The following is a 72,089-nucleotide window of genomic DNA, read 5'->3' as shown; positions in this document are numbered from 1 at the left end:
GGACTTCCTATTCCAGACATTTGTTTGTAGGAGAAAATGTCTTATGGTCTAGTAACCACGTACACTTGAGGATATTCTACAACTAGTCTGTATAATTTAATACCAAAGTCAGGATCACCCATGCCATAGTATTTTTGATTTACAATTATTCCTTGACTTAATAATTTAATTCGTTCTGTGACCGTGTTCTTAAGTAAAAACATTCTTATCCCAAAATAAATTTTCCCATTGAAATGCATTGAATCCATTCCACCCCCAAAACCAACTCTATTTTTTGTTATGTGTTTTAAAATAAGAAAATGTACTTTATAAATAACCAATAATGTATAAATGCACATTCATGTGAAAAAAATAAAACAAGAAAGATCAACTTTAAAATGGTAGGAGCACAATGTTGTGGCAAGGAAGCACATTTGAGACAACAAAATATGTGTTGGCCAGTGTAACAGCAAGGCAAGAAAAGCATCATTTCCTTCATACTGAACAGTATGTACAGTACTAATTCTAGCTTCCCTTTCTTGCTCTCTCTCACACACACTCTCTCTCCTTAAAGGGAAACATACAGTACCAGGAATAAAAATCACACAAAGTGAACTACCCAAACTTCCTCAGTGAACAGCAATCTCCCAAAGTGGAAAAGAGCATGTGACAAGCAGGCAAAGGCATGCAGACTGAGGCACAAGGTACAGAGGCTGCTCCAGTGCTCTTTTTGGTGTGAGCTGTTTAGGCTGAGACTTTGCAGCATCAAGGCAGACTGCAATCTCTGGAGTGGAATCTCTGGATTGGACTCCTCCCAGAATGTTCACGGGAAGCAATCATGCACCAACAAAGCCACAGATCAGAGCAAATTCCAAGAGCTGCTGAGTTGCAGGAAAGTTGTGGAAAGGGTTTGAATGCCTGGAGCTGAAGTTTCTGCTTTGCAGGAAGAGGACCAAAAGCTGCTCTGGCTAGAAATCTAGTTTAGGTTTTGTTTCTCTCTGCCTCCCTGTTAGAACTGGTTTAGGGAGCAAAGAGGCCTCTCAAGTGTCAGAGCAGCTACTGTAGAACCAAGGGGTCTGGGAAGCACTGGGGCAAGCATGATGCCGTTTTGTGTTGTTTGGAGGACCCTTTGTATTTGTATTGTTGTGAAAGCAGGCCAAAGAAGAAAGCTGATAGGAAAAGAACTAATTTGAAAAATGATGCTAGAGAAGGGGTCTATGAATATTGTGGATTGCTGAAAGGACAAATAAATGGCCTTAGAACAAATGCAGCCTGAACTATCCCTGGAAGTCAAAATGACTAAATCAAAACTGTTGTACTTTGTGTGTACAGGTTGAATTTCATTTATCTGAAATGCCAGACACTCTCCAAGTTACAAATAAGATAGGTTCTGCAGGTTTGTTCTTAAGTTGAATTTACATGGAGATGCCACTCCACCACCGCCAGAAATTTGATGAGGGAAAGGAGGTGAGGAGGACTCTAGGTTCAGCTACTGGACCTACACAGATTCTCTGTTCTGTAATCATTAGTATGCAGCAACATGTGTATTCATCTGATGTATGCAGAAAATGTAGGATGAGGCTCTTATTTTTTTTGTGCATTTTCAGGGGCTCAGCCTGCTTGTCATTTTTTTGCCTGAAGCACTGAAGAAGGATCACTGGGAATCATTTGAGCATCCTATCAATAGGCCCTGTGATCACTTCTGCTCTGTAATTAAGCAAATGCAGTATGCTGAATGAATATATTAAAACAAAAATCCTCTTGGTTTTCTGCCTAATTAGAAATGTGCCTATGAGTAACACCTTCCTCTTAAATGTGCTCTGATATTCTATGTGTTTTTATGAACACATAGAAACAATACACACAAGGAAGAAACTAGAGATGAACCAATGATTAATTTTTAGGTTACCAACTCATGCACACACTTACCTGGAAGTAAATACTACTGAACTCAAAAGGACATGTCAGAGAGATTAGTTCCTTCTAGGCCTGTGCTGCCAATCACTAAAAGTCCAGGAGATATGCAAGGAAGTTTTGCTTTCCAAAATTTAATTTAACATCTAATTACGGCTAATCAGTGTTTAGGCTGTAGGAAGTTGGGGGTAGGCAGATAATGAAACATTTCCAGGCATGGAGAGAGAGAGGATGAAAGAGCCCTTTCATTTAGACCCTGCTATACTATCCACTTTCAAATAATTGCTTACAATTTTAGTATAACATGAGTCCAGAAGGGACAATGGGATAATTGTTTGGTTAATAGCAGTGCTGGATATTTTTCAATAAACTTGGACCCACTAGAAGCCAAAACAAGGTTGAAAAACAAACAAATAGGCAACCAACCAACCAACCATTCCCCCAGACCCTGTAACTTTAACACTCAATTCATTCTTTGCTCAAATTTATACTTTAACAAGAAGAAATACTGATACTTATTTTTTAAATCTGCCAAAATGTCATAGTTTAATCAATTATCAGTTATCAATTATTCTAATTTGCAAAAAGAGTAACAGATGTTGAAAATGTTATAACTCCTTTTCCTTTCATTTTTTCCATTTCACATCTATATGAATCAGCAGTTCAGTTTTGACCACCAGTTGGGTGGCAGTTGGGAAACATTTCAGTTAATTTCAGGTCGATGATGGTGTAATTTAGGGTGCATCTATACTGTAGAATTAATGTAGTTTTGAGATCATTTTAACTGTCATGGTTCAATGATATAGAACCATGGGAGTTGTCGTTTGGTGAAACACTAGCACTCTTTGGCAGAGAAGGCTAAAAACATTGTAAAACTACAATTCCCAGGATTCCATAGCATTGAATTATGACAAAGTGGTGTCAAATTGCATTAATTCTACAGGTGCGCTCATAGACTAAGGCCCCTTCTACATTGTCCTTATATTCTAGGATCTCATCCCAGGTTATCTACTTTGAACTGGATTATGAGTCTCCACTGCCATATAATATGGGATAGGGAGATAATCTGCAATCAGATCCTGGGAGATTAGGACAGTGTGGAAGGGGCCTTAGATCTGTATTTCAGTTGGATAATACAAACCTTTATGAAGTATAGAACGGGAGACGCTCCCAGACAGCGTCAAAATCTATGTTTAAAATGGGGGGGAAATCCTGGGATATGATTGCAGTTCCCCACACAGACCTGTCAGTCCTGTTGTCCTCACAGGCTTCCTCTGTATCGGAACAAGATGGAGTGCAGATGGGGGAGATCCAGCAGAAGTTTTTTTTTTTAAATCACTATTATGAGCTGGACTGTATATGCGCACATGCAAATATCTTAATATAAATATAGGCAGATTTGCATGTGTGCATATGCGGTCCAGAGCATAACCAGTAATTTTTTAAAAACTTCCACCAGATTTCTCTCTTCCCCCAACTGTTCATTCAAGTTCTGTTTAATATTATAAACCTTATTTATTTACAATATTTATATTCCGCCCTTCTCACCGCACAGGGGACTCAGGGTGGAATACAATGTACCCATATATGGCAAACATTCAATGCCAAGACACACAACAGCTTCAGAGAGTTCTAATTGCTTTCCATTTGTGTTTCCCTTCCGCCACCTGTGAGTCCGTGGCTCCATGTTTTGACAGCCTGATCAGCTGATCAGCTGTATCAGGCTTTTAAAAAGTGCATGTGCAAAGGAGCAGTCCACACAGGGGGAAGGGAAGGAAAACGTGTTTTGCATGATTACAACAATATATAGGGATATAAAGGTATACATTTTCTGTCCAGAATCGAAATTTAAGCACACCTGTTTAACACATGTTTTTTGTCTGTTGCTGTGAATCAGCATAGAATTACCACTAGCTTCATTTAGCGACACCCCTCTTTTAACTCAGTAACTTCTTTATTTTAGGGCCTGTGTAGAAGGGTCCTGAGTGAAATTCCAAGTTAATTGCTGGTTCAAAAGTTTCCATGGATAACCGTGTGCTTCTTCAGAACAACCAGTGCAGGAAATTTGTGCATCAGAAGCCTTGTACAAAAACAGTATGCAAGGTTGTTTTTTAAAAGAATGCACCAGCTCTCTAAAGGTTTTGTTTTGTTCTACTCTGTTTGACAGGATTCTTTTAAAAAAGAGAAAATTACTATGAACATGGCATAACATTTTTGAGATATGAACAAATGGATTTGGTCCGATCCAAGGTGCACGGATCAAACAAACTCACCACAGGTAAAAGCAGTGACCCTTTCAGATGTTGCCAGCAAGGCTGTACCAGGGTGTTGGTTTGGCCGAATGAAACAGGACTCTTGGCTTGTCCATCTGTCTGGATACCAAAGGTCTCTGGGGATGTTCTGGAGCATTTCCAAAGCACATTACTTTGAATTTTGGTAAGCGTGGTTGCAGTCTTAGTTAAGGAACCTGCAAAATTTCAGTAGGATAAATGTGTGTGTGTGTGTGTGCATCCATGACAACGTGACTACCTTATTTAATTCAGTGAAGCTTCTCTCACAAAGTGTGCATTTGGATTTTGGCTTATTTGATAACTATCTTTCTTAAAACAATTATATCTAAAATGCAAGATGGAATTAGCTAAGAACTTCAGGGATGAATATATATATATATACACACACACACACACACACACACACGCACGCAAGTGTATTGTGTACATAGGTTTTGAGATCATCAGCAAAAGGGCCCTGGTTTCATTAACTTCTTTGCCTTAGGATAACTTATATTTCTTATTTATATCTTACATGTCATACCCTATCTCCAGAAATTAAATAAACAGTCATGCTTTGCTATTGCAAAAACTTAGTTGTAAATTAGTGCTATTTATAGGCCACTATCTCATTTTGCTCTCACTCCTCTAGGCCATTTGCATTTGACACAAATAAAGATGAGCTGTTTAGGATGGCAAGACAGCTTGTATTAAGAAGGCCAAGAAAACATTCTCTTGGGATATTTGTTAGCTGTTATAGCAGCTGACTGCTCTATTTGGAGAATGGAATGAGACAGCTTGGCTTGTGCAGGTAATCTAGTTGGAGACTGGATTGATACCTCAAGCCACTTTGTGGCCTGGTGAGATAGAGCAGCAGAAGGTATCTTCTATTCCCCCAAATCAAAGTGCCTTAATATTCAAAAGCCAACCAAGTTGTATTGGCACTTGAAGGAAACAATGCTAGAAACATTATTCTTATTGAATATTGACCTCTTTGAGTCCACCCTGCATCCATGAGAACAAGTTGGGAGGACCTGCCATCGTTGTTTGGATGCTCCCTAACACCAAATCTGGATTGGATATTAGTGGGAAGGAAAGGCATCTCGGACACCATGTCTGGATGTTCATAAACTGAAGATGCAGTCTTCCCATGTTGCTCTAACATATACCTGGCATGCCTCTTAATTCAATTATTTTGGTCCAACTCTAACATTCCCATCCAACCAGGACCTGGACAAGTAGCATCATGTCTCAGATGGGGCAGTAGGTTCTATTTCCAGTTCTTCTCTTTCTCTTTAGTTGCAGGACTGGCCGTACATAGAACGGACAGCTTCTGGAGTGCCCATAGTAAAGCCTAGCCCGATCTTCAAGTTGGTAGTCACGTTGTCTGTGGCCTATCTCACAATGAGAATAACAATGTAAGGCCTGTTCTATTTGGCTGGAGGATTCATTGTTCCAATCTTTAAACCATACCTTTATCTTCTGGCTGGAAAAGGTGAGTTGGAGTCATGGGGATGATGGGACCAGGTTTTGAAACATTTTTTATTTACTCTATTTACACCCCGCCTTTCTCTATCTCAAGGGGAACTCAAGGCTGCTTACATATAGCAATTATTACATATGGCCTTAAACACATACAAGCATTATGCTTAAAATAAATTGAATTAAAGTTAATACATATTAAACATTTACTTGTTTACAGTTTAAGGAAAAACTGGATTTTTTTGCATGTCTATCAGAATTGGAAAGGAATTGGAGGGAGGATGGGCTAATTGAACAATAGGAAAGATTGGTCAGTGGTTATCAAGTCTGGCAAGCTTTGTGTATGTTGCCTTTTTATAAACAATTAGTGCATACTACCAAAGGCTAGTATGCCCCCGGTGGCGCAGTGGGTTAAAGCACTGAGCTGCTGAGCTTGTTGATCGAAAGGTCGCAGGTTCAATTCCGGGGAGCGGCGTGAGCTTCCGCTGTCAGCCCTAGCTTCTGCCAACCTAGCAGTTCGAAAACATGCAAATGTGAGTAGATCAATAGGTACCGCTCCGGCGGGAAGGTAACGGCGCTCCATGCAGTCATGCCGGCCACATGACCTTGGAGGTGTCTACCGACAACGCTGGCTCTTTGGCTTAGAAATGGAGATGAGCACCACACCCCAGAGTCAGACATGACTGGACTTAATGTCAGGGGGCTACCTTTACCTTTACCTTACCAAAGGCTAACAGAGTTTCTGAAAGAAAGGTGTCCTTTTCAGAACTAACGTGTATGTTTGGGTGGAAGATGGTTGCAACTTACCTTGTGCCATTTTTAAAAACTTCAGCGAATGTATGTATGCAAATTTATTCCCGAGCAAATTAAATAAGCAGCTTTTCCAAACTTTGCAAAAAAGAAATTATTTAATAGATGTATGGCTTTTTCTTTGATGCTTTCATTTTCTACAGAATCATTAAATTAGTTCTTGCATTAAATTAGACTTTCCCATCACCATTTTTCTTTTAAATTTGCTTAACCTGATTTATATGGCTGGATTTGCTTGCATAGCTTAATAACTAGTGCTGAACCTATGGATCCACTTGCTTAAAATAACCTCAAAAAGGTCACTGTGCATAAGGGGCGGGGGGGGGGGGGGGATAGAGATTTTCCAGGAAAATGCACTTCTCACAGGCTGATTAATATTACATGGTTCACTTTATCTTGTGTTTCCAGAATGTCTTTTACTCAAAAGTAGATGCATATTTTAAAAACCTCAACATACACTGTAAATCACTACAAGATCTCCATCCTCCTCAAGACATATTCTTTAATTGTAGATGTTCTTCCTCCATCTTTAAAAGATCATAAGGAATGGCTTTGACAGGGACACAAACTTCCAAATTTCAGTGGAGGGTCAGGGTGAAGGGAACAAATATCTAGTTCAATAAGGTTGAAAGGGCTGCCTCAAAAAATACTCAAAACTGAAATGCAAACATCCGTTGTTTTTTTTTTTTTTGTACCCTGCATAATACCTGTCACAGTGTTGCTTGCTGTGATGTGTGAAGGTCTTTAGCTCATCACAAGGGACTTCTGGTTTGATGTATACTCTTATCTTTTCTGTCATCTTGGAGAATTTGGGAATCCTACAAAATTGCATGGACGGTAATGTTGTGGAAATGAGGAGAAATAGGTGAAAACCACATCACCTCCACTCTACGCATTTATCCAGTCCAGATAGCTTGAGCTTATATTGGAATCAATTTGCTTTTGAAGATTTCTGTCCTTCCAGTCTTTTACAGACTAAACCAGGATGGGTGATACCAAGGAACATTAGAGGGCCCTTCCACAATATCTGCCTTGAACTGGGTTATCCGAGTCCACACTCAGATAATGTGGGATATTCTGCCATAGTATTCTGAGATAGGGCTGTGTGGAAGGGCCCAGAGTGTGGTGAAGAGGGCAAAAGGTAATAAATGTGCAAGAACATCCTAACTTAGAGAAATTGTAGCTGTTTGTTTTTGCCTGAGTATGCACTGGGAAGGGCCAATTTACATTCCCTTACTCTCTTCTTCTAATTTAATCTAATGCAAAGTGTTTCTACATTTTGAACTCCATTTCTGAACAATCGAAGTAAGTTGAGGGCAAAGGGGTAAAATAGGAGAAGAAATTGGGACATTTTAAAAGTAACTAAAAATGGGAAGGCAAATGATTAATCAGAACACTTAAGCATTGACTTAGGGATCCCTTTTGTTTTCAGAGAATCAGTTGTGAATCCTATTGAGTTGAACATACAATAATTCCATAAACATTCCATACAACAATTCCTGTTCTTACAACAACAATTCCATACAACAATTCCTGTTCTTCTTTTCTGCTATTTTTTAAAAGAATAATTTAGGTGGTATGCAAAATACAGCCTACCAGATTAGTTAGTGACATTTGCAGGTTTTTGTTCAGATTTTTCTAGTCTGTCTGTTATTGGCTAGTAGTTTGAGCATGTAGATAATTATGCTGAGTTTTCATTTGGTTACAGCACCCTCTCTCTTCCAAATCTCTTTGTTCTTGTTTTGAATTACTACATCTTGCATTTCACTATTCACAAGGATTTGTGAGTAAAATTACTTTCATGTGATGCAGACTGCACTGACTCATTTCTCTTCTTTTCCTGGTAGACCATGAGAATGGGAGGTGGAGACAGGACTGGTTGTTGCTCAGCCACTGCTGTGCAAGTTAAAATTGCTTGGGAGATCCAGGACTATCTCTTACATTTCTCAACAACTTGCACCTACTTCAGAATGCTTCCATTTAGGATGATACCGATAATGGAGCAGGAGAGCAGAAAAAAGTATTTGGATTCCAGGGAGGCTATTTGCAAGAGCAGATTACCTTCGCTGATCAAGGAAGAGGCTTACTGAATCGCATGCCCTCCTCATGGGCCCAAGGGATTGCAGTCTTAATTTCAGAAAAGGAGCCTTTCCAAATAAGAAAGGATTAGATGTAAGAAGTTGATAAGGAGATTCTGGAGGGGGAAAATCTCTTCAAAATGCTTAGAGGTCAACTGAAATGATGGTGTTAATAGGAACTTAGATAAAGTGCACAGATTAACAAAGCTTTGAACACATCCAAGAGAATGCCAATACTAGACACTATCAGATAATGGAAGCCTCGAATAAATGAATGAATGAATAGCTATGGATGTTAGTTAAAATACCCACTAAACATTTATTGAAATATACTGCAATCAGAAAATGATCTAGGAAGATAACTGGACTGATAAATAAAAAAATGTATGATGAGATTATTGAGAGACATTACAAAGGCTGGCTTCTTTTGTATATTCATATAATCCCATCACAAACTCTTTACATTGCCTGAAATGATATGATTAAGCCCAGCCTGGGCAAGCTCTCTGAACGGCTCCAGATTCAAATGGACAAATGACAGCTCTTCATTTTTCCCACCATGAAGGAGACTCTGTCCACCTCTGGCATTACAGGAGGTTCCTTACCAATGAAAGCCCAGATCCTAATAACCACTTATCAGCCAATCAGGGGAGGGAGCCTGTATTTTGAATGGTGTCAAAGAGGATTAAATCTTTTGCACTGCATTGTAGGGGTGTGTCCAATTCCTTTTGAGTAGAGACTCTGTATCAGACATCCTTTCAGACCTGAAGGTTAATAAACTTCTGTTTGCTGCCTTCAAGCCTGGTCTCCCCATAGTTCCTTAGTGGTTAGCTGTTTTCAGCTTCAATAGTTTGTGTTTCCTTTCACATTAATAACTTTTGCCATCTTGACCACACTTGGTTGTTGCATGTCCACATGTGTCCTAGTTTTCACCTCATCAAATGTTGGTAGATGTGTAGTTTATTTCTTGTTAATGGAGTACATTTCTAAAGTCATCACAAGCACTTATGGTATCATGTACACAGCTACAAAAATCATGACTGCATATATTTGCTTATTTTTTCCCCCTTCAAAACTCATGGCTTTTGTAGTTAATCTTGTCCTAGTTATTTAGGGTTTCTTTCTTTGTTTTTGTTTAAATGTGTTTTGGTTTGATTAGATTTCCTATTTCTTCTGCAACATTGGTCTTATTTTTGGCCCTTAAAAGATTTGTCAGTGTATATGTCACACACCTTACCCCTGGGATCCATTCCTATGCCTTTGAAGATGTTCCATTTCCATTTATCAGACTCTTTGCAGCCATTGCCTCATGAGATTAGTTCCACTCTGTCTTTTTCTTTCCTTCATTCCCTGTTGAAATTCAAAGGCATTATTTGTCTGTTTATGATCTCACTATTAGTAAATCTGATTTAATAAAAGCTGTTTGCAGTTCCTCATAAATCCCCCATGTTATTGGCATCTTCTGTGCCATTCAAAGCAAAGGGGGGATGTTAAAAATACAATATGAGACCTCATCAGAAAGCCATCAGTTATCAAAGAGTGGGAGACACTTTAAATCAGTTTCCAGAGGGGAAGCTACATTAGTCTGCTATTGCCTCAAAACCAGAAATCCTCTTGTGGTGTCTTAAATACTCATATATTTCTTATGTTAAAAGTGTTTGTGGTCTAGAGACCACTTTACCAGACGGCTCCACCAAAACATGCCCACTTATGACCACCATATCTGTGAGGCCTACCTAGATTTTGCCTTCATGTTATTTGAAAAAAAAATGTTTTAAATATGGGTAGTCTCACTACTAGAAGTGACCTATTTTAGAGCAAAACTATTTTAGATACAATGGAATGGGAGGCAACATCACTGTGATATTGGTGTTATTTTTGATGTCAAGGTCTGCATTTCAATGATAAAATTAAAATTCTATGTGCCATGAATTTTCAATTTTTCTCACCAGTTTTGAAGTCCTGAACACTGGCCAGGTTCGTGCTACTTTTCATGGTTGTTGTTAATCTGAAGTGACAAAGCCAGCGTGGTGTACTGGTTTGAACACTGGACTACAACTCTGGAGTCTACTCTGGGTCACCTTTGGGAGAGTCATATACTCACAGCCCAAGAAAATCCCATGATAGGTTTACCCCAGTTGTAGGCAGCAAGAATTTCTGTGCTCTAATTGCTTCCTCTTATGATGCTTTCACCACAGTTCAGGGATGGAGCCCTGCAGGAAGTAGATGTATGTTGTTTAATGGGAATCAGCAGGCTCCACCCCAGAACTGTGGCGAAAATGTTGTATGACGGGTAAATTGACCTATGTGATGAAGTCCCTAGGTTTAGCACAGCTGGTAAATCACCAGCAATTATAAGATCTATCAACCAAAAGGTTGCAAGTTCGAAGCCCCGGGTCGGTATGAGCTGCCAACTGTCAGCCCTGCTCACTGTTTACCTAAGCAGTTTGAAAACAACCTTCGCTGTAATTAGAAAAATTAGGTATTGCTAAAAAAGTGTTTTATGATGCCGTAAAGAAAGAAGATCAGAAAATGCTGGGTGACTAAAAGGAAGGAGGAAGTCCTGATGGCTCTTCATCATAGAGGATGAAGCAACAGCACCCCCTGTGGCTGGATTCGAGCCCATGGCACCAAAACAGCTGGATTGAGTCAAAACAACACACCTCCTTCTGTTCTGTCTGTCTGTGTATTGTCTATACAAAAAGTGGCATTGAATGTTTGCCGTGTATGTGTAATGTGATCCGCCCTGAGTCCCCTTCGGGGTGAGAAGGGTGGAATATAAAATTATTATTATTATTATTATTATTATTATTATTATTTTGTGTCAAAAGCACTGAATCGTTTGTTTTCCCCTTCCTGCAAGCCAGGGAGAGAAGAGCTATTTGCTGCCCTAGTGAAGTGAGGCAATGCTCTTAAAAAGTGGGGGACAGAACCTCTCTGGCAGATTGGCACCCCCCATTTTGGCTCCTGTATTCCAGCTTGGATGATGGCTGGAGAGGTTGCTGCTGCCTAGAGGTCCCTGATTCAGGAACAGCTGTCTCCTTCTCCCTACCACCTGACAGTAAGTAACAGGTAGTTGAGGGAGAAGAGAGGGTGGCGACAGCAGCCGTCTCAGATCATTTTGAGTGCTGTTGTAGACTTCCAGACCTCCCAATGAGAGACGACTCTTACATTATAACTCCACTTAGCTTTGTTTTGTAAACATGTAAAGCTTGATAGGTATCGTGAGAGGCCTAGGGGGAAATGTATTCCAGTATGTAGCAAACAGGAGGTTGGTTGATTGTGAAAAGGTGTGTACGAGGTGAAGGGGGAAAAGGGAACAATAGAAAGAGAAAAGAAGACCACCTGTCAGACCCCCTGGTATGTAGAGGGAACATCCCTTCAACAAGCCACATTTTAACCAGTCGGCACTTTATCCTTCCTTTCACAGACTTCAAGAGAGGGAACATTATAAGTAGAAAATAGCCATTTAATGGTTGGAGGAGTTTGTCAACCGGTTGGCTACATTATTCACTTGCACAAAATGTGCAAGTTTCAAATCTTTCCAAATAATGTAATATAAATCCCTCTTGCAGTGCATGCTTTGAAAATGCATAAATTCACAAAATTGCCCATGGAAAGCTTTGACATTACTGTGCATTAAGCCTATATGCTGGCACTTCAGGTTGAATGTCTCTTTTCTTTTGCTAACTTTTGTTTCTTTTCCTTTCTTACTAATGCCCCTACCACACAGCTGTAAAAAATCCACAAGGAACTGGATTATATGGCAGTGTGGACTCAGATAACCCAGTTCAAAGCAAATATTGTGGATTATCTTCCTTGATAATCTGGGTTATATGGCTGTGTGGAAAGGCCCTTAGCCCCCTTTGACAATGCCATATAAACTAGATTATCAAAGCAAATAATCCACATTTACTCCAGTTGTGCATCCTTCCTTTTTCACAAGAATAGTAGCCTTGTGGAAGGGGAGCAGGCAGAATTTTAAAATGTTGCTTATTTGGAATATTGCTCCCGGAACGTCCTAGTCAACATGAGGAGTGTCCATAACATTAGAATTCCAGAGCTGTAGTCCAAACTAATAATTTTTTTTTTATTTTTGGAGAATTTCATTTGGAGAAATGGCAATCCATGATGGGGGAATACCAATTCAATTGGAGGCCCCCTAGGATTACTCAAAGAAGAAAAACACTGTGACACGTGTTTTCAAAATTGCTGTTTAGTTGGCTCTTTGGTTTCATTTGCAGATCTCCTCCTGGTTTGATACATGCAGGCTCCTTCTGCACCACCCTATATCCCAGGATCTGATCCCAGATTATCTGATTTAAACTGGATTATATGATTCTCCACTGCCAGATAATCTGGAATAAACAGATAATCTGGGATCAGATCCTGGGATAGAAGGGCAGTGTGGAAGAGACCGTAGTGAACATTAGCTTAATATGTTTTGATTTTCATTTCAGAGATGGCATGATATGAAAGGCTGCATTACTGCAGGTGCTATTTTTTTTTGCAAATTGTGTACATATAAAACCACAAAGTGGATTTCACAAACATCCATTAGATTGGCAGAAGATTGCAGACAAAAATATGTTAAATGAAAATACTAGTTGGCTGCCAGGTAAAATGTGCAGAAAAGTTCTGGAATTAAGGAAGAAAAATGGTTTGTGGGCTGTTGTAGGTTTTTCGGGCTATATGGCCATGTTGTAGAAGCATTCTCTCCTGACGTTTCACCTGCATCTATGGCAGGCATCCTCAGAGGTTGTGATGGTTTGTGATGCTAACAGATGGTTTCTCCATTCATCACTTGAATGCCACATTTCTGGAGAAAGGACCTATCCTTTGGCCATATTCTTGGAAGAAAGTCCTGACATGGACACAAGTTCCTTTGCCTCATTTCACTTTTTAAGGCCCCTTCTATACTGCCAAATAATCCGGATTATCAAAGCAGATAATGCATATTGTCTGGTTTGAACTGGATTATATGTGTGTACACTGTCATATAATCCAGTTCAAAACACATAATCTGGATTTTATATGGCAGTGTAGATGTGGCCTGAATCACTCTACTTGACTAGGGCCTCATCTACATCATTTTATAAAATCCACATTGAACTGGATTGTATGACAGTGTGGACTCAGATAATCCAGGTCAAAGCAGATGATGCCTTGATATTCTGGTTATATGTCTGTGTGGAAGGGCACTCAGTCAACAAAAGGTGAAGTCAAGAGAACCCTGATATAGTGGGAATCTTGTTTGATTGGACTCCATTCCACTTCCTATGGAGTGACACCTTAAATCTAGGTTGTCATCTGGCAACCCTTGTGTTGGGTACTGAGTACACATGGGGCACAACTGAACCAAAGACAGCTAAGTGTTGTCCTGAGAACTATAATTTTGCACTTCTAAATACCAAAAATAACACACTTCTTGTTACTGTTGTTATTTATAGGTAATTGCTTGAACCTGACATAGTTTGGTGCTTAGCATATCTTAGCCTTGAATAAATGAAACAATGACAACTTGAAAGAATGGCATTCATAACCATTTCAGTCACTTACCATGTGACAGCAACTTAAAACTAGTTGTTGTGAATACACTCACAACAAACAGTGTTGTTGAGCAATGAAGATTTATGAGTAACTCTGAAGTGACAGGAAAAGGTTACACACGTTTCAGTAATTCAATAGTTTAACACTAAGAAACAATGGCAGATTTTTAAAAAACTAGTAAAAGGAAGTAACATTCGGTTCAGGCAGCACTTCCCCCTCCAACATGGTCATTTACATACCTTGCCATTCTAGCTACCTGTTGGCACTCCCCAACGCATCCTTCCAGATTGATGACTATATTTGAGAACATCTAAACACTTTCACCAGGATGGATTAATCATTAGCCACCTCCAGTATCCTGCCTGCAGCAGCAGCAGCAGCCGGATGTAAGGAGAAAACTCAGAATGAGGAGAATATTTTATCTCCTCTGTCACTTATGTGGAGAATCCTGCCTTTTGACTTTTGGATCCAATTACCTGGTCATTAGAGCTCACAAGTTCATGTGATGCCAGAAACCGTCATGAAGCAGAAGATGCCACTGGAACATGCAGAACTTGCAATCAATTGTTTCCTCCAGACAGAAGGGCCACTGGCTGTTGGGAAAAAAAAAAAACCCTTTTCCAACTCCTGGATGACTCACCTGCTCATGATTCCACATCATTTCCAGAGAAATCATACAATTGTATTTTTGGAAGGATACCAAAAAGTCACCCAGGGCCCTTTCACACAGGTCTATATCCCAGTATATCAAGGCAGAAAAGCCTACTTTATCTGAGTGTGGACTCAGATAACCCAGTTCAAAGCAAATATTTTGGGAATTTCTGCCTTGATATTGTGGGATATAGGGCTGTGTGGAAGGGCCCCAGTTCAACTCACTGCTGATATAGGAAATCCTTAGCTAAGTGTCCTAAAATAAATGAAAACAATAATTAGTTAGGGCTCCCTGGTGGTGTAGTGGATTAAAACTCTGAGCTGCTGAACTTGCTGACCCAAAGGTGGTTTGAATCCAGGGAGCGGGGTGAGCTCCTGCTGTTAGGCTCAGCTTCTGCCAACCTAAAAAGGTTGGCTCATCTTGCTCCCCGAATTCGAACTACCAACTTTTTGGTCAGCAACTTCAGCTCAGTGGTTTAACCCGCTACACCACCGGGGGGGGGGGGGCTTCCAACTTAGCAATTCAAAAACATGCAAATTTGAGTAGATCAATAGGTACTGCTTCTGTGGAAAGGTAACGGCACTCTATGTTGTCATGCTGGCCACATGACCTTGGAGGCATCTACAGCTTAGAAATGGAGATGAGCACCCCCCCCCCCCGAGTCGGACACGAGTAGACTTAATGTCAGGGGAAACTTTTACCTTTACCTTTTAATCATGACTCTCCCTTTGGCCAACAAATTAAAGAATGGTCAGTTTATCTTGTATGATATCATTGGGGGTTTTAGTTGCATTTTATCTGGATGATTTGTGTTCTATTTATAGTTTTGTGATTTGCTACCCCACTTCCCTCTGTCTGTACAGTGTAGATTCAGCCTGAGGTGGGTAGAGAAGAAGTGACAGGTAGGAGAAACCTTGCAAATTTTGGTAATGATCTCAATGGTATAGCCTTGTTCAGAAGCTGACAGCAACATGGATGCTGTGGAGAGTACAGCAGTGCAAACCAAGGTTTCAGTAGCTATGACTGACCTGCAGACCAGGTTTGAGGTCTTATTCACCTGTGTAAAATTACACAAAATAAAGTTATGCTACAGTGCCAATTGTGTTTTCTTTTTTACGCAACAGTTGCCCAACTCTTTACCATCTCCAAGGATTATTATTACCAACCCTTCTAAGAAGTGCCCCAAGGCTACTGAGATCTTTTGTATCGGCATACCCTAGGCATGATGCCATCTTTGTTCCATCTCTAAGGCTGGAACTACATTGCCATTTCGGACCTTATCAGATGGCCATTTGTAAAGTGGGGGGACCTTGGAGAACAGTGGGAAAATCGTGGGCAATGAAGGGAACTGTCACACTGTATCCCCTATCATTGGGGTCTGTAGTATTCCTTCCTATGATGTTTCCCGGTCTGTCCCTGCTTCCTCTTTGCCTCCTCTGGCTTTGTGCAATGCTGCTGGCACTGAGCCTCATGGGGTCCCACCAGAAGTAACCCAGCATCATGTGATGGGCTCCGAGGGACTCCGTGATGGCAGCAGGGAGAAGACGCTTCTCTCCCTGTGTATGATGAGGTCCATAAAATCCAGATTATCTGCTTTGTGCTGGATTATATGACAGTGTAGCCTCATACAATCCAGTTCAAAGCAGATAGTGTTGGTTATCTGCTTTGATAATCTGGATTATACTGAAGTGTAGATCCAACCTAAAAGAGCATAACTGCTTGTTCAGTGTAATTTATGGTAGTATCAAACCATCATAGGTATCCGACTCATGTGTTGTCCACCTAAAGTGCACACTTCCATTTCAGCTCTCCCTTATGCACACATGCTCATGCACACAGAGCATGCAGTTATCAAAAAAGAACATCCAACTGTCTGCTTAGTTTGTATACATATATATTTATTTTATATACAAATAAAATAGTTTTTTTTAAAAAAAGAAAAGAAATAATATCAGAACTATGTGAACAGACATTTTGGTTACAACAATATCTCCTTTTCTTCCTAGAAATGCCAGGCAATGACATGTCTTGAATTAGGAACATTGTGGAGAGTGTGTGTGTGTGCATTCCCTTTAACAACTTTCTAGCCACTTTGTGACATCTTTGACATATCGCCTCCCTGTATTTATTATTTACATTATACTGCATGGGTCATACAAGGCTTTTATTGCAAAGCCTTTTATTTTGTCCACTCATAAGGCTGGACTTTGTACCTACTCCCTGATAAAGTAATATCACTGTACACTGCACCCGTTTCACAGTGAAGAAAATAGCTTTGGATACAAATCTGGCAATTACCATAACCGAGTGTGTAACAGCCAATTGTGCAATATGATTTAGTTTTCATTTAGCCGTAAGTCAGAGACAGGAAAGCTTCTGACCATCTAGCCAGATTGTCTACCTTTTGAGTTCTCAAATGTTTCTGAAATTTTTACCTCTAAAGAGCAACCTTGACAAAGTCTTCCAAGCAATCCCTTTTTATAGCAAATAAATGGTCTAAGCTTGGTCTTATTCTCACCTCTCTGTCCTGTTTTTTTTTTTTTTGCAGTATTTTCTTTTTCTTATTTAGGAATAGGAAATATACTGCCTTCCAGATGTTTCAGACTACATCTGTACAAGCTCTGGATTTTGTACTGGCTGAGGGAGTTGGGGGTGGTAGGCTAAAATATATGGAAAGCAAAATGTTGCAAATTTCCTTAATTTTATCCATTGCTTGGATTGTTATCAAATCTTCATGAGAAATAGTGAAGGCAAATGATGCCCTTTTCATGTAGCAGATTTTGACAGACCATGTGTGTCTATGAGTGACTATGTGACCAGAGACAAGAAACCACAACGGCTGTGCTCTCAATGCATACAGTTTCAGTGGAGTGACTGAAAAGAGATTACTTGCATTTAACATGCATGGACTTGCAGTCTGTTTATAGTCTGCAAGAGTGTGAAAAGTGCTTACCCCATTGGGTACATGTTGTGTGGGGCAGGGCCAACATCCATGATCCTGGCCCCTTCCCATGCATTTCTAGACACCATTCTGCATTAGGGTTTACATCAGTGGTTCTCAACCTGTGGGTCCCCAGGTGTTTTGGCCCACACCTCCCAAAAATCCTAGCCAGTTTACCAGCTGTTAAGATTTCTGGGAGCTGAAGGCCAAAACATCTGGGGACCCACGGGTTGAGAACCACTGGTTTACATGAGGTGGTCAATGTGATCAAACCTGGGCTGATCACTGAGCTTTTGCTTCATCACACCCCATGAATTTCCCTGTACAATAAAATATATGTTTGCAAACACAGGTAGTTTCATGTGCACATACAAGAGCTCTTATGCATCTAAACCTAAAAGCTTTCTGTGGAGCTACCTTTACTCTTTATTCTTTATTCTCCATCACTAGCTTTCCAGTAAAACATAAATATTTAATGGCATCATATTCTGTAAAGTGTGTAAGGGCATCTACAGGGAGTTGCCTTTTTGGGAAAGGGTCCTTGGAAAATAGAAGTTGTTTTAAAAAACACATTAATGCTCTTTGTTAAGTTTCCTGCCATGTTAGCAGCATTTTTCTCGAGGTAGGAATCAGTTTTAATGACAGAGATGTAATGAAATTAACTACAGTGGAAAACTCTACTCACTTCACAAAGATGCATGGGCAGTTCGTAAAACGTTGAACATCACAACATTATTTTTTTCTTTTAAAGGAAGGGGAAATCCTCTAAGCAGCAAACCAATTTGAAAGAAAGACACACTGTGAGAAATCATTATGTACATTTTAAAACAGGCACACATGCAAATGGAGTAAGATAGAATATATGCAAAACTGTCAAAACAAGTTAAACAGCTTTTACAGGCAGCTACCAAGAGCAATAATCTTGTGATTCACATACACACACACACACACATTTTTGTATTTATATTCAGGTATTAATAAGCACTTAAAGTGCTGACTTAGGTCCCAATTGCACTGTCATATAAAATCCAGATCATCTGCTTTGATAATCTGGATTATATGGCTGTGTAGATCCAGTCTTAGCCTACCAAGATTGGAATAAAATAAATTAGGAAATATATCACCACCCCCTGCTACCATACAATCAGATCTAAACAGACTGATCTTCAAATCATTTCCTTCAACTGGAGACTAGAATGCCTGCCTCAAAGTGAGGAATTAGCGCTGCAAATGACTGCATTTTCGCCTCAAGAGGTGATACTAGATAATGTGAAGATGATAACATGGCCAACATAATGAAAGTCTTCTGCAGAAAAAAGATATCTCTATATTGAATGGAGCCAAGTGTCTGGGGAGCACTCTTTTACAGCAAAAGATGCTCATGCTTCTCATAAAGCTGTCACTATCACTAAAAGTAGTCTCAGTGGAATACCAGTGCCAAGGATTATGAATCCAAGATCAAACCTTTTTCTAAGATGATGAATTGGTGGGTCAGAGCTAGCCAGGCATAGCTGTTGATACCAATCTTAAAGCATGAATTGCATTCTGTCCTACCAGCCTGAGCATGCCAGCCCTACCTTAGCTCACTGACTAGCCCCATCTGTGGAATGTTGTGACATGCACCTCTCTCGCACTCCCTAAGTATCACATTATTTGATAGTAAGTTATAGTAACACTAGTCATAGTAATATTAATACAGTCATCCATCCCAAAATTCTATCTTTCCTGCAAACCAAGATGTGTTTGTGTACGAGTGTACTCATGTGTGTGTGAGAAAGAGGGGCCAGGCAAAGACTTGTTTGGACTTGTTTGCTGTTGCAGAAATGACAGCTGTTCCCAAGTTGCAAGGAGACCTTATTTCAAAGACCATAGTCAGAGGCCATCTTTTTATAGGCACTGTAACTACCCCAGTTACGTGCTTACAGGCATGTCTAAGCCAGATATTTTATCTTCTATCTTAGCACTCTCACTCTCTCTTTCTCTGGAGGTTATACAAATCGCATTGTTGTAACAATGTGCATTGTTACCTTGTTTCTAAACTACGGTTTGATGCAATTTCACCCTTATGGTTGGGTGGCCCCTATGCATAAACAGCAAATGCTGCCAACAGCAAGGGAGGGAGCTGTTTGGCAATTTGCCTACATCTCTTTCGTCACATTGATTTCCATCTGGGATCATCTCTTAGTCTTTAAGGATTGACTTTTCAGGCACCATGATATATGAAGGGAGGGTAGCAAAAGAAAGCGTCTGCACAATGAATGGGGAAGGGCTATGGCTTAAGGGCAGGGCACCTGCTTTGTACACTGAAGATCCTATTATTATTATTATTATTAACTTTATTTGTACCCCGCTAGCATCTCCCGGAGGACTCGATGCGGCTTACACAGGCCGAAGCCTCAACACAATACAGTAGAAAGTATAACATCACAACAACAAGGCAAATCAAACAATAAGCAAAATAATATAACACCACAATACTAAGCAAATCAAGCAATAAGCAGAATAACAACAAAGACAGTACATCAGGACATTATTAAAAACTGGTTCGGCCGGCGCACTGGGGTACAAGGGTTAAAAGTGCTGAATGGCAGGAGGCACGTAGGGTTAAAAGTGCGATGTGCAGTGACAATTTGTTATGCTAAGGTGCTACTAGGGCTTGGGTGGGGATTCCTAGTCTGGGAAGGCACAACGGAACAGCCAAGTTTTTAGGTTCCTTCTGAAGACGGCTAGAGTGGGGGCTTGTCTGAGCTCTTTTGGGAGGGCGTTCCAAAGTCGGGGGGCCGCCACAGAGAAGGCCCTGTCACGTGTCCCCACCAAGCGCGCTTGCGACGTGGGTGGGATCACGAGCAGGGCCTCCCCAGATGACCGGAGCGAGCGTGTGGGTTCGTAGATGGTGATGCGGTCACGCAGGTAGGGTGGTCCCAAACCGTTCAGGGCTTTGTAGGTGAGCACCTGCACCTTGAATTGGGCTCGGAAAATAAATGGCAGCCAGTGGAGCTCCTTGAACAAGAGGGTTGACCTCTCTTGATAATGAGCTCCAGTTAGCATCCTGGCTGCTGCCCGCTGGACCAATTGTAGTTTCCGAGCCGTCTTCAAGGGCAGCCCCACGTAGAGCGCATTGCAGTAATCCATTCTAGAGGTGACCAAGGCGTGGACCACCCCGGCCAGATCAGCCTTCACGAGGTACGGTCGCAGCTGGCGCACAAGTCTCAGTTGTGCAAAGGCCCTCCCGGATACCGCCGACACCTGGGCCTCAAGTGTAAGCGAAGAATCCAGGAGGACACCCAAACTGCGGACCTGTGGCTTCAGGGGGAGTGTAACCCCGTCCAACACAGGTGACCACCCTATACCCCGATCTGGTTTGCGATCGACCAGGAGGACCTCTGTCTTATCGGGATTGATCTTCAGCTTGTTCTTCCTCATCCAGATCGACACAGCGGCCAGGCACTCGTCTAGGACCCGAGAAGCCTCCTTGGAGTTAGGTGGAAAAGAGTAGTAGAGTTGTGTGTCATCCGCGTAGAGATGGCACCCAACTCCAAAACTCCGGATGACCTCTCCCAGCGGTTTCATGTAGATGTTAAAAAGCATGGGCGACAGAATAGAGCCTTGCGGGACCCCACAGGTCAAAGGCCAGGGGTCAGAGCAGGCGTCTCCCAGCTTCACCATCTGAGTTCGTCCCTCCAGGAAGGACTGGAGCCACGACAGAACCGTGCCCCCAAGGCCCATCCCGGAGAGACGACCCAGAAGGATACCATGATCGATGGTATCGAAAGCCGCTGAGATGTCCAAGAGAACCAGCAGGGTCACACTCCCCCTGTCCAGCTCTCTGCGGAGGTCATCCACCAAGGCGACCAAGGCTGTCTCGGTGCCATGACCAGGCCTGAAACCAGACTGTGACTGATCTAGGTAGTTGGTATCGTCCAGGAAACCCTGAAGCTGAGAGGCGACCACCCTCTCCAGCACCTTACCCAAAAAGGGGAGGTTGGAGATCGGCCTGTAGTTATTCAGCACCGTGGAGTCAAGGGAAGCTTTTTTGATAAGTGGACGGACCACGGCCTGCTTCAAATTGGATGGAAAAATTCCTTGCTCCAGCGATGCGTTGACAATCAGTACAAACCAATCAAGCAACCCCCCTCTGGCTGATTTAATGAGCCAAGATGGGCATGGGTCTAGAGATGAGGTGGTCGCTCTCACAGCCCCAATAATCTCCTCCACGGTTTCAGGAAGAACAAGCCTAAAAGAATCCCACAAAATTGGACAAGCAGGTGCCTCCGTCACCTCTCCTGGTACTGCGATGGAATTGGAGTCGAGCTCGAGACGTATCTGGGCGACTTTATCTGCAAAATGGTGTGCGAAATCGCGACACCGAGCTGCGGGGTCGTCAGGGACCTCCTCCACCGCAGGTGGGTGGAGGAGTTCTCCCACGACCCGAAACAGCTCCGATGATCTATTTGCTGCAGATGCTATACGAGCGGTCGTGAATGACTTCCTGGCCGCCCGTATGGCCACGGAGTATGCCTTAAGAGAGGCTCTAGCCCGTGTTCGATCAGATACATCTCGAGATTTCCTCCATTTGCGCTCTAGCCCCCTTCTCGTGTGCTTCATCACAGCCAGCTCCTCGGTGAACCAAGGAGATGGCCTGTCACGACGCAACGAGATGGGGCGTTCGGGTGCGATCGTATCTAACGCCCTGGCCATCTCCCCGTTATAGAGAGTTACCAAGGCGTCGATAGAATCGCCAGGCTCCAAGGCAGGAAGAACCCTAAGATTCCTCAGGAATCCGTCCGGATCCATCAGTCTCCTAGGGCGGACCATCTTAATTTGTCCTCCACCCCTGCGGAGGTTTAGGGTCGCAGTAAGTCTAAATGTGATCAGATGATGGTCAGACCATGACACTGGAAGGATGTTTTGATCTTCCACTCTGATCAATTCATCGTCCGCCACAAAGACAAGGTCGAGAGTGTGCCCAGCTTGATGCGTGGGGCCGGATATTATCTGTGACAGTCCTATGGCCGTCATGGTGGCCATAAAGTCCTGAGCTGCGCCAGATAAAGTGGTCTCGGCGTGGATGTTAAAGTCTCCCAGCACCACCAGGCGCTGGGAGACCAAGGCCGAATTAGAGACCACCTCCGCTAACTCAGACAGGGAAGCTGCCGGATCTCGGGGTGGGCGATACACCAACAGGAACCCCACACTGTCACGGCTCCCCACCTTCAAGTGGACGCACTCAAACCCAGAAGCTTGCGGGACAACGCATCTGGTCACGGCGATGGATTGCCGAAAGACCACTGCGACCCCTCCTCCCCGCCCCCCTTGTCTGGCCTGCTGATGCACTCCGAAACCTGGAGGACACAGCTGGGAAAGGTTTACACCTCCCACCTCGTCCAACCAGGTCTCGGTAATGCATGCCAGATCCGCCCTCTCATCCAGGATCAAGTCCTGGATGGCCGCGGTCTTACCATTAACGGATCTGGCATTAATCAACAGGACCTTAAGACCAAGGGGGCTGCCAAGGAGCCTACCACTACCCACCTTTTCCAGGGTCGCAAAGACTCTGTTGCGCTTCTCCCTGGTATGTTTGTGATCCGCAAATCTCCTTCCCCACACGACTCGGATAGCACCCCCCTTCTCCGGAACCTTCCCCCCCCCCGCCCGACCAGAATCTAGTCAGCTCTCAGGGGAGGAAGTTGGGCTGGGAAATAATCTCCCTTGGGCATTTGGTATGGATGACTCTGATGTTGAGGTGGACAGAGAGGTATCAAGGGAGCTAAGTGGGCTAAATAAAGGGAGTGTTCTCGAGCGGAGATGTGTGACTGGCTGAGTGGAGGCGACTGGGGCAGATGGAGTCTCAAAATTATACGAACCAGGAGGGGGGGCCGTAACTGGTGAGCTAGTTGTGGAGTTCGCCCGGGGGCCAGGTGGAGTATGGTGGGACAAAGCCCCAGGATCGAACAAGGGGCGAATGTGAGGATCTACAACTACCCTCCTAATAGTGATGCCCCATTTCTTTAGGCCAGGTTGTTTAGCCATTAGCTCACCAAGCCAAGTGCTGTCTTCTGATGAAATTTGAAGACGGGTGGAGTGGTCAGAGGATTGATAATCCCTCCACAACCACACTATGGCTTTTAGTCTTATATCCTGTGGTCTTTTACCTAGGATTTGGGCCAGGGAATTGCAGACTGCCCTCCTGGAGGTCCATCTGCCTCTGTTTATCATTAGATCGGCAATGTCCACTGCAAAACTGTCCGTGGAAAGATGTTGATTCCAATCATAAAGTGCAGTGGGCTGATCCATGTGGCCAGATGTTGTGTTATTGGCCGTTCTCTGTGTAGCCAACCCAAACCGCTGCCACTCCCAGATGTTTCCATTCCTATGTACGCCCGGAAGTTCTCCTTTTCCCTCAGATGTCTCATCTATAGTCCCTCCCTCCCTCCCTCCTTCCGCCTTAAGTTCCGAATGCTCTAAAGTGCTTTCCTCCCCCTTCCGGCACAAGTCCTTAGCAAAGTCTGCACAGAGAGAGTCTTCAGTCTTTGGAGGATTAGATTGCACAGTGATTCCTGAGAAGGAGGCAAAGCCTCTGAGGAGATGGTCCATTTTCTCGTTCAAAAACCTGAGCTGGAACAACACATGGTTGAACGAGTCCCTCAGGAGGTCGTAAAAGTGCAAAATGTCATTTTTCGGATAAGGGTCCGCTGTAGCCATTCCTATGTCAAAAAATTCACTCTCTCACCACTAGCACCAGACACTCTTATCACTACTCGCTCACTCCTACTTACAACACAATCAGTCAATCCACAAACATTCCACAACTCCCATACTCTTCACATCCTCCCACATTTCTCTCAGCACACTAAAACCAAACTTATACACTCTCTCACACACACCGCTATCATCCACACCTTCCTATAATTCGCTACTATCACGGACAACTCATACGCTCTCCTAGGGCTTCTTCACTCACACCATCTCATGCAATCCTGTCCTCTCCTATCGATACTCCTAATTACTCCTCACACCTCCTGTTATTATCAGCAATTAAAAACATATAACATATAGCTAACTAAATAAAAATAGTACATATAACATTCAGCTAACTATAACTATAATTTAGAAACTAAAATAACAACTAAGCAAAGGGAAAGTAGGAAAAATAAAATAAAAGACAGATGAGAGAAAGAGTCAGATGGCGGCGGCAAAATCCTGCTTTCAGGCAGCCTGAGGAGTTTGCAGCTCCTTTCCGATGCAGGGTCTGATGAACGGCTTCCTGGGCTTCACCCTCCCGGATGGCAAGGGAGGGGGACGGCAGCAACACCAACGCGGCCTGGCGCTTCTCCACCGCCCCTCTTGGTGGTCTGAGGGGCCCGGCAGCAGCTCCAGCGCGGCTTGGGGCTTCTCCGCGGCCCCTCCCGATGGAGTGAGGGGCCGGGCAGCCGCGGGTCGCCGAACTTCTTCCCTCCCAGATGGAGGGGAGGGGGCGGCAGCAGCTCCGGAGCGGCTTGAGGCTTCTCCGCGGCCCCTCCCGATGGACTGAGGGGCCGGGCAGCCGCGGATCGCCGGTCTTCCTCCCACCCGGATGGGGGGAGGGGGCGGCAGCTGCTCCGGAGCGGCTTGGGGCTTCTCCGCGGCCCCTCCTGATGGACTGAGGGGCCGGGCAGCCGCGGATCGCCGGTCTCCTTTCCTCCCAGATGGATGGGAGGGGGCAACAGCAGCTCTGGGCAGCTTGGCGCTTCTCCGGCCCCTGCAGGTGGTTTATGAGGCCGGATGGGCCGCGGCTTTTCTTTGCCCTCTCCCGGATGGCAATGGAGGGCGGCGCGGCCTAGTGCTCTTCCACAGGCCTTCCCGGTGGTCGGAGGCCTACTCCGCTAAATGGTGCCCACAGCAGAAATGGTAGGTTGGTCCGATGCCCTGCACAATCAGGGAGCTTTCTCATCAGAAATTGCAGCAGGAAAGAGGCTGGAGGCTGAGGATTCCAGCTGATTATGATTTGGACCCGCAGATGTTACTCGGGTCGCTATTGCTTCGTCGCCATCTTGGGGAAAAAAAAAAAAAAAAATCCTAGGTACTACTCCTGGGATCACTTGGAAGGCCTGATAATAAATCACTTTATGAAATCCTACCAGTTTTTTCCCCTCCAATTAGATGTCGTTCAGTTGTTTTTGTGGGCAGTACAATCCCCACCTAAAACATATGAATATTAGCCATGACGACCTGAGCTAGTGGGAGCTGTATTACTCCCTAAACCAGTGGTTCTCAACCTGTGGGTCTCCAGGTGTTTTGGCCTACAGCTCACAGAAATCCCAACCAGTTTACCAGCTGTTTGGATTTCTGAGAGTTGAAGGCCAAAACATCTGGAGACCCACAGGTTGAGAACAACTGCCCTAAACCCTGGAGAGATCCAAGCTGAAGTAGGATGTTATAGAACTGATATAGGCAGTATATCTAACTGTATCCATTCTGCCAGCCATTTTTAGAAAGTTGAGGTCTTTATAGGGGGAACAAATATTTCTGCCTTTTGCTGGCAAGAGCAAAATCAGGATCTCAACCAGGATTTATTTTGCCTACACTTATATACATGCACTAAGTTGTCATGTACATGTATAAATGGATTGGGAAGGCACAAATCATAGCAGTTTCCCATCCCACCCAAAAGCGGGGAGGGTTTTCCAGGGAATGTTCTGATAGTGGTTTCCCATCATGCTCACCACAAAATAGACACATATATTTCTCACACATAGTTGTGCACATGCTATCAAGGTGAAAAAATGGTCTTCATTTTTGAAAGCTTGTCCTGAATGTGGATCAACACTCCCATTGTCTTTAGACATTGTGAAGGAATTGGAGGACGATGAACGACAGCTTCCAGTTCTGCACTTTTTAGCCATGATCAGGCCTGATTTTAAAGGAGTTGCTCTGGATCCTTAGCTTTGAGCGGCATTTTGGTCTTCAACAAGGAATTGCTGTTTTGCGGAATGCGACCTGCAAATTTAAGCCAGAGTTCTAGAAATAGTTGTGGCGAGTCCATACGTTTAGCTTATCCTTTCCTTCAAATAATATTTCCACCTAAAAAGAAAAGACAGAAAGTCAGAAAAAAAGAGAAAGCAACATTTTATTGAAACACTGCATAGAGCGTCACACTGCCATTGCGCCTTCAGTCCTCAAAAATCACCAATATGGCCATCTCATGCAGTGTTACTGCCAGATCACCTTTCCTCCATGTACTACAGGCAACTTTAGTTTACCTTTTTACACTGTTGCTTGATTCACAATCCACCCCAAACAGTTATTAAATTGTTTGGTAATGCTTAAAAAACCTATTGAAGGGTTGAGAAAATGGCTTTGTGACTGATCCAAGGTCTACAGTATTGAAATGACTATACTAGATTTGTTCATATCATCAGTGTGGTATTTTTGCATTCTTTTAATAGTTGTTTTAAAATATTGTTTACTATAGTTTACTAAATGGTCATAGTTCAATGATGTGGGATCATGGAGTGTGGAGTTAGACGTGCAATGGGTTAAACCCTTGTGCTCCTGAACTACTGATCTGAGGGTTGGCAGTTTGAATCCGTGGGACAGGGTGAACTCCCTCTGTTAGCCCTAGCCCCTGCCAATCTAGCAGTTCAAAAACATGCAAATAGGTACCACTTTGGCAGGAAAAGGCAAAAATACGCTCCAAGTAGTCATGCTAGCCTCACAACCAGGAGGTGTCTATGGACAATGCAGGCTCCTCAGCTTGGAAATGGAGAAGAGCATCTCCCCCAGAGCCATAGATGTGCACCACCCGCAGAACCAGAAATGAAAGGAGAAGCCTTTGTCTCTGTCTATGTGTCTCATTGTATTTCATTGTAACAAGGTACTGAATGTTTGCCTGCATCTCTTTCTATGCTGTAATCCACTCTGAGTCCCCTTGGGGAGAAGGGCAATATATAAAGTCTTTGTGTTGTTGTTGTTGTTGTTGTTGTTGTTATGTTGTTGTTGTTGTTATTGTTATTTTACAATGTCTTCAGCTTGCTCTGCAAAAGACTGTTGGTGGCTCACCAAACAATAACTCCTAGAATTCCGTAGCATTGAGCCATAATCTTTAAAGTGAGGTCAAATTGCATTCGTTTTACAGTGTAGATACATCCCAAGTAGCCTTAGCAGGGCTGCAAATTTCTGTGGGTCTGTACTTCTCTCTTCAATTGAATAATGTGCAAATCACAAGAACCACAAGGGATCTGACAATTTTGGTACAGGTGGTATTTAATTTCACTTTAAACTATTGTCTATTGAAATAATAGAGAATTGTATGTGTGTGTTTTTGTTTTAAAAAGACCTAAATTATTTTTAAACAGCCATCCCTCAAAATAAATAGATTTCAAGTGCTTCCAGAATCTCTTTTATTTATTCATGCAATGTTTTACAAGTTATAATAACATCCCATGAAAAATTAAGCTGGGAATATAAAAGATTCATGGCAAAGCTTCTGACCCATCAAAAACGGAAAGCCTTGGGTTTTGTTTTAGAAAATCTCTCAAGTAAATTCAGCACACACCAGAGAAACTACACACCACCCCTAATGAATTGCTTCTCTTTTTCTTTTTCAAGAAATTATCATCATCATCATCATCATCATCATCATCATCATCATCAGGCACATAAATGAATTTTACATTTTGACCTGGGTCCCATCTCCAAGATATTTAATTGTGTACATATATGGAAGCACAGGTATACCAAAATCCAATAAAATAAAATAAAATCCCTAAACACTTCTGGTCCAAAGTGTTTTGGTTAAGGGATACTCAACGTGTACAATAAAATGGCAATGTCTCAAGCAAGGTCCAAAATCAAAGCCGCTCCTTTTCCCTGGTCTTTGGCACCAAAACTATGGAAATCTGTATCCCATATCCTATATATATATATATATATATATATATATATATATATATATATATATATATATTCCACCCTAGATCATGTAATCTCAGGGTAGTGTGTAAAAAAATAATTTAAATGATGTAAAACAAGTTAAAACAGAGGGGGAAACAGACTTAAAACATATTAAACTATTTTACAAGTTGAAACGAGACGGTTTACAACCAGTTAAAACAGCGCAAGGCAATTTAAAACAATGTACATGTCCAGATTTGAATGAAATCAGTTACCCCTGATAAAAAGCCACATTTGTACTGGATGCTATAATAATATTCAGTTTGCTACCACACAAAGCTTTAACAAGATGTGTTCCTTCAATGTGTTACCCTTAATTTTATTCATATCTATCTATCATATATCTTATCTACCATCCATCTATCAATCTATCTGTGTGTGCGCGCACATGCACACAAGCTTGCTTTTAATATAGCAAATGTTTAAACCAGAGTTTTCATAGAATCATAGAGTTGGAAGAGACCTCGTGGACTATCCAGTCCAACCCCCTGCCAAGAAACAGGAAGATCACATTCAAAGCACTCCCGACAGATGGCCATCCAGCCTCTGTTTAAAAGCCTCCAAAGGAGGAGCCTGCACCACTATTCCAGGGCAGAGAGTTCCACTGCTGAACAGCTCTCACCATTAGGAGTTCTTCCTCATGTTCAGGTGGAATCTCCTTTCCTGTAGTTTGAAGCCATTGTTCCACATCCTTGTCTCCAGGGCAGCAGAAAAACAAGCCTCTCCCTCCTCCCTATGACTTCCCCTCACATATTTATGCATGGCCTTCATCATGTCTCCTCTCAGCCTTCTCTTCTGCAGGCTAAACATGTGCATCTCTTTAAGCTGCTCCTCCTAGGGCTTGTTCTCCAGACCCTTGATCATTTTAGTTGCCCTCCTCTGGACACATTCCAGCTTGTGAACATCTCCCTTAAATTGCGGTGCCCAGAATTGGACACAGTATACCTTGTGTTCCAAGGCAGAATAGAGGGGTAGCATGACTTCCCTGGATCTACTTTCCAAACATTTCATGTTGGTGACACACCTTTTAGGCATGCATTATTTTGCAACACAGTAATTCAGTTTTACTTGCAATCCGGAGGTGAAACCATCCTTTTACAAGTAATGCAGATGTATACATAAATTATAATAGCAAAATGTTTTGGGGACACAAAATATCTCATGAAAACTTTTCATTTATATATTTTTTAAAATATATGATTTGTAAGATAGTATCATACATTTCCAAGATTTTTGTCATCTCTTGTTACATTTATGCAACACACCTACATACTGCAGCGGATACACTTAACATGTGCGACACACAGTTTGGAAAGCTCTGGTTTAAACACTGCCAGGTGATACATAGAATTGGGGAGGGAGAAAAGGACAGAGAAACTAGGTTTGCATGAATCTCAAAAGCTTGGGACCTGCGAAGGAAGAACCCACCAATCATTTGGGGCTAATTGCTGCCAAGTAGAATTCAGCCCTGTGGGTGTTTCTAGGAAAGCTCCTTTAACTGCTGTTTATCAATTCTTTTGCAAATAGAGGCTTAGCATCCAAGTGGGTGGGATGGGTTTTCAGCAGCTATGTACTGCATTCCCAGCAGGTGCAGAGGACGACCTCCCACTCAATGTCAATTTGCACAAATGGAAAGATTTATTATTAAAATCAAGCCTACATGAAGATGTGCCGCTTTTTAAAATACACACACACATGCATATTTAACTTGGACTATTCAAACTTTAGAAACACAAAGTGGGCAGAACGATTGCAACCTCTTCCTGTTCAATAAGATTCTTGTGGCTTTGAGAGGACAGAAAAGCAACAGACGTAACCTCTCTTGGCAATGCGTTGACTTCTGGCATGAAAAAGGAACACATTCCTTAAGTGCTTTAACAGGTAAATACGGAGGTGCATTCATAAAGTAATGCCATTACATAGTGAACATAGACACTTGGTGAGTTAGCTTCCTGTGACAAGCTTCCAAGGAGAAATCAGTATTCAAGAAAAGACAAGCAGCAGAATATGAATATTGTCATTACCTCTTGGGAGAAGGATCAAGAGGTTTATGAACCGATTGGATGCTCTCTAAAGCCAGTAATCTTTAACTCACAGTTATTGATGAATTTTGAAAAATATATCTTATTTCCACACATGCAGGCTCATGTTGAGGATATACAGAATGATTAGCATCATCCTGCTATTGCTACCAGCAAATATTGGGGAGAGTCAGCTGGAGCTCCCGGTAGTGCAATGAATTAAACCCTGATTCCGGCAGGACTGAAGACCGACAGGTCGCAGGTTTGAATCTGGGGAGAGCGTGGGTGAGCTCTCTTTATCAGCTCCAGCTCCCCATGCAGGGACATGAGATACGCCTCCCATAAGGATGGTAAAACATCCGGGCATTCCATGGGCAACGTCCTTGTAGATGGCCAATTCTCTCATACCAGAAGTGACTTGCAGTTTCTCAAGTCACTACTGACATGAAAAAAGCTCTACCATTTATACACGACGATTGCTGCGTTTGTGGAACTGATACCTGTGCTTTTCACCTACCCACATTTGACAAAATACTGGTATGTCCTCTCTAGGAATTCACTATGGACCCCATCACATTTAGAGAGGGAAAGGGAACCGTGATACCCTGTTCCCTCCACTCTTTCCCCATCTTGTGAGATGGCTAGCCATCCCACGTCATTTTTGCATCTTACCCCATTCCCCCCATTTTCCCCTGCATTCTTCATTCAGGAGTAGGGTAACACCCAACTACTGAAGATGGTCTTTGGGCTCCGTTTCCATGCACTGCAGAAATGGAGTCCCACAGAGTCCCACCGGAAATGCCCTTATTTTGTCTGATGGCCTCCATGAGACTCCAGTGGGGCTCTGTTTCCACAGCACATGAGCCCGAAGACTGTCTAATGAAACCCAAAATCTCCAGGTATTTTATGGTATGCTTTCACTGGATGCTACTGCAAGCTCGCACTGGAGGACCAGTTAATTCCACGAGGGGATACATCTCTTGAAATTTCTAGGTCCTACAGGGTGATTCTATGGTAACTTCTGGCAGAAGTCACCCATTTCAATAGGGTTACTATTATTCACAATTTTTGTTGTTTCTGTATTAAGTTCAGGAACATATTCCCCATGGATATATGAGAATGTATTACCTTCACAAAAAATGTTCAGCAGATTGATCTGACAGTTGGTGGATTTGAAAAGTTCATTTGTGGTTAGTTGACGCTGATTTTTAGGCAGGAAAGATAAAATGTGTTTTTTTGGGGGTATATAAGTAGGATGAGTGTTGTCATGCAACAATAGCTACTAAGGCTTCTCTGCTTGCCTTTGCTGGGGTTAAATTGGTCATTTCCCTTCATAGTGCATCTTGTGGAGAAACTCTGCTGTAAACTAAGGGGAAAGTGTGGCACATTCTATGCCATAGTAGCAGTAATGCATGTTATAGGTGCAGCGGGTTAAACCACTGAGCTGCTGAACTTGCCGATCAAAAGGTTGGCAGTTCAAATCCAGGGAGCAAGTGAGCTCCCACTGTTAGCCCCAGCTTCTGCCAACCTAGCAGTTCAAAAACATGCAAATGTGAGTAGATCAATAAGTACCACTACTGTGGGAAGGTAACGCCATCCCATGCAGTCATGCTGGTCACATGACCTTGGACAATGCCAGCTCTTTGGATTAGAAATGGAGATGAGCATCACCTCCCAGAGTTGGACACTAGTAGACTTAATATCAAGGGGATACCTTTACCTTTTTAGGTAACTTAAAAATGCCTTTTTTCCTAAAACCTTTTATTCAATGGATTCATACCCCCATCAATTTCATAGGGCTTTCTTAGGCAAGGAATACTCAGAAATGGTTTGGTATTGCCTTCTTTTGAAAAATAGCCTACACCATTGATATTCACCCTTCATTAACCATCTCAGAGATTATGATCTTCTGGGGAGGCCCTGCTCTCGGTCCCACCTCCTTCGCAGGTGTTGTTGGTGGAGATGAGAGACAGGGCCTTCTCAGTGGTGGCCCCTCAGTTGCGGAACTCCCTCCCTAGTGACATAAGATTAGCCCCCTCCCTCCTGACCTTTAGGGAAAAAACTGAAAACTTGGATGTGGGACCAAGCTTTTGGATAATCAGTTAGTGCAATATGTGAATTTGGAATGCTGCAATGATAATTTGAATGGCCTGGACTACAATATTGGATTATGTGATTTTAATGACTTTAATGTTGAAATGTTTTTAGTGTGTGTTTTAATGTATATGTTTTTATTTGCTGGATGTGTAATGTATGTTTTGTATGGCATCGAATTGTGCTTTTATGTTTGCCACTTTGAGTCCTCTTTGGGGTTCAGAAGGGCAGGATATAAATATGGCAAATAAATAAATAAATATTCCTTGGTAGTCCCCTATCCAAGCATTAACCAGATCCGAACCTCCTTAGTTTCCAAGATAACCCATGCACCATTGCATTTTAAACTAATAAAGGACAATGCTAAAACAATAGATATTATCCAGTCTCTGTAATGAGAAAGAGATAAAGAAGAAAATAATTTTAAAAAACATGCTGAAGTAAGGAAATGTACTTTCACAGGCAATTATAAATCTAAAAACATGTTCAGATGATAGATTGTGACTTTTAACATGGAATCTTACTTTCTGTCTTAATCTTGATGCCATCCCTCACTCCACACAAATGAAAAAAGATAATTAAAAAGTGTGTTATGCTTCTATTTTGTTCAAGCGGCATTGTTGTCAAAGTCCACCCTCGCTCCTGTTGTAATGCACGTGTTTAAATTATATCACTTCCCAAAATAGAATCGAACATTCAATTAACCAGAAATGAAGGACAAATGGAAAAAGCATTTTGGAGTGTATTTATGCTTTTCCACATTCACTTTACAACCAAAATTCTGGAAGAATGCAAGTGTTAACATTGTCTCTATTGGTATTAATAGCCATAAGATGTCATGCAATATCCTGTCCCATTCATGCGTTATTTATGATTGGTATTGCCAATTGAATCCCTGTAGCATGAAAGTTTTTTTTATTGTGTATATTTCATGTGCCTGTTCTGTTGGATGGATAAATCTGAAGCACATTCAGACTACACAATTATAGTTCTATTGTACTATAACTGCCACAGTTTCATGGAATGCTGGCTTTTTTACATTGATGATATACTAAAACGGTGTTATAATTCTGTAGTGTCAATGGGACCATGGACATTAAGTCCACCCCTCTACTACTGACAGCAATCCAGCTACAAACAGTAATGAAGCTGTCACTATATTTATTTATCTTATCAAGCTAATTGAGGATACAGTTGTAATGTATTTAAAAACACAAACAAAGTTTAAAAAAACTTGGCATTATACTAACTGTCCTTTGACTAGTAGCTGGGCACTTCGAGAGTGCCTCTGGTATTGCTATAAGAAGGTCTTCCATTGTGCATGTGGCAGGGCTCAGACTGCATTGTAGCAGGTGGTCTGTGGTTTGCTCTTCTCCACACTCACATGTCATGGGCTCCATTTTGTGGCCCCATTTCTCAAGGTTAGCTCTGCATCTCATGGTGCCAGAGCCAGTCTGTTCAGCACCTTTCAAGTCACTCAGTCTTCTGGGTGCCCAGGGGGGAGTCTCTCATTTTGTATCAGCCATGGCTTGAAGTTCTGGTTTTAGCCTACCACTTTTGGACTCTTACTTGCTGAGGTGTTCCTGCGAGTATCTCTGTAGATCTTAGAAAACTATCTCTTGATTTAAGGTGTTAGTGTGCTGGCTGATATCTGAATAGGTGATGGACCACAGATATCATTCCCTTGGTCCTTTCATTGTTGGCTACTACTTCCTGGTGGATTTCAGGTGGTGCAATACTGGCTAAACAGTATAATTTCTCCAGTGGTGTGGGCATAGACATCCTGTGGTAATGCAGCATGTCTCATTAAGAGCCACATCCACTGTTTAAACGTGGTGAGATGTGTTCCACACTGGGCAAGCGTATTCAACAGCAGAATAGCAAAGCACAAGGCCAGATGTCTTCACTGTGTCTGGCTGTGATCCCTAGGTTGTGCTAGTCAGCTTTCGTATGATATTATTTCTAGCACCCACTTTTTTGCTTGATAGTCAAGCAGTGCTTGTTGTAAGTCAGAGCTGTCACTAACCATAGCATGGAATCTTAAACCACCACCATACTACAAAAATAATGTTGGCCTTCTGCATGCATGGATTCAACCATCCATATCTTGGAAATATCCCCTCCCCCCACACCACGTTGACTTCCCCTTCTAATAAAAGGGACATTATTTTTTTCCATGACGTGGTTTATAATGGGTCTGGAGCATTCTGGAACCAAACTCTATACCTAGTGGAGGCTACTGGCCGAGCAAAGTGGGTAATCCACACTGGGCTTTAGCCTTAATTTTAAGGATGTTGTCCAAGAGGTTGGCTCTATTTTGGAGACAAGGTTCAATATTTTTAATGTTTGGCCTAAAATCTGGAGGAGGTTTATCATGGAAGTTGGTGCTACTTGTCTCCACTGACGCCCCATGTACGCTGTCATAAATGCAAATATATGAGTCTACACTGACCATATAATTCAATTTCAAACTGCATTATAAGGAAGTCTAGATGGAGCCTGAGACTCATACAATTTTGTTTTTACTGCAGCATATGATTCACCTCTGAATCAAAGAGCGTTTTCCTCTTGTCTTCTCTCCGGGAGCTACAGCACCATAACATGCTTTGCCCTCTGAGAGCAAGCTTGTTCTGTCATAACACTTAATGGCTTTCCATGCTTCTGCACTTTGATCTGTTAATTAAAAAGGGGGGAATTGTGTGACTCATGATAGCTAGGCTGCTGGAACTCTTAACTAGCTAATCGCAGCACAGAAGCAACACCTCTGAAACATAATTTGCAAAGAACCAAAGGTGCTTGGCAATATCAGGAGCATTTATGGAGACATGGGTGGAATATACAAACCTATGCAATTTTTGGAACTGAAGCTAAACTCATATGCAAGGACTTCCAGCCTGCTTATGAGGGGTTTCCATCTGCTTCAGCATTTTTTAATTTTAAAAAACCCTTACCCCCAGCTGCAATTGCAATCCTGACTGCTAGCAGTGTGCTTTCTTTAAAACTAAAGGGCCTGATAAAGCTGTTAACAGGCACAAGCATCTCTGTTTACTTTCTGGACAAGAGCCAATATTTGCTGGAAGTCAAGGATGTGTCAATTTCATGGCAGGAAGTTCCCAGCATTGCAAAAGTAGGCATGGATTACTGAATTGCAGGTGTGTGACTTCTTTCCTTCCCCAATGGCTCATCCTCTGACTAATCAAATGTGCAAATAACACTGTGATGAATTACATCTGGGCATTCGGGTAGTTTATATTAACAGACATCACATGGTTAGAAAAGATGGCGCTGGTATAAAGTACATCTGTGCTTTTAGCAAAACCCAAATGCATGAGATGAAAACTTGCCCAGGTAATTTATATAAAAACACTAACGAACTCCCTTCCTGTCATATAGTGGAAGAATGCACCATCTTTCAGCACATTTGTCATGAGTTATGAGAATATTCAAAAGAAAGCATTGTTTGAATTTTTGATTGTATATCAGAGGTTCTCATCCTTCTTCAATCCAGTGTCTTTCAGATGACAATGGACCAGAAGTGGATAGCCTCCCTTTCAAGAAGAATTCTGCCCACTGAATTACGTTTTTCTTCAGTCCACAAATTTCCACTATTAACTGTAACTTAAAACTTCAGTTGATCATGTAGACATAAGGACTGGATATACGCAAAAATGATATAGACAAACTGACCATGGAAAGCAAACACAACAATGATGAATTGTAGATGGCAATGACTTTCATTGTCACATTAACTGCTACATTTGAATTTGGGAACCAAAGGAAAACTTCATAAGGGAGGTAACAATTTTATATGGGGAGCAATGTCCTCTTTTTGTATCCCTTGTAACTATACCCCTGTATGGACTACAAATCACATGTACTTCAGACAGCCTACCAATGATTAGATGGTGAAAGCTGTGGTCCAGGACATTTAGGAAAGACATCTCATCTTGGTGACCTGACCTTTTCTTCCCTTTAATAGTTAAGGGGACACATTACTCATCTTGTATAGGCACCTTGACCTCTAGATTTTGTTGGGCTTCACTTGCAACAACACCCCACCATTGGAAACATTGGCAAAAGGATGCTGGGAGTGCAGTCCAGATGTTTGCCACTCCTCCATCTATTCATGTCCCACCAAAACAGATGACAGATATTCTTGGAAGTTGGGATGGTGGAGGAGGAAAGAGGACTAAGCATTATTTCAGTGGCAAAACCAAGGAAGGTTTAATTCATAGTTTTGAAAGAGGCTGATCAAAGGGCAGCAGCAGAGGAAAACAAACACAAAGAAAACTTTTGCAGGAACAAGCTACTCAGCTGGTCTTAGAGAAGAAGGTCAAAGTGCATACCAATCTTGCCGTCAGAAAAGTCAGCAACTTCTTTTTAATATTGTTTTGGATTTGGCAGTAAGCCCTCAAAAGAACTGACTATGTGTCCACTACAGGTGGATTTAGAAGGGCTTCAAGGTCAAGTCTGCAAAGCCTTCCTTCATACTCCTATTATCCTGACCCTATAGACTGAATTCTCTTTTTTATTTTACACTCTGACCAACTCTTTCTAGAACTAGGCTTCTGCTGCTGTCAGGTAAGGATAAAATGATGAGACAGAGGATTTATCCTGGTACTGTGACCTTGGCTGGCACATTGGGTGGACTTGCTGCTGCTTGCACTCAATCTATTGGTGCTGACATTATGAAAACCATATCTATTTCCATACCTTTCTCCACAGTTTGAAAAGTCACTTTGAAGAAGAATGAATATAATGACATTTGGAAAGCAGCTTTAAGTAAGCAGCAGGAGGATGATACTCTGTGGAGTGGCTTCAGCATGCCATGGCTTCATTTCTTTTTAAAGGTCACTGACCTCTGTTATGGGAATTGTTGTTACTTGTACTGAACAGGTTGCCAGCCCATTAATTAAAATGTCTCTTTGATATGATGACAGAGCACTTTTTTGTTGTTGTTATTGTGTACCTTCAAGTATTGGCAACTCTAGTTTGAATCCATCATGTGGTTTTCTGGGTAGGATTGTCTTAGAAGGATTTACCTTTCCCTCCTCTGAGGTTGACAGAATATGATTTGATTGAATGGGGTTGCAAACCCTGGTCCCACAGTGTCCTAGTCCCACACTCAAACCACCATTTCTTGTGAGCCTTCAAATCTTTTCCAACTTACAGCAGCCTTAAATCAAACCTATCATGAGCTGAGAGTGTGTGACCCACTTAACCAAGGGGTTTTCATGGCTGAGTAGATAATCAAACCCTGGACTCCAGAATTGTAGTCAAACACTCAAACCATTGCAATCCGCTGACTCTCTACACCTCCCTTTACAAATAATATAAGGGAGTCAGAGCAGAAATGGGAGGGCATCTTCCTGAAGTAGCTTGTTTCACCTTGAAGAATGGCAGCCTCTCTAGGCATTAATCTCTGTCCTCCCCATTTGCATTTCTTATAACCCAACTGCAAAGTGTCTAGTACAAATTGAACCAAGAGCTTTGTGGTACAGTGAAGGATTGAATCAAAGTCACATAGAACTTTATTTCACATACTAACCATTCTTCTCACAGGATTTATAGTGATTCCTACTGACCTGAAGTCACATCTTAGTGTTCATCTGTTAGGAGAGCCTTAGTTTCCCCTTTTTTGTATTTGGTCACTATGATGGGATAACCCTAATGGTATGCCCACACTTCAGAGTTATGGACATTTTGAAACCACATTTCCTGTCAGGTGTCTTTGCTATGGGATCTTGGGATTTCTAATGCAGTAAGGCAAGGTTTTTAGCTAGATAACTCTAGTGTTATAGTTCAGGGGAGTGGATCAGACTTTTCTAGTGAAAAGAAAGCGAGAACATCACTGAATTAAACTACAAAATGCAAGATTCTATAGGATGGATTTTATAAGCCAGAATCCATTTGAGAAGTTATGAATGTACAACCACCATAGTACCATGTCTATGCAGTGACTCCCATAATATCTCACCACTAGCTTTGGTACCTAAGGCTGCTGGGAGTTTCAGTCCAACATTATCAACATATTATTCACCTTTTTCTAGACTATTTCCATTTACTTCCATAAAATTAAAACTGCCTAAAAATTATGCACAGGTTGGGTTTTCTTTCAATCAGATATGGTTTTGTTGCATTTTAAAACTGGATTTTAGTTGCATTTTATCGTATTGTGGTTGCTCTGGGTATGGAAACTTTTATAGAAGTAAAAATACACCCAAGCATTTTGATTCAAACAGAGGTTTGGAGCAGTAGTATGTGAAATGGCTGTCCAGGGACTGGTGCCAATTTGTGAGCTACTGGTTGGAGACCTGCAGATAGTTTCCAGGAAAGGAAGAAGCAACTGTAGCCAATGATCACTAATGTGGAGCTGGTTCCTGGCACACTGGGGTCAGGGGGAAACCTTGCTTGGCCCTTCACATCTATAACTTGAGAAGCAGTGGATCAGGGAACTGAAATCAGCAGCCTAAACATAGCATGGTGTTAAAGCTTCTGAGATAGTAAAAGTGGAAGGAAGGGGACTAATGGAAGCTCAGTAGATAAGAGCGGAACATTAGTTAAGAGAGGTCTTTCACTGTGAAAAGGATGCACAGGCTGTTTGGCCTTGTTCCATGTGAATTGTACCATAATTAAACATTTTTGGGAATCTTTTCACTGCTGTTCCTTCAATGCAGATTTTAATCCAGACATTTCAAATATAATTCACAGTGGGTGGAACTGATGAGAAAGGAAGGGACATTATGAGTATTATCCCCTTAACCTTTGACCTCTTATGTGCATGATTTCCTGGTGAGATTCCTCTATGATAGGCGTGGGAACTTCTGTCTCCCTCAGATGTTGATAAATTCCAGCTCTCATAATTTCTCTCCAATAGCTAGGCAGGCTATGGGATGTAGAGGCCAGCTAAGCCATGTGCTCTAGCCTGCCTAGCTATTGGCATCCAGTGGATGATCCATTTCCCTTTCTTGCCCTATGAACAGCATCTCCATGCTAACCTCTGTGCTAAATTCTTGAAAAAGATCAAGAGACAGGGCATCCAGTAAATCATATCCTACCAATATAGGTGCCCTCTCCAGAGGGCTCCACCCCAAATAGTGAATGAATCTGTCAGTCAACAGTAATTGTCATGTCATTCAGGACTAGTGGACAACAAAACCACATGGCCAATGTATACTACATAATCATAGCATGATGAATTCACTTGAATTGCTATGACTGTATCCTTTGGATTCCCGGGGCTTGCGTTATATTGAGGTCCTAGAGAAGAACCCTCTAGTTGAGACAACCCTCCTTAAACTATATAACTAAGTTTTCCATGGGATGGGATCAAACCAGTTAAAGCAGAACCACAGTGCTATAATCATGTGGAGTGAATGGGGCCCTGGTGAGAGGAAAGCATACAACCAAGGCAGAACAAGATTGCTTTGGGTCCCCTGGGAGTGGGGTTCCTTTCAAATTTGAGAGTTTGAGGTCCAAATGGACCATAAATCCTGAATTAACTCTTTTCAATGCGGATAATGTTATAGCATAGCATTTTGAAGTTGTAGTTTGTCCTTCCTTATAAAAAATATGGTTATGAAGAAATATGAAAAAGTAGACAGCTTTTGGTATCAGAAATTCCAAATCCCTCCTTGGCTAAACCAATGCACCATCTGAATCCTCTTCTTGTAAGCCCAGCATATGAGTCCTACCCTATCAATTGAATTCTGTGTGTGGAGAGGAGTTTTATGAAGGGGTGGGGAATATAGCCATCTGTATTTGTGGAGATGCTTCATACACATTTGAACACTTGTTTTCCAGCATTTGAAATCATATGGATGAACTCTTCCTTTCAGAAAGCCACCCTCCATGTGCATAAAGGGTGATCTAGTAAAGGAGCAGCATTAACATCCTTTCCATTTTCCTGCACTAGCATACACAGCCCAAAATCCCATACGAAATGTTTATGTTTATTAGTGTGGTTTATATGCGCAAATGGGCTGAGTACAAGGTGCCATTCTACACTCCTCTGAAGAGTGCAGTGGTCCCCAACCTGTGGTCCGTGGACCAGTAGTGGTCCCCAAGAACGGAAATATGGTCCGCGGACTCAGCATCACTATACCATTGCCTCGAAACCACGCTGTAGTGAGAGTGACTGGTCTTGCAAAACCCTCTTATAGTGCCCAGGAACGAGGATGTTGGGAGGGGAGAGGCTGACTACTCACGAAAGATTACTACTACCACATCAGCTCTAGATTATTAAATATGGTTTTCTGTGGATGAAGAGATGGTGACTGCTGGATGGCATATTTTCTGTATCAGAAACTAGAGATGATGTGGTCTATCCAATGCAATTTTCTGAAACAGCACCTCAAATAAACAAACCAAATCTAAAGTTGACCAAAAACCGATTTGTAACCCTTTTGGTACTAATGTTGGAGAATGGTCCCTAGTCAAAGTGATCTCTGTTCAAGTAGTGCCTGGTCAAAAAAAGAAGTTGAGAACCACTGTCTTAGTGAAAACAGACATGTGTGAAAAGAGTCACATGTGAGGAAGGAGTGGTGGGTGGGCAGGGCATTACTCTCTACTAAAATCTGTATCTGGTTCCCCAAATCTTTGAATAGAGGACTGGAGATATAGTTAATTTCAATTACTGGTCCAAATGGATTTTACATGTCCTTCTTTCTATGGGCTGTGTTTGCCTACTGAACAGTAGTTGTGATTGTCAGGCTTGGATCCCAGGATTTCATCCAAGATTATCTGATCTGAACAGGATTATATGAGTCTACACTGTCAAATAATCTGGGATAAGCAGATAATCTGGGGTCAGATCCTGGGATATAAGGGAGTGTAGATCCAGCCTCAATTGTCTATTCCAGTGAGCTCAAGGGAACTACAGGTGCTTACAGATATACTCACCAGGCACTTTTATATGATCAGGTAGTTTAGTTGTGTTCATTTGTTTGCTTACTTTAAAATAGATATCTAAAAAGAGGTGAGAGTGTTCTTTTTAATTTATATACACGGCAGGCAACCTGACCTCCACCTAGGCAGCTTTTGCTGATAAAATATGAATAACATGCCTCCAAGGTGCTCTGTACTGCTGAAGAAAGTGAGCCCATTCAAAGCCCCCTTTCTGTGCCATGGTACCCCTAAGAACTTACTGGAAAAGTTGAACTGGAACAGGTGTATGAAAAAGTGGGAATTTTGTATGCTTTATTCCTATTTAGTTCAGGTGTTGGAATCAACCATGTGAACTACTTGTCCCAGAAGTCCTGAACCAGAATATTCAGAGGTGAAGAATTCTGAGATTTGCAAGTCATGATTGTACTCCCTGTTGAATTAAGATTTAAAATATTCATAAGTGCCCACTGGATTCTGCAAACATTACAGTAGAACAATCTGTCATGAAGGCTGTATGTATAATATACATCAACATTTTATTTTTCAAATAAATAGATCCCTTGGTTTGATCAATTGTTAAACTGAAAATCAGTTCTCATATTCAGTGTTCCCTACAAAAGATCATACTAAAGACCTGTCTTTTCCAACACTCATACAGTTGGGAAGTCTGATCTGGCCACAGTGGTCCACGCTCTTGTCACATCCCGAATAGACTACTGCAACGCGCTCTACGTGGGGTTGCCCTTGAAGACGGTTCGGAAACTTCAACTAGTCCAGCGAGCGGCAGCCAGATTGCTCACCGGAGCGACATACAGGGAGCACACCACCCCCCTGTTGTGCCAGCTCCACTGGCTGCCGGTGCAGTTCCGAGCACAATTCAAGGTGCTGGTTTTGACCTATAAAACCCTGTACGGTTCCGGTCCAGTGTATCTGTCCGAACGTATCTCCCTTTACGTCCCACCCCGGAGTCTCAGATCAGCTGGGGAGGCACTGCTCTCGACCCCACCACTTTCACAAGTGAGGCTGGTGGGGACGAGGAGCAGGGCTTTCTCAGTGGTGGCCCCTCACCTGTGGAACTCACTCCCGGGGGAAATCAGGACATCATCTTCCCTCCTCTCCTTCAGGAGGAGGATGAAGACGTGGCTTTGGGACCAGGCCTTCAGGCAATCTGGCAATTAAATCAGATGAATACGACCAGCAGGATGGAAGAAGTGGAATTGAGAATGAGAGCCATGAGTTAGTGAACGCTGACTATGTGGGGGGATAAATTGGGTTTGTATGGGGTTTTTATTGATTTTATTGATTTTATTGGTATTATGTATGAATTGTTAACTATGAATTTGTAATAATTTTGTATTGATTGTTTTGTGACGCGGGCATCAAATGGTGCCTCGCTTTTGTAAGCCGCCCTGAGTCCCCCCCGGGGTGAGAAGGGCGGGGTATAAGAACCTGTAATAAATAATAATAAATTTCTTGTGGGCTTTAGGGAAGCCAAAAAACAAGATGCCAATGTGGCAGCACTTTTCTTCTCATTGCCCTCAACAACTGGGCACACAGAAGTATCTTGCCTCTCCTTTGGAACTTTTGCAAAAATGTTTTCTTTCTGTGCTTTCCTAAAAACTCTCTCCAGCCCAGTTAATAGACACTTACCACAGCTATAGTTCTGGGAACTAAATCCTATTGGTTGCAGTGGATCCTGTTTCCAGGAGAGTATGCATAGGAAATGGACAGCCTTTGCATGCTCACTTCGAAGTAAAGTGTAGGATAATAGGAATGGTAAATTTGACATTCAAAATTGCTCCCCACATCGATACAGGCAATATCATCCAGCTTCCATCAGTTAGAGCAGTAGTTTCCCAACCTTTTTTTTCTTCCAGGGACTACTTTGACCAGGGATCACTTTGACCAGAGACCACTCTCCAACATTAGTACCAAAAGGGTTACCAATCAGTTTTTGGTCAATTTTGGATTCAGTTTGGTTATTTGGCATGCTGATGCAGAATATTTCATTGGACAGACCACATCAGCTCTACTTTCTGATATAAAACATATGCTATCCAGTAGTCACCATCTGCTTGCTCACAGAATAAGCCTCAGGACTATAAGAGGGTTTCACGAGACCAGTCACTCTCATTGCAACAGTGTAGTAATGGTGAGACCATGGACCATCTTTTAGTTCTTGTGGACCACTGGTGGTCCAGGGACCACAGGCTGAGAACCAATGAGTTTGAGCAAAATGATTAGAACAAAACCAGACCAGAGAATGTAAAATACCAAGAAGTAGCTGATACAAGCTATTATAGTGATATCATAGGAGTCCTATCATATCAGGTGAAATGGAGTGTGGAAGAAGACAAGAAGCTGATGAATACTTTAATTTACCATGGTTGAAGAAGTAAATGCAAGAGAGGGGAAACTGGGGACAAACCAAGCAGCTTTTTGAACACCAAGTCTTTGCAATTTGCTTCACTTTATCTTAATTATATCTAATTAAGGCTTAAGCAAGTTTCTAGGCTCCCTGGTAGCACAGCACAACCTGCTATAAAGAAGTCATTTGCCAATCAGGAGAGGCTAGCCACAGACTACATGTAAACATTGACTCAAAATATTGATCTAACTTTCTTTCGAGGTTGTAATCTCACTCCAACAAAGTACATGAGTTTAAAAGCACTGATTAAAGCCCCAGAAATCTCAATCACAGAGGAAAAGATGATGTGTCATTTCAGAAATGCATGTAATATAAATGGTTGGTGGTTCTGATCAGTGCAAAACCAGAAAGCCATTACCATTAATCTGGTCTTACAAAGGCTACCATTACCTATGTACTTCCTCCCTGTTCACTTTGTTTATGATCCTCCATTTTTATGACCATCCTACTACAGTATAATCTTCCTATGCCTTGAAGTCAATGTAAAGTAGGTCATTGTGAAGAGAGTTCTACCTCTCAAATCAGATAAGGTCGCCGAAAAGTACAATTCTAAAATTTTTCCACCCATGATACTTACCTGGCTTCTCTGTGTTCCAAAGAAAGCCATCTTCATGCAAACTCCTGTAGCACAGCATTTGCTTCCTTGGCTTTCTTGCAGGTGTACAGCCATTTGATTATCCGAGCATTGCGCTCAATCACTGAAGTGCCAGTAGGAACCTGTTCTGTGAGTTCTTCTTCCAGGAGTCCATCATCCCCGCTGTGCCTCGTGAAGTCACTTTCGGATGTGGCCATGCTGATGCTGCGGATCCGAAAGGAGAAGTTGTCGGAAGCCACAGAAAAGTTCTCCTGGCCAAGGTCCTCTATTACCTTGGGTTCAAGGCCACAGTATTTAAAGAAGGTGTCAAATTCCGAGAAAGATTTTGAGTACCGAGAACTAATGTCCGATTGGGAGCGATGAAGACCTTTCAGCCTCACCTCCTTGACCTCATAAGGTGCCGTAGTCAGACTGGGGGCATTCTCACACCTGTTGGTGAGAATCGTGGCTGCACCTGTCTTTGGAGGCACTGTCTGTCCTGCCAGGTCAAGGTTCTGACTCACCTCTTTGCCCATTTCAGCCCTGTCCACTTCAGGCGAGACATCTTCCTTGACCATGGCTTTGGATGCCTCAGAAACCAGCTGCTTTTCTTTGAAGGAGCCCTGGAATAGTCTTCTGACCAAACTCCCACGAGTGCTCTCCTGGCTTTGACCTCTCACAAACTCACACTTCTGGCGATAGATTACTAAGGAGTCCGGTCTCATCTGTCTCTTGCCACTGCTACGCCTCACAATGGGAGGACCACGCTCGAGGGGAGCAGGGCCAGAATCCATGGTGGGGTTAACTTGGGATTCAACACTCTTCTCCTCAGCCACATTGCTGGCTTTCTTACTTCCAACTGAACAGGTCTCGCTGCTGCTCTCTGAACCCGAGCTGAGTGCTGTAACCACGGCTGGTTCATGCTTAGTCCTGATTACCTGCTGACTTTTGACATACTTGGCCTTGTCCGCTGCCAGTCGTTCCACAGCACTCTTCCGGCCCGGGTTGCCTGCCTCCATCTGTTTGCGAAGGTACTCGGGACCTTTGTTGAGAAGTCGGGCTGTCAGTGAGGAATGGAAGCCGGAGATGGCATGCATTCTCTCTGTGTGAGAGATTTCAGTTGGCATATCAGATTTAGGTGTCCCAGGCTCAGTTGTAAGTCAGGAAAATGAAATCAAATTGCACAACTCCTCCCACCCTTTTTGCTTCCTTCTCCTGCTGCCTTCTTGTGGCTCCACTCCTCAGGAATAGGGAAAGCCAGGGTCCCTTTCCAAAGTATCCACTATCCAGACCCTGCTGCTTGCTTGTCTTGATCAGTTGCTGAAGGAAGGAGAACTCCTCTGCCGGAGCAGAGCCCAACTGTCTGTGCCTGCTTGCAGACACTCTGACTCTGCGCACACACACACACACCACACACACCTCTCCACAGCTGCTTCCTTGCACATTCACCTTTCCTCAGAGCCAACCCCTGAGAGCCAGACCCAGCCAATCCAGTCGGAGCGCTGAGGCCTCTCTGACATCACCAGGGAGGGTGATGGCTCATTGACGTTAGGGGAGCGGCTCAGACCATCAACACACCATTGCCTCTAGCAAGGGCAAGCCCTGATGGAAGTGTTTGTTTAGCATATGCTTTTGGCGGCTGCTGCCTCCTCCTCCTCTCATCTCCCAGTGGCAGCAACTGCAGCAGCAGCAGTGAATGCCTATGTGCGAAGGAGAATACCAGAAGTCCCTTGCAGCAGAGACAGCAAAACTTCACAACACATTACTCCCTGTTTTCAGAGAGCAGGAGATTTGAAGACAGGATGGGATACCTATGCCAAGCTTTGAAATTAAGGGCATAAGATTTTTACATGAAACCTGATCAGTGCAGTGGCTATGAATTCACATAGTCCCTGGCTGAAATCTTGCATCTGCTATGCACAAATTGAGTGGCCTTTGGCAAACCTTCTCTCACAGCCTTCGTCCCTTTACTAGCTGTAATGTGGGAAATAGCAAAACTGACTTACCTTACTGCACTGGTTCTCAACCTGTGGGTCCCCAGGTGTTTTGGCCCATAACTCCCAGCCAGTTTACCAGCTGTTAGGATTTCTGGGAGTTGAAGGCCAAAATATCTGGGGACACACGGGTTGAGAACCACTGCCTTACAGGGTTGATGTTAGTTTATAACCAAAGAGTGCATGAGAGTTGATTTGATAGTGCATGAGAGCTGTTCATTATAGATGCTTTATTGCTACCAAAGTGTTATTGTTGTTGACACTGAGGGCCCTTCCACACAGCCATATAACCTAGATATTAAGACCCTTCCACACAGCCATATAACTTAGATATCAAGGCAGATAAACCACAAATCCGCTTTGAACTAGCCTATCGGAGTCCACACAGTCATATAACCAAGTTCAAAGCAGATAATAATGTGGGATTTTATGCAGCTGTGTGGAAGGGGCCTCAGAGACAACTTTCCCCTTGTTCTCCTCATCCTAAGTTGCACTTCAATATGTGAGAGAAAGTTTACTTTTAAGAGGAACAGCACTCAAACATATCTCGGTGTCTTTGAAACAACCTTACAAAGATCCTTAGTGAAAGATACTGACATGAGTACAAATCAGTGGGTTTGTAAACATCCTACGATGTGCAGATGTTCATATCAAAAAGCCAAGGTCTGTATATCAAGCAGGCACTTTTGCTCAGTGTGTTCCATATGAATTTATGTCATATCACAGTTAGCTTTGCCAGGTCATAGAAATGGCCTTCTCTGTAATGGCATTGCTGTTCTGATATGACTTGTTTTACTCCTTTGGCCTGGATTGCCCTCACTTCAGCCGGAGTCAAAAGAGCTCTTGGTAAAACAGAGAGCTAAAGCATTTGAACACAGTGCTATTAGAGGGATCAAGATGTCCAGACTGTGATGTGATAAACAGGTTTTGACTGTAAATGATGCACAAAAGGCACTTCAAAATTAGTATTTGGTGCTTCAAGGCACTGGAACTCTCTCCCAGAGGAGATTAGAATGCCTTTTTTACTTGCTATTATTCCACCACCATATCCCCCAATTGTCCCACTTTGGCAGAAACAGTACTCATATAGGCCCCTTCCATACAGCTAAATAAAATCCGATATTATTTGCTTTGAAGTGGAATATATGGCAGTGTGGACTCAGATAACCCAGTTCAAAGCAGATATTGTAGGATTTTCTGCCTTGATATTCTGGGATATAGGGCTGTGTGGAAGGGCCCTAATTCTCTGTTATTCCACTTTTTTCAACTAATTTTAAAAATTCCAATTTTTTTTCTTTCGCTAACTTTCTTCCTTAGTCTTTAATTTAATTCAATTGCTGCAAACTGAGGCTGAGAGAAGTGTGTGTGTGGGGGGGGGGGGGAAGAGAGACAGAATGATATCTCAGTATCTTCTTTTTTTCTCTCTTACACACCAATGTTTTCTGAAATTCTCTAGCTGAGAGAGTATAATTTGTATTTCAACTCAACAAAATTTTAAATAAGTCCAGTACAGAGGATGGCATCATCACTGTCATGTTTCATCTGTGCCCTCCTTTCCCATGTACTTGCATATAATATTAAATATGAAAAAGACTCTGATCACAGCTTCTTACTGTTTCAACAATCCTGTCTTGCACTTGTCTCATTTTAAGTTTAAGTCTACATTCATCTCCATCTGGCTGATCTCACAATAAATCTTTTTCGGGTACATTTCCTGAGGAAATTCAGAATTATATACTTCCTTGTTACAACTAGGGGCCCTTCTGCACAGCGATATAAGCCAGATTATCAAGGCAGGAAAATCTTACAATAAATATCTGCTATGAAATGGGTTAATTGAGTCCACACTGCCATATATTCCAGTTCAAAGCAGATATTGTGGGATTTTATTCAGCTGTGTGGAAGGGGCCTAGAACACACACTTATCCAGTTGATGTGACTATGTGCAAGACTTTCTGCTTCTTGGCTTTTGCTTTTCTTCTCAATGTCATCTTTCACAATTTTGGTCAGGGATATAATGAACCAGAGCCAGTATGATGTAGTGGTTTGAGTGTTGGATTATATAGGACCTCATCAGATGGGGTGGGGGTGGGGTGGGGTAGTGTCCTCAGATGCTTTCATCCCATCTAATCAATGGAGCCCACTCCAGCCATCACATGATATCATGTGACCAGACCAGACTCTTAGAATCCCTAATCAATCATTGAAACCCTCGAGAGGTCTTGAGCAAGTCACAATCTCTCAGCTTCAGAGGAAGGCAGAATTAACCACTCTTCTGAATAAATCTTGCCCAGAAAATCCTTGTGATTGGGTTGCTTTGGATTGCCCATGATTGGGTCCCCTTCCACACAACTGAATAAAATCCCACATTTTCTGCTTTGAACTGGAATATATGGCAGTGCAGACTCAGGTAACTCAGCTCAAAGCAGATATTGTGGGATTGTTTGCCTTGATATTCTAGCTGATATGGCTATGTGGAAGGGCCCTTGGTTGGTTTGGAGTCTCCGGAAGTCAGACTGAAGACACACAACAACAACATGATAGAACATCTTTCTGTGGTTATATGACTTCAAGCCAGTTATGATTCTTACATTTTATCACAGTACAGGTTTTCTGGCTAGATTTATTCAGAGTGGTTAGGCCATTGCCTTCTTCTGAATATAGCCTGTAGTTCCTGGTGTTCCTTGGTTGTTCCCCATTCAAGAACTAATCAGCATCCAATATGATATAGGATCTGGTGCTTTCAGTGTATTTACTCCCTAGTAGTAAAATATTTTGGGGAGCTAACATTTTCACTAAAATTCTGTGTAAAAAAATCTTTTAAAATAAAAATACCCTGATTTGATAATATACTTTCTTTAACACACCAGCTACAGTACCCTCTCCTTCTCTTTTCTATAGAGAGTTTATATCCAGAGATGCCCGTATCCCTTTAATTCTCCCCATGCCTCCAGATTGCCATTATGTTTGGTACATCTCCTTCAAAAGTTCTTCAGTAGTGACTTGAGGCATCTATCATTGGCATTGAAATTCCTCTTCATGGATCTGAATCCTATCGGTTTGCTTTAGCTAAAAGAGATGTATTGAATCAATGGAGGAATGGTGAACCAACACACCATTTCACTTTATTTGGGGCAAACAGCAGGACATGATGTTCCTCTCCGGTACTTCTCACATGTACATTCTCTACTTTGCCCTGAAGCCGCTTTCATTGGAAAACACATTTTGCTTGGTGCTCATGGCATATTTCCATCCCATCCCCATCAGGACAATTGGAATCATTTTCACATTGATCCTCTAGAGATGGTTCGACTCAAACTGGGTGCCTTCCAGATCCCCTTGCCTTTGTCCTGTGGCTCAGTTTGAAAAAGATGTGCTGTTTTAAATGTATGTCTTAAAACTGTCATTAACTTGTGCTTTAAAAACACACACCACTGGCTCAATTTTGTTTTAATTTTTATCTTAGTAGGGATTTTGCCTCTAGTTGAAAGTCCTTTAGGCCTGAGCTGACAGCAGGAGATTAAATAAATAAATAAATGGTAAAGGCAAAAGTTTCCCCTTGACATTAAGTGTAATTGTGTCCGACTCTGGGGTCCGACTCATCTCCATTTCTAAGCCGAAGAGCCAGTGTTGTCCGTAGACACCTCCAAGATCATGTGGCCAGCATGACTGCATGAAGGGCAGTTACCATCCTGATGCAACAGAACTCATTTTCATGTTTTTGAACTGCTAGGTTAGCAGAAGCTGGGGCTAACGGCAGGAGCTCACCCGCTCCCTGGATGTGAACCGCTGACCTTTTGGTCAGCAAGTTCAACATCTCAGCAGTTTAACCTGCTGTGCCACCAGCAGTATTTTAAAAATACTGATTTTAAAAAAGTCAAATGCCAGCAGACTGGTCTCATTCTGATTCATGTGGAGCTTATTCCTTCCTATAGTCCTAACTTCCTTTAGGTTTGGGGGTAAGCTTTGCAGCCTTAGCCGATTGCTATATTCAAGGCTGGTTAATGCTGTTCACACAGATTTACTCGGGAGTCAATGGCTCTTAAAGCTTTTCAGAATATTCGGATAGAAATAGATGGGTGGATAACACACTGTTTTTCCATACTCTGTTGTTCCATAGCATCAATCTCAGCCTCTACAGAAACTTGTTTTGTGATTCTGCTTTCTACCATGTGATCGAATTGGGGGAGAATGAGTGAACAGTGTAGAACATGTGGCTTCAGTTGTAAGTTCCCCAAATACCTCCAAACATTGTGTCTTCTCCGATTCTAAATTGTCACCATTTTATTCCTGCATGATAAAACACCTCAGGGATACCAATGGACTAAAGCAGGCATGGACAAACTTTGGCCCTCCAGGTGTTTTGGACTTCAACTCCCACAATTCCTAACAGCTGGTAAGCTGACTGGGATGTCTATGAGTTGGAGTCCAAAACAGCTGGAGGGCTGAAAGTTACCTGTGCCTAGATTAAACTGTCCCAATCATTTAGAAATTGTTATCCACAAACATGTAAAAATCACCACATAATATTTTGGTTTATTCTTATATCCCACCATGTTTCAAGCTCTAGCAAAGCTTTAATTGAATCATAAGAACTACTTAGACAAAGTTTGTAAGTTTGCTGATAACTTGTGTCTCTCTCAGGTCCCACATACACTGACCATTTAATGCAGATTGAACTGCATTATATGGTCAGCATTAACCTATATAATACAGCTCAATGTGGTTAAAGTGCATTAAATGGTCTGTGTTGATTCATATACAGTTTAAGCATTAAATGGTCAGTGTATATTCTGCATTAAATGGTCAGTGTAGATTCAAACACAGTGTTACCACATTGAGCTTCATTATATAGGTCAATACTGATCATATAATGCAATCTGATCTGCATTAAATTGTCAGTGGTGTTGGGTCCTCACATCTGTAGGATTCCATCTCCCATCATCCTTAGCCAGCATGGCCATTTTATCTGACATCTAAAATTAAGTCATTCTTAGATCATTGACAGTACATGTAAAATATTTATTTCATGCTTCCTCCGCAGCCGTTTTCCTATTCAGAGATGCTCGCAACTAAACAAATTGTCATTAGAGCAGTGTGACTAATTAATTTAATTGGAATAATAATAATAATAATAATAATAATAGTAATAATAATAATAATAATAATAATAATAATAAGGTTTATACTCCACCTCCGCTCCCCGAAGGGACTGAGAAAGAAGACATACCTTTAAGTAAGTGTAGGCAATGGGTATCTTAAGCTAGGCAGTGCACACTCCTGAATTCACCTAAGAGAAGCAAAAAACTCTAGCCATTGTTTTCAGGTGATGTCATAATATAAAATAAAAGGGAGGCTTTAGATTGTAGAATTCTTGAAAATATGTGTCCATATAGAACAGACAACCCATGGATAATATGTCACCAGTCAATTATCGAATGCCACTACTCTTTCTTGCAATAAATTACTGTAATAATGACTTGTGTGAGGGCAACTGGGAGCACTTGACATGTATTAATGAACCTAGCTGACAGCACATTTGAGTAAGAAATCTCTAGATAGCAATCACTTTACATGACCCCAGGACACATCTTAGCAGCTTTTTAGGTGCCTGATAATCTAGTCAAAGAATAAAAGAGCTCTGTGGAAGAGGACATGATCAGCACGGAGAAGACCATGTGTTCAATCTCTGGTTGCAAAAATCTCAGCTTGCAAGTGGAGGCCTGCTTGTTACCCTGAAGAACCCATGCCAATTCAAATAGACCAAACATGAAGAACCTGTTGAGCTTCAGATGCTGCTGGACTACAGTCCCATCACCCAGCTATCATTCAGTCTGGAGCTAAAGCTAACATCGAACTCCATTAAATATAGATGGGGCCCATGTCAGCATTTCTAATCTGAGCTTTTAAGTCAGTGGTTCTCAACATGGTGGCGCAGTGGGTTAAACCCTTGTGCTGGCAGGACTGAAGACCGACATGTCGCAGGTTCGAATCCGGGGAGAACGCGGATGATCTCCCTTTATCAGCTCCAGCTCCCCATGCAGGGACATGAGAGCAGCCTCCCACAAGGATGGTAAAACATCAAAACATCCGGGCATTCCCTGGGCAACGTTCTTGCAGACGACCAATTCTCTCACACCAGAAGCGACTTGCAGTTTCTCAAGTCACTCCTGACACGGAAAAAAACTCCTATGTTTTGGCCTACAACTCCCAGAAATCCCAGCCAGTTTTCCAGCTGTTAGGATTTCTGGGAGTTGAAGGTCAAAACATCTGGGGACACACAGGTTTTTTTTGGTGTCAGGAGTGATTTGAGAAACTGCAAGTCGCTTCTGGTGTGAGGGAATTGGTCATCTGCAAGGACGTTGCCCAGGGGACGCCCGGATGTTTTGTTGTTTTACCACTGGTCTAAGATCTCAAAGAAGGCGAAGGAAAAGGAGAGGCATTAATTGTAGTTATATTCTTCACATTTGAAAATCCCATAGCACTTGGGATAATTCCTTCTGACTGCAGATTTTTTATAAATGATATAAAACATGCCCTAACTATATGTTGTTACTTGTGTAAGAGCCTAATTATAATATATACATGTTAATTTCTATTTTTCAATTCTGTCAACATTGACTACTAAGGCTGTTCCCCCTCCCAAATAATTTACATTTAAATGCTGATGTGACAGCATGGATGACCTTCACTGTGGAGTAAATCATTTCAGTCATAAATTCTCACATCTTTCCACTCAAGCCACACATGAGTGGCTGAATCCAATAAATTTAGGAACCATCCTCTAAACTAGTCTGTATGAAAAAAAATCCACTGGGGAACAGAAGGAAAACGATTTTTCTGAAACTGGAAAAAAACTTTCTTGAGTACTTTGAAACCATGATCTTACAGGCACACTTATGCAAGGAATTAACTTTGGCCACTCCAAAAGAGACTGGTGATCCAATGTTGGCAGAAGAAACAAATCTCACCTCTTCCCTTCCAAAGTAGGTCTTGAAATGGACATGGAGCTCCTGTATGGTGTCTCTGTCCATAGTATTCCTGTGCGAATAGTTGAACCCTCTTCCGTTCCAGACCCCTAGGAGTTGAACAGGGAGATCTGAACAACTTCCAAAACATGATGAGCCATGTTTCAGGGTGCATTAAACTGCAGAATGAATGCATTTTGACCCCATTTTAACTGACATGGCTCAATGCTACGAGATTGTATTTTTTTCATGTCAGGAGTGGTTTGAAAAACTGCAAGTCACTTCTGGTGTGAGAGAATTGGCCATCTGCAAGGATGTTGCCCAGGGGATGCCTGGATGTTTGATGTTTTACCATCCTTGTGGGAGGCTTCTCTTGTGTCCCCCATAGAGAGCTGGAGCTGACAGAGGGAGCTCAGCCCACTCTCCTCGGATTTGAACCCCTGATCTATCAGTCAGCAGTCCTGCTAGCACAAGGGTTTTAACCCATTGCACCACCAGGGGATTGTATGAGTTGTAGTTACCATATACAGAGTCTTTGGCCTTCTTTGCCAAAGAGTGCCGGTGCCTCACCAAACGACAACTCCCAGTGTCCCATAGCATTGAGCCATGGCAGTTAAAGTGATGTCGGACCACATTAATTCAACAGTGTAGATGCTCCTCTGACATCATTCTCCCAGTATGCACAATCTCATCTACAATTGGAGTCATTGTGTGTTCTTCGGCAGAGCTGGCAAAGAATATGTTTGGGTTATTTTGTAAGCTCTCTTCTTTTGCATGAGTGGACATGTAGGTAAGTCAATTGTGCCCCATTTTTCTACTTGCTTGTGGAAGTCCTGGTTTGTATGTTTTCTGCCCTTGGAAGTGTTCATCTGGCATGTGGTAACAGGCTCCCATTAATTGAATTAACTCTTAAGACTTAGTAATGCTAGGGTTAACAAGGGTAACATGGCTCAGCTCTTCACTGCAATTATTTCAATTCCAAAGTGACAAGGAACAAATCACTTTAAATCCCAACATTGAAGCTTCATTACACTTACTTTATAACAAAATCACCCGTTGCAAATAGATGTTATTGCACTTAAGTCCCAGAAATATTCTAAATAGACTCATCAGAGAGCACATGAGGTGTTCAAAGATCTCAAGGTCTGAATTCTGCTAAAAAAGAACCCCTTTTTTGTTATGCAATGATTTGTAGATCAGGAATTTGTGAAGATATCCTGCTTTGAAATCTGCTCTCATTGGAGATATGATCAAACACCTGACAAAATGATAAGAGCAGAGCCTGCTAAGTGATATCAATTGATGCACAAAGCTTTCCAATTGACCTGCATTCTCACTGAAGAACTGGGGAGAGGGGAGAATGAGGAGGAAGCATAAGTGAAATATGATTAAAGTTCACACAAAGTGCAGTGCAAATAGGCCTGCGGCTGTCTACATAATCCTCCATCAAAGGAGTAAACCATCCACGAAGCCTTGCATAAAACTGTTGTTTCCTTGTTTGAGAAAAAAATGCCTAGAAGGAAGACTAGGGCCCCATCTACACTGCCATATAAAATCCAGATTATCTGATTTGAATTGGATTATATGGCAGTATAGACTCATATAATCCAGTTCAAAGCAGATCATCTGGATTATCTGGTTTGAGAATGTGGATTAGAAAGCAGTGTAGATCCAGCCTAGGATGGACAGTTTTAATGAGTGCACCTACACTATATTTGATTTATTTATTTATTTGCCGTATTTATATACTGCCTTTCTCAGCTCGAAGGCAACTCATGGCGGCACAATTCAATGCCCCCAAAAACATAAAATATAATTAAAATAATTTAGCATATAATATAAAACCATAGAAAATCAATAAAAACATAAATCTCCTTACTAAAATCAGTAGCATCTCCTTACTAAAATCATTTCCCAATTCACATCGTCCAGTTGTTCCATAGATCTGTATTTGCCTATTACACTGCATTTGCAAATGCTTGCTTGAAAAGCCAAGGTTTAACTTTTTTACGAAATTTTAGGAAGGAGGGGGCCGATCTAATATTCCTGGGGGCGGGGGGGGGGGGGGGAGTTCCACAGCCAAGGGGCCACAACTGAGAAGGCGCTGTCTCTCGTCCCCGCCAGGCGCATCTGCGAAAAAGATGGGACTGACAGCAGGGCCTCCCCAGACGATCTTAGAGTCCTAGATGGTTCATAAGGAGAGATAAGTTCGGACAGGTAAGGTGTACAATGAATACTGTTTGAGACCACTTTAGCTACCATGGTTCAACTTTAGGGAATCCTAGATGTTGTTGTTTGGTTAGGCCCCATCACCAGGCTTGTGTATTTTACATGAATCACTCTTCATTTCTGCTTGCCAGATATCAAAAGACCACCATATCTGTTTTCACACACCTCCCAAAAACAGAGGCGCTGCTGAATGGGTGTTTTCATTCCACATCCGAAAAAGCAGCTATTTTCAGACCATTGGTGGCAATGGTGAACTTACGAGGCTCTCCTTTCCTTTAGGAGACTTTCCTTTCTTCCCTTCAAGGAAGCCTGGGCTTCAGCACCAGGTTAAGGGAGCACCCAATCGAGTCCATTATGGGGGGGGGGGGACGACTTCCCACAGGCTTTCCTTCCATATCCTTCATGAAGACCTGGATTTTAAAAAGCATCAGAGTTAAGATTCCACTCTTTCTGGATCCTTTCTCTTCTGTTTGTAGAGGAGGAGACCGAGTTAAATGCTTCTTAAAGCTGTTTCTACTCTAGAGGAGAGGCAGGCACATGCGCTTTCTCCCCCAGCACCAGCAGCACACCACACAGCTTTCCAAGGCATTTTAAGGAAGCCCAGGGAAGAAAGAGCAATGACCTGGAGCTCAGTGGAGCTATCCTCCCTGGACTACCTTAAAAATCCCCTCTCTCTATTGCCTGCAGTCTCCTTTCTGCTTGGGATTTTGCTTCCTGAAAGCTGTTTCTACTTTCTACTCTAGAGGGTTCTCTTTCTGTTTGCTGGGATTATTATATTTTAGAAGTGATCATTTGAAGTATTTTCTGAAGGAGAGGAAGGGAAAAAGAAAAAGAAGCTAAAAAGATGACCCTCCAAGCCTCCAAACATGCACGCGTGCACAAACCCCACCCACCGTCCCTCAGGTTCACAATTCCCAGTAAATCCCACTAAATAAAAGGAATCAGGAAAATAAAGGAAAATCAAAAAGATTAAACTGTGATGCCAAATAGTGGAGGAGGAGCCGTGGTAGCCTGCCTCGTGGTATCGGATCAAACCAAACAAGCCAGATTGGCTAAAGAGGACAGCTAAAAACAGATCAGGGCTTAAGTCTACCCAGCACTCTTTGGTAGAGAAGGCAAAAGACCTTGCAAAACCACAATTCTCACTGTTTAAAACTACAAGTCCATTGATTCCATAACTTTGAGCCCTGGAAGTAAAAGTGGTGTCAAACTTCATTAATTCTAGTATAGATGTACTCAAGATGGACCTTGTTAATAATTCATTCTCATTACATTACTCTTCATATTTAGAATGTATCTCCTGGTACACTGTATATGATTTATTTATAATGTGTGAACAAGCAACAGTCCTGGGTTACCTGTGATCTGACAAAATAAAAATGTTTTGTAATTGTTCACTGCTTTGATTACTGCGCAAATGTGAATCGGAAAGCAAGGCTGTTAAAATCGGGAGCTTTGATGTGCCTGAACACAGTATGAATACGAATGGGACACTGTGGCAAATGACACAACGTGGTGCAAAGCAAGGGAGGAAAGAAGGGCGACCTTTGGGGATTTAGTCTCTTCGCTCCTTCTGAAAGCCAGCTGTGATCAAGGGAAGCTTGTCCACTGACTTCAAAAGGGTTGAGATTGTGAGCTATTGATGACCCCATTCTGTTTCTTAAAAAGAGAAAGAGCCGAGAGCTTGTGAAAATGATGTGGGGATTGAGAATCGGTCTGGAGATGCTATCGAAAGGGACTTCTCAGACAGCATGATTAAACCTTCAATAAAATAAAGGCTCGACAATACAATGAAATTGTGTGTGAAAGGGAGCATGACCAACAATAACAGCTCTTTGTGAAGATGCCAGTATTAAGTCTGCATTGCTAATAAAAAAAAGGCCAGCTTAAGACTCTGGTGCCTATGCATTCATATTGTACTATCTGTGTTGTCAGGGTTAACTAGGCAACTGAGGATGCATCTACACGGTAGATGTAATTCAATGTCACACCATTTTAATTGCTATGGCTCAATGTTATGGCATCCTGGGAACTGTAGTTTGTTGAAGTACCACCACAGTACTCTGGCAGATAAGGCTAAAAGGCAGGCATGTAGGGTAGACCCTCTTTCACTCAGACTCAGCCCCCCCCCCCCGAATCAAACTCACCCCCCACCCCCCGAATCAAAATCCTGGCTACGGGCCTGCTAAAAGGTATTGTAAAATGACAACTCCCATAGCTTTGAGCCATGGCAGTTAAAGTAGTGTCAAACTGCATCCATTCTACAGTGTAGCTACACCTATAGACAGTTCCTGCAGCAAGAAGCTTATAGTCTGTAAAGAGAGAAGGAGAGAGAAGAAGGTTGCTTAAGAAAGTGTATTTAAGGATGAGTTTGGTTGAAAAGGGGCTTCACAGTGGGTTAAACCACTAAGCTGCTGAACTTGCTGATGGGAAAGTCGGCAGTTTGAATCCACGGAATGGGGTGAGCTTCTGCTGTCAGCTCCAGCTTCTGCTCACCTAGCAGTTCAAAAGCATGCAAATGTGAGTAGATCAATAGGCACCACTTTGGCGGGAAGGTAACGGTGCTCCATGCAGTCGTGCCAGCCACATGACCTAGGAGGCATCTACGGACAATGCCAGCTCTTTGGATTAGAAAGGGAGATGAGCACCAACCCCCAGAGTTGGACACCACTAGACTTAATGTCAGGGGAAACCTTTTCCTTTACCTTTTGGTTGAAAATTAGAAGGAAAGCTAAAGAACATGTGGGAAAGGTGGAGTTTGTATTTCTAAGTTTCTATTACTTTTCAAACTAGAAAGGAATAACCTTCTGGAAATGTCAATTGCTGTGTGCTGTTGTTTTCCTTCATCTTTCATGTTCCTCTTGCCAGTCCTTCTCTCGCTGTCCTTCCCATACATCTGCATTCTTCACCTTGGCTTGTTATATCATGTCCACCTTACATGATATTATCTAACTCTGTTCTTTTCCCTCACTGATAATCTATAAAGAGGCCTGATTATCGAAAGTGCCCGTAGGCAACAGCCAACTAAAATAGACAAGCACACTGTCACGAATGCTAATCTGCTACTCGTCGTTTCATTAAATGGGCAGATAGAATCATAGAGCCAGAAGGCCATCTGTTGCAAACCTATGTTGATACAAGATACAGCTACAACATCCGTGTTAACTCTCACAGCCTATGTCTTGTATATCAGATGGTGCAGGAAATAGTTTCTGTCCCATGGAGCAATTTAAAATATTTATTGCACATTGAATCGTGCATAATATTTTTTTTTCTGCAGCACTTAGGTTGGCTCTACACTGTAGAATTAATTCACTGATACTATTTTGACTGCTTTAGCTTAATGTTATGGAATCCTGGGATTTGTAATTTGGTGGGGCACCAGTACCCTTTGACAGGGAAGGCTAAAGGCCTTGTAAAACTATAACATAGCACGAAGTCATAGCAGTTAAAGTGGTGTAAAACTGCACTAATTCTGCAATGCAGATCAAAGCTTCCCAAATTGTGTGTCACAACATATTTGTGTATTGGGTGTAGTGTGTAGGTGTGAGAATGTAACAATAACCCTTTGAATCTATGTGAAATAAGCAATAAATCATATATATTTAAAATATAAATGAAAGATTTCAATGTGTCCCTATGCATTCTGTTATTACTGTTTATGTATGTGTCCATATTTCTTATAAGGGGTTTGTTTCAACCTCAGGTTTGCTATTAAAACTGAATTACTGTGTCACAAAATGACATGTCTAAAAAGTGTGTCACAATCATAAAATATTTGGAATGCTCTGGTGTAGATGCAGCACTAGGCTGTTCATAGATTTTCCCAATACTGTAGATACCTTCCTTTGTATTAGTTTTTGGGTGGAACATAACACCTCCTCCTAGGCCAGCCTTAGTTGATCTATTCCATTTCCCTGTACAAAGCTCTCTTGCTGAACTCCTCCCCCTTTTCTACAGCAGAGACTTAGGCTTGGGATTGTCTAGTAACCCTAGGCCTAGCAATCCAAAAACAGGCATCCTTAGCACCTGCATTCAGCAGTACTTTTATACCAGCAGTCCACAGGACAACAGAAGTTTATGACCAGCTTATGCTTCACAATGAAGAAGACTGAGACAGTTTATAGCCATCACTTTGCATCAGAAGCAGAAGAATCCAGAGAGATGTCTGCAGCCAGCAAAGGCTCCTTTTGTAATGTATTGTTTTATGATAGTCATGGGTGGAGTTAACCCTTTTTTTCATCTTGTTTGAAGTGCTTGCCTAAAGTGCTTCTCTGTGTTAAAAGGTCTTAATCTTAACAGAAGATATACAGATAACCCCCGAGTAAAGCCAGACACTATAGTTTTCCCATAGGCTCGGGCGTGCCATCACAAGCACAAATGGAAACTAAGTGTAAGCAAGATATTGTAAAGTTGAAAGAATTAAAAATATTGCTAAAAATGAAAAATAAATCCATCCATTGTGTGATACATTGACTACATGAGGTGACAAATGTGCTGATACCTTTTGAAGGGAATTATTATATTTTGAGGGAAACACTCTAAGAACAACATAACAGCCCATGTAGTGGTGGTGATGGTGGTGGTAGTAGTAGTATGTACCTAAAGGCTCCAGATCCTGTCTGATTTTGGAGCTAATGAGAGTCAACCTCTGTTAGTACTTGGATAGGAGACTGTCAATGAATGACGAGTGATGCAAGCTATATTTCAGAGGAAGCAAAACCACCTCTAAGCATTCCTTGCTCAAGAAAATATTTTAAAATCAATGGGGTCACTATGATGGGGAACTTAAACACACATTGCTTACAAGAGGCAAATAAATGAAAAGATAGCTAGTTGCAGTGAAGTTTGATGAGATTTTTTTAAAAATCAGGGCTAGGCAAAATGCATTTAGCTTCCAGAGAGTGTCCCCATCTAAGAGATGCTGGGAGTTATAGTCCAACAATATTGTGAGGCCCATGCTTTTCTGCCACTTTTTTAGGTTAAAGTGAATGTCAATGCATGCAAACTAGTTAACAGATCAAACAAGATTCTAACCCCAGGAGCTTCTCTATTCAATTTTTTTTTCATGTCAAGAGCCACTTGAGAAACTGCAAGTTGCTATTGGTGTGAGAGAATTGGCCGTCTGTAAGGACATTGCCCAGGGGACATCTGGATGTTTTACCATCCTGTGGGAGGCTTCTTTGTCCCCACATGGGAAGCTGGATCTGACAGAGGAGAGGTCACCCTGCTCCCCAGATTTGAACCACCAACCTTTTGGTCAGCGGTCTATTGAATTAAAAACTACCATTCTATTCTATTTCTATTCAATTAAAAACTACCACAATGTGATGTTTTCTGATAGATATCTATGGGACCAGAACCCGTGGCTTCATTTATCTCCTTCTGACAAAATATGACTTCTTCACACATTTTATAGGTCTTCCAGCATGATTCTATGGTAGTGTCAGAAGTTTTTATTTCAACATCGTTGATTTCATGCATCCACATAAAATCAAGGAAGGTATAAAAATACAGGGAGAAGGGGTTGAACTGTGTGCCTCCACCTTATCAGGGGTTGCTTTGAAGATGTCATGGGGATAACATTTGCTCCCACTCTGAAATTATTCATTGAGTAGGCATAAAGATGAGCTCACACTTGGTCACTCTCTTGGGAGGCAGAGATGGTGTGAATATTGTCACAACATGGGCTGCCTTTCTCTGGAGGCCTCCATTAAGCCATTTGACTCTGTGATCTCCAGGCTGCAGATTCCATGGACTGAATTCCTGAAAGTGTTTGGAAATTTCACAGTAATTCATTACTGTGTTTCCCTTCAAGTGCTCTTTTTCCCTCTGATTTTTAGTTACACTGGGCTTTGCTGAGCCATTTGTGACTCATCTGACACTTGTGCAGACTTGCCAAATGAGAGCAAAGTCATTTCAAGGCCAAGTGTTTCCAACCTCTGGTGAATGAATGACTCTCGTCAGTGTGGGCAAAGTATGCCGGAACTGCCTTAAATCCTCCAGATACATGAAGTTTCCCCCCCCCCCCCCTCCTTGTGTTTCAGGCAACCTGTTGAAAGAAACAGGCAGCTGTAATCTTAAACATACTGAGGAGTAAGCCCACTGAGCGTAGTGTAACATCTCTTTCTTAGTAAATATGCATAGGTTTGTGCTTTAAAATTTCCAGGAATTCATACAAACTAAGGGATCTGTATGACTTGCCTTTCATAATAATCTCACTCATTAAGAAATCATATAGCAATGCAATGGAGCTTGAGAAGTACAAAGTAATACAGTTAGAATAGCATATGAAAAAGTAAACACTGCCCCATACAAAAGTAAAATTCTTTCAGTGGACCCCAATTGACATGTTTTACCTATGTAATACCTAAACTTTTTTTTCCAAATGTAGAACATGCTTTTGCCGGGGGGGGGGGGGGGTTGAGGGTGTGCATCCATCGCCTGGGTGCTTCTTCTTGGTCCCCTGGCACCAGCACTCAGATAGTCACTCCTTTTTAACTAAAACTAGGGTTGCTATTTGGCCATTCATCACAGCCCATAGCACTTCCTGTGTTAAGTGTTGGGTTGCTGTGAGTTCTCTGATCTGTATGGCCATGTTCTGGAAGCACTCTCTCCTGATGTTTCGCCCATATCTATGGCAGGCATCCTCGGAGGTTGTGATGTTTGTTGGAAACTAGGCAAGTGGAGTATATATCTGTAGAATGATGTACAGGATGGGAGATAGAACTATTTGATTGAAGCAAGTGTGAATTCTGCAATTGACCAGCTTGATTAGCTTTGAATGGCTTTGCAGCTTAAAAGCCTGTCTGCTTCCTGCCTGGGGGAATCCTTTGTTGGGAGGTATTAGCTAGCCCTGATTGTTTCCTGTCTGGAATTCCTCTGTTTTCTGAGTGTTGTTATTTATTTACTGTCCTGATTTTAGGGTATTTTTTAATACTGGTAGCCAAATATTGTTCATTTTTATGGTTTCCTCCTTTCTGTTGAAACTTTCCACATGCTTGTGGATTTCAATGGCTTCTCTGTGTAGTCTAACATGGTGCTTGTTAGAGTGGGCCAACACTTCTGTTCTCTCACCCTGGACATTCCACAGGTATATAAACCCCACTTACCTAGTTTCCAATATGCCTCACAATCTTTGAGGATGCCTGCCATAGATATGGGTGAAGCATCAGGAGAGAATGCTTCTGGAACATGGTCATACAGCCCAGAAAACTCACAGCAACCCAGTGATTCCAGCCATGAAAGTCTTTGACAACACAGCGATAAGTATTGTGTTTTGGAATGTGGTGAGTGATCACAGTTCAAAAAGAAAAAAAAACGAAACACTCTGCTCTGTTGTCTCTTTTTTAATTGTCCCAGTTCCTCTTTTCTTCTCCTGCTTCTCCCTTTGTACTCGGTTTTCTTGTGTAGCTTCAAACTGAATTCAAAGGACAAAAGTAGAGCAACGGGATGAAATGAGATTGAAATTTTGCCTTACCTGCTGAGCTTAAAAAAACGGACTGCTTATCTGTTCTTCAATAATAACTTTTGCCATCTGGTCTATAGTCATAGGTTTCTTGGCCGTGTGTATCCAACTTTCACCTTTGAAATGCTGGAGGATATTAATTTGTGGGAATCTATTTCTTTGCACATATGCACCTATTATCCAAATCTTGTCAGAATTGTGGAAGAAGAAATGTCAAGAAGAAAGCAAGACACATCCTAAAGAATGGGTTGGTGGCCTAAGATTTAGTACAGAGAGAAACAGTGGACGTAGAATGAAAATTAGAGCATTTAGGATTTGTTCTTCATGCAACAGGTTCCTTCACAAACTTCCAATTTCTGGATTTGCTTGTGGATAGGCAAGATGAAAGAACAGCTGGAAAGTGAATCAAAGACAAAGAACAAAGAATCCTGAGATTCAGCAATATTGATCTTGAAGATGTGTGACCCACAGATGAATGTAGGATTTACAGATCCAAAGTGTGCGTGAATAAATATATGGAACTTTCTGTTTCTCCTAGAAACATACACAGAGAGACAGGGACAGAAATAAATCATTTGTACCAAATATGCTGTGCCCTTCCCTATCTCAACTGGCTCCATTTTCACTTGTCACTTCGGTTGGATCTACACTGCCAAATAATGCAGTCTGGACTGGATTATATAGTCTGTGTAGTCCTATATAGTGCAGTTCAGAGTCATTATATGGATATGCACTGACCATATATTGCAGTTGTCACTGTGTTATTTGGAGGTATAGATCCAGCCATTGTTGTGATCCACACAGTCAAAGGCTTTAGAAAAGTCAGTAAAACAGAAATAGTTGTTTTTTTCTTAAATTCCCTGCCTTCCTCCATTATCCAGCAGATATTGGCAATTTGGTCTCTCATTCCTCTGCCTTTTCTTAACCCAGCTTGTTGCAGTTAAACATTAAAAAAAACTAAGAATATAGCAACCAGACATTGATAACTGACAAATAAAGGGAGAAAATTTGGAGGCAGTGACAGACTTTGTATTTCTAGGCGCGAAAATTACTGCAGACGTAGACTGCAGCCAGGAAATCAGAAGACGCTTTCTTCTTGGGAGGAGAGCAAGGACCAATTTTGATAAAATAATGAAGACAACAAAGATCCACATAATTAAAGCAATGGTATTCCTTGTAGTAACCTATGGATGTGAGAGCTGGACCATAAGGAAGACTGAGCGAAGGAAGATAGATGCTTTTGAACTATGGTGTTGGAGGAAAATTCTGAGAGTGCCTTGGACCTCAAGAAGATCAAACCAGTCCATACTCCAGGAAATAATGCCCGACTGCTCATTGGAGGGAAGGCTATTAGAGGTAAAGATGAAGTACTCTAGCCACATAATGAGAAGACAGGAAAGCTTGGAAAAGACAATGATGCTGGGGAAGATGGAAGGAAAAAGAAAGAGGGGCCGACTAAGGGCAAGATGGATGGATGGTATCCTTGAAGTGACTGGCTTGACTCTGAAGAAGCTGGGGGTGGCGACGGCCAACAGGGAGTTCTGGCATGGGTCACTAAGAGTCAGAAGCAACCAAACAAAAAAACAACAAACACAGTTGTGACGGTTCTCAAGAACACCACACAACATCACAACGATATGGGGAGCAATTCTTTAATGCACTTAGGTTAAAAGTTGTTTTGGAAAAGCATTGCCTTTACATTTTCATTTTCTAAGATCTTACATTTCCTAAAATCTACAGAGACACTCGCTGGAACACCCCAGCAAGTGAGAGTCCAAAAGTAGCAGGCTCAAACCCAGAACCTCAATCAATGGCTGATACCAAATGAGAGACTCCCCCCTGGGCACACAGAAAATTGGGCGACTTGGAAGGCGCTGAACAGACTGCACTCTGGCACCATGAGATGCAGAGCCAATCTTAAGAAATGGGGCTACAAAGTGGAATTCACAACATGTGAGTGTGGAGAAGAGCAAACCACTGACCACCTGCTGCAATGCAACCTGAGCCCTGCCACATGCACAATGGAGGACCTTCTTGCGGCAACACCAGAGGCACTCCAAGTGGCCAGATACTGGTCAAAGGACATTTAATCAACTACCAAGCTTGCAAACTTTGTGTTTTGTCTGTCTGTCTGTCTGTTTGTTTCTTTGTTTGTTTTGTTAAAAATGTAATACAACTGTCTGGTTACTCCTGACTGATAAATAAATAAATTGCCTTTACAATCTGAAATGGTTGTAGCAGCAGGCTGCAAAGCTATGTATACTTATAAAAATAAGAATTAGCACTCATTTGCATGCTTTGCAAAATTCATCAGAATCTAGAGCAAGAATGGAAAGTTACGTTTTTTGATTATCAGCTTTCAGGAGCTTAAGTGACTTCTCCTCTGCATTGTGGGATAATTCGTCCCAGTCTTTTGTTTTGACTTTGGGAGCAGACAGGGCAGATTAACTCTGCACTGTGTTCCTTTTGAAGGTCTCAAGTACTTCTGTGATGCATTACTTTGAGTGGCATAGAAACAAGCAGGTCCGTCTTCACCTTGGAGATCTACAGGCATCCCATGGTTCTTGGCCATTCAGAACAAGAAAAAAATGTGACAAATTTGGAATATTATAAACATTTATTTATCCTGTGGAACTGTCTTCCACAGGAGATTTGGCTGGCCCTCTTCCACCAGAAGGTGGCGATGTTTTTATTTAGGCAGGTTTTTGCATTTTGTTTATGGCACTGTAATGTGTCTTTGAGCATTTTTAAATGGTAGTGATGTTTATTTACATGTAAATTAATGTTTTAGCAGCATGTTTTAAAATTATTATAAACTGCCTTGAATCCCATTTTTTGGGAGAAAAGCCAGGATATAAATTTAATAAATAATCATTTTATACCTGTGGGTCATATTTGCTTGTCACAGTTTTCCATTTCTGTGCTTACACAGACTTAGAAAGGTCACAAGATGTAAACCATTTCATAGCTACTTGGGAGGTTCACACAAACAACCACCCATCTAAGCTATATATAGTGGCCAAAAGGTTTGTCATCGGGAATATTGCCACCAGATAACCAATTGGTGTGAATTGGTGCTTCCATTAAAATGACTAGGGAGAGGAGTTTGTACACACTGACTCAAAGAGTTAGAAGGGATCTTGAAAATAGTCGCAGTTGATGACAATGACCCTTTCTAGGAAGGCTGGCCCAGCTGGTTATCCATGTTTCTTTATTGTGGTGACAGGGAATCAAAATTATATTTACACTAGCTTGAGTATTTTGCAATGTCCAAATTAGGTATTTTTGAAACACTATTTTTTAGAAAAAGTCATTGTTTTTGGATTTCATGAATGGTCCCATTAGAAAATGAATTAGGATGTGGGTGACCAACAACATGCATCATCTGTCATTGTCCACAAACCCCGCCAAGTTGGTCACGATGGGTGTGTGTGCCAAGTTTGGTCCAGAACCATCCTTGATGGGGTTCATGTTGCTCTGTAACTGTGGTTGAACTGCAACTCCCATAAAGTCAGGTCAATCCCCACTCCCAGCCCTTCACCCCAAACCCTACCAGTACTTAAAGTTGGTCATCATGGTTATGTGTGCCAGGTTTGGTCCAGATCCTTCATTGATGAAATTCACCCTTGATGTGAGTGGACTGCAACTTTCATCAGCCTCTGTCATTGCCCTCAAAACCCAGCAATATTCAAAACTGGGCATGATGGATATGTTGTAAAGCAATGCTTTTGGGTTTACAACATACCCACCATGCCCAGTTTTATTTTGGTCTAAACCTGTCTAGCAGCTTGTGATCCCTTTATTTTATCAGTTTTAGATAAACTATTGCTCAAAGTTTTGCCTGAGGCTAGTGAATTTTTTTCATTGTTTTTTCCTTCCACCTCTTCATTTTTGTATCACCACACTTTCCCTCTCCTTCTTCCATTATACTTGACTGCCATCCCAGGCATATTTACTTGGGAGCAATCCCAGCTATAGCAATTACTGTACATGTTGATGTATAAGTCGACCTCATGTATAAGGACCTCGTCACATGGATGAGATCCAGCGTTGCGGTTCGCCAGCCTCCATGGTGAATCGATGTGGTAGCGGGGCAATTCTGGTGCCCTCTCCAGCAGTTGACGCTTCCTCATCACATGTGGAGAAGTGTTGCTGTGTGGCTTAATCCTACGGTACAGAAGGAGGCTACCATGTTGGCAGTGCAGCATTCTACCATGCTGCCATCCCAGTTTACCAACAGAGCCCTGCCAAAAGTCAGCCTATATCATCTGATGGGCGACGTGAGGCTCCATGAGTGAACTGGGGCAGAAGTGTCCTAGAACGGTTATTTTTTCAAGTGTGGTCATAAGTCAAGGGCAGGTTCTGTGGCCCACAATTATGGATTTTTATATGACCTGTGGCTAAAGCAAAGATCATTCTGCAGATTGGGGAAAGCACAAATACCAACTCAAGGAGCAAGCAACCCCTGGCCACTACTACATTTTCTCCACCCAAGCCTTCAAAACCCCCACAAGCAGCACCGAGATGGAGAGAACAGAAGCGATCAATACTTTTTAAATTTTCTCCAGGCCTGCACTAAGCTCTCATCTTTCACTACACTACTAAGAAAAGGGTATCGTTTCTTTTAAATATAAGACTTACATTGAGCTAGGAAGACTTACATTGAGCTGGGAAGCCAGGTTTTTGAAGTTGATTTTTTGACAAAATTTTCTAGACTTATCCATGTGTAGATTTTATGTGTGTGTGTCTTCAGGTCATCAGTTTTTGTAGGTAAGAGATACTCAGAGGTGATTTTAATAGTTCCTTTCTCTAAAATACAGCCTACAGCAGCTGGTATTCATTGTCAGTCCCCCATTCAAGAATTAACCAGAGCTGGCCTTGCTTAGTTCCCAAAATCAGCTAGGATCTCGTGCCTTTAGAGCAGTGGTTCCCCAGATGTTTTGGCCTTTAACTCCCAGAAATCCTAATGACTGATATTGGTGATGAGGCCCCAGTAATCTTTATATTAAGTTTTTTTAATTCTAATATTTGGTAAGAAGCCAAGGTACAACCTTTTCCAGTATTTCACTGGGTACTACAAAAAAAGCAGGACAACAGTAGCACTGAAACATGGCTTTGGATATCTTTCAGTCCAGGAATAGGGATTAGGCAAAAATGTTGATAGGAACTAAATCTATGGTTCTTATTTTGGACTCTCAGATGTATGGAGGCTGTGATGGTGCAATGGGTTAAACCCTTGTGCTGCTGAACTGCTGGCCTAAAGGTTGGCAGTTCAAATCCATGAGACAGGGTGAGTATCTGCTGTTAGTCCTAGCTTCTGCCAGTGTAGCAGCTCGAAAACATCCAAATGTGAGTAGGTAATGCTTTGGTGGGAAAGACATAAGACACTCCAAGCAGTCATGGCAGTCACAAGACCAGGAGATGACAATGCAGGCTACGTAGCTTGGAAATTGAGAACAGCACCTCTCCCGGAGTCAGAGATGAGCACTGCCTCGAAAGCCACAAATGAAAGGAGAAGTCTTTGCCTTTGTTTCTGTGTCTCATTGTATTGTAACAAGGCATTGAATGTTTGCCAGTAACTTATTATACTCTAATCCACTCTGAATCCCCATGGGGAGAAGGGTGGAATATAAATAAAGTGTTGTTGTTGTTGTTGTTGTTATTATTATTATTATTATTATTTGTACTTCACTCTTTTTAGTGCTTGGCCATGGGCCATGTTTGTTGGGTTTCTGGGAGTTGAAGCTAAAAACGCTGGGAGCTAGAATATCTTACGCTTTTCACTTTTATCAGCAAAGCAACTCTCAGATTACAGTCTGATTTTCTCAGTGACTACTCAAGAGTAGCTTCCAAGGTGTTACACGAGCCGTATTCCATAATAAGCATGTTTAGGATAGCAACTTTTTTTTTTACTACGTCTCAGCTAGCATGCTGCTTTTGTATGATTGTGTCACTGTGATGTGTTCTCCTCCAGATAGTAACAGAAGTAATTACATATGTACAAAACAAAGTGAGAAAAATACACTGCATGAAGACTGCATCTTGAAGTCAACATGTTTGTTGCATCTATTAAAGGATATTTTGGAGCTAGAAAAGATGACAGGAGAGAGCAACTGCAATTAATAGGGACTGAGGCAGATGCCCTGTGAAAAAGTAACATCATTTAAAGCTCTTTAGCTTAGAAAAATAGGTGTCTAAAATTAAGCGCAACCTGTGAACAGTAGATAAGAAGATTCTTTATTTGTCGTTTTAATTTGCTGTTCCTTTGTGTATTTTCATTATAACAAAAAGAAACCAGTGTATTCCTCCATCCCCTATTATCTGGAATAGCACGATTAATGACAGCTTGTTACACAATTTAAAAACCCCAAGATCATGTCTCAAGTGTCCCATTTTATTCTGCCCATGAAGTCAATTATATTCAAACTTTGATAGAATAGGAGAAGCTGCGATGGTTTTTGGATGACCAACTTAGATAATAACGTACTCACCTCGTCTTCTCACAGATCCCGGTGAAGTGACACATTTCTGTGTAGTTAAGCCTGCAGGGGATGTGATTTGGAAAGAGATCAGAGTTTTCGTTTTGTTTTGTTTTTTAAAGGGAGACAACGTTGCTGTAGGTTAAGGATGCATTTTCATTTAAGAAGATGCCAGTCAGGTTAATTCACTCTATCACTTAACTGAATTCAAAGAACACCGAAGATGTTGAACACACATTTTAAACGGGGGTCTGTCTTGAATTATTCATGGAGGGCTTGCTGGAACGCAACCAGCAGACATAGCTCTGACAGCATGGAATAAAAAAAGGAAAGGAGAGAAAACATTTAAAAATATGCTACCAAGCAGAAAACTATATGTTTACGCTCTCTAAGCAAAGGCTGTGTTTTTAATCTTCAAACTCTGAAACTCAACGTATAAAAAGTATAAGGAAAAAATAGCATTGTGGAACTGCAGGATGTACAGCTCGGCCTTTGAAAAGTATGCAGTTGTGTTAACTTTTCCAAATTCATATTATGTGGTACTATTATTTAGGTTGCACAGTAGAGCCAATTCTCACAAATATCAGAGGTGAGTATGTTATAATTACTGTATCTGCAGGTTGGTCTGTGATGAAACAAAAGTCCAGTATTGCAATTCTGCGCACAGGCAATCTAAACCTAATGCCAACATCTTGAATCTGTACAAAATGTGGATTGCTTGATCACATTTTATTTTGTAATACAGTAGAGTCCCACTTATCCAACAGAAATGGGCCGGCAGAATGTTTGATAAGCAAAAATGTTGGATTTTTTTTTTGTCATGTCAGGAGCAACTCGCTTCTGGTGTGAGAGAATTGGCCGTCTGCAAGGACGTTGCCCAGGTGACGCCTGGATGATTTGATGTTTTTATCATCCTTGTGGGAGGCTTCTCTCACGTCCCCGCATGAAGAGCTGGAGCTGATAGAGGGAGCTCATCCGCCTCTCCCCGGATTCGAACCTGCGACCTGTCGGTCTTCAGTCCTGCCGGCACAGGGGTTTAACCCACTGCGCCACCGGGGGCTCCTAAAATGTTGGATAATAAGGAGGGATTAAGGAAAGGCCTATTAAACATCAAATTACGTTATGATTTTACAAATTAAGCACCAAAACATCATGTTTTACAACATGTTTTACAACAAATCCACAGAAAAAGCAGTTCAGTACATGGCAACATTATCTAGTAATTACTGTATTTACGAATTTAGCACCAAAACATCGCAATGTATTGAAACAGCAGTGGATACGGGCGGGAGGCAGGCTGTGTGGGATAATACAGAATGTTGGATGAGTGAAGGTTGGATAAGTGAGACTCTACTGTATTTAATTCATAATCTGCCTGCCATGGTGATAACCATGGGATTATATGAGGTATTGCTGATTCTACTTCACAAATGTATATCTTGTTTAGCTGACTTTTAAGTACTTCTGTCATCTGAAAATAAATGAAAAAAATGTCATCTACCAATCTCCCATCTCTTCACTTCTCCTCAAATCTGCCTTGGAAGTTTGAGAGAAACCTCTGGAACACATTTTGGGAAATTGCAAGGAGTTGTAATGGAGAGGAGCTTTTTCTCCATGCAGGAGGCTAGTATCAAATTCGGGACCCTCAGCTCTTCAAGAGAACTTCTTCCCAGTGAGCTATTTCAGCACACAGAGCCACCAAGGAGAATAATGAGAATTAAGAAAACCACAAAAAGACAAGAAACAAAGGGAAGGGAAAAGGATATCCTCTCCAAACACATGCCTTTGGAAGCTATAGTGTGTGAAAAGACTGGAAGAAATTAAAAGGCTCCAGTTACAAAAATTCAATTTCTTTTCTTTTCTTTTCTTTTTTTTTGAGGAGCAACCCATAACTGATACTGATCAGTTATGGAGGGCAAATTGTATTCATAGATGTGACATTTAGAAGATGCAACCATGAATCTCTGAAACATTTGGCTGTTGCTTTCTTCTTATCTCTAGAGATGAGCTTGTGCTTTGTTGTGCTGTGGAAAAAAGAACAGACAGATATTTTCAGCCGGAATGACCTAAAGTGTCTTGAAGATAAAGGGAACAATGGACTTGAAAGAAATCTCAGTGCACTTGTATCTGTTAAACCATCTCTAAGGGAACAGCATATTCAGGGCACAACAGAGAGAGCAAAGTCCTTCCAGATCTTAACTGAACTTCCTTCTGATTTTTCCCCATGCTAGTTTTCAGCCAATGGTGTGTCACAGGGAGAAAAAACAAATCTTCTACATGCATGCAGCTTCTTGGTCGGTGTATGATACTTGGAAGACCATACAACTTCTACAAATTCCG

At 42.0% G+C, this 72,089-nt stretch overlaps 1 protein-coding gene across 1 annotated transcript; it reads right to left on the bottom strand.

The window, feature by feature from the left end:
* Positions 1-25,291: 25,291 nt before the first annotated feature.
* FAM110C (family with sequence similarity 110 member C) lies at positions 25,292-46,199 on the bottom strand. The gene is made up of 2 exons (XM_060752724.2): positions 44,615-46,199; positions 25,292-26,736 (listed from the first exon to the last, which is right to left on the bottom strand). The coding sequence occupies exon 1, from the start codon at positions 45,736-45,738 to the stop codon at positions 44,647-44,649; it is 1,092 nt and encodes a 363-aa protein (XP_060608707.1). The 5' UTR covers positions 45,739-46,199; the 3' UTR covers positions 25,292-26,736; positions 44,615-44,646.
* Between the last annotated feature and the right edge of the window lie 25,890 nt (positions 46,200-72,089).

This window comes from Anolis sagrei, chromosome 1 (assembly GCF_037176765.1).
Source record: "Anolis sagrei isolate rAnoSag1 chromosome 1, rAnoSag1.mat, whole genome shotgun sequence".
NCBI lineage: Eukaryota > Metazoa > Chordata > Lepidosauria > Squamata > Dactyloidae > Anolis > Anolis sagrei.
This window is presented reverse-complemented; position numbering and strand designations above follow the sequence as displayed.

Excerpts from the sequence above, each read along its gene's own strand:
- FAM110C (XM_060752724.2), bottom strand. The coding sequence starts at position 45,738 with ATGCCAACTGAAATCTCTCACACAGAGAGAATGCATGCCATCTCCGGC.